The sequence below is a fragment of the Balaenoptera ricei genome, chromosome X (assembly GCF_028023285.1).
Source record: "Balaenoptera ricei isolate mBalRic1 chromosome X, mBalRic1.hap2, whole genome shotgun sequence".
NCBI lineage: Eukaryota > Metazoa > Chordata > Mammalia > Artiodactyla > Balaenopteridae > Balaenoptera > Balaenoptera ricei.
The window spans coordinates 78,639,480-78,711,568 of record NC_082660.1 but is presented as its reverse complement, the minus strand read 5'-3'; positions in this window follow the sequence as shown (position 1 = coordinate 78,711,568).

The following is a 72,089-nucleotide window of genomic DNA, read 5'->3' as shown; positions in this document are numbered from 1 at the left end:
CATACACAGAAAGGTGTATGGTTTTCTTTAATTAACAGTAATCTTTTGATGTTCCTACTACCTGCCTGTTGTTGCAAAACTCCTATACATCCTGGCTCCCCCCCTTGCCTCCTCAGAGCAGTTTTCTCAGGGTTACTTGAGATGCTGCCTCCCAGGCTTGAAGTCCTAAAAATTCCCACCAAATAAAACATAACTCTCAACTTTTAGGTTGTGAATATTTTTTAAGTCAACAATATGTTACCGAGTCCAAACTAGGGAGATGAGGTGTTGAGGCAAGGAATAGCAACTTTATTCTGAAAGCCAGCAGACTAAGAAGATGGAGGACTATAACTGAGCAAGACCCTATGGGGCCTTCCCGAGACAGGCCTTCCCCCATATCCTCTGCTTTAGCTCCTCTCTGAAGTACCTAGATAATAGTATTTGATGCAAATTTCCTGAGGTGTTTTGCAGATATGAACCCCCCCACCTCCACACACACACCAAATGGAAGAACTACTTGATGACTATGAGCACATAGCCCCAGGCCTCCTGGTGCCTAAGGACTGACAAGGTTAACCCCTGTGACACCACGCTGCTGCCTCACCAACAGCCAATCAGAGAATCATGAACAAGCTGATCACGTACCCTGCGACGCCCCCCCCCCTTCTCCTGGCCTTTAAAAATGCTTTGCCTCAAGCTTTTGGGGAGCTCAAGGCTTTTCAGGGCGTGAACCATCTCGTCTTCTTGCATGGCCTTGCAATAAACCTTTCTCTGCTCCAAATTCTGATGTTTCAGTTTGTTTGGCCTCACTGTGCGTTGGGCACATGAATGTGCATTAAGAATTTTGGCCAGTCAGCCAGGAGTTCGTGTCCATGGCTGGTCAACCCCAGCCTGGGGCATCACCTTCCCTGAGCCCCCAGCAACTGTTGGAGTCCATTTCGCTCCTGGGATCTTAGAGGGACTGTCCCCGACAGGCGCTGGTCACCCATGGCATGAGGCTGTTTGGAGCCGAGAAATGTCTGGAGCTGCAGTCCACATTTGGTGTCATTGGGTGAGTCACTTCAGCTTGTGCAGGCTTGTAATTCTCTCCACTCCATTTGGGCTGCTTCCCTTGCGGGAAGTGAGCCACCCGAGGGGTAAGTCGCTCCAGTGTGCACACCAGGAACATATTCCCTCCTCAGACTGGCTTTTCCTTTACGGGACAAGCCAATTTGTTTGGTTGGGGTACCTTGTTGGAGATGGGAATTGTTGTTGGACTCTACCCAATTTGGAAACCGGTTCATTTACGAGAGCCAGGCTTGGCATCCATTGGAGAGTGAAAGGGGAATTCTAGACTACACCTCTTCTGATTTTCTGTCTGTGTGACTGTAACTTAGTTGTTGTTTGTGTTTTTGTGTGTACCATTTTGGGGTGAGCCACTCATGGTCCATTCTTTTTCAGGAGGCAGGCCTCTCTGGAGCCTCTGTCTGGGAATGGAGGTGGAATTGCTGGGCTACGCCTCGTCTGATTCTTTGTTTGTGGGACCATGTGTTTGTTGTTTGTATGTGTGTTAGTACTTGCATTGGCCAGTTGAGACATTTTGGTCAGTAACGGGGCTCCTGAGTGACGACACCAGGGTATCCTTCCCTATTGCCTTGGTTTTGCCTGTGGCAGAACATTGGTTAGGACTTTCTTCCTTTTAGGGGCTAGGGAACTAACTGTGAACCTGAGAGACCGATTTGAATTGCCGTTTGCTTGATATTTGACAACACTGGCCGTGAATAATTAAGTATGGATGATCAGAGCTCTGTTCCGTCTTATCGTCCCTTTGGGTGCTTTTGCAAAACTAAGAGATCTTTAGCTATGTTCCCTAAATGAAAGAAAATGCTTCAATACTCCCTGAGATCTGGATGGCAAAGCCCCCTAATGGCTTGGCTACTATGTCAAAGTGGGTCTTTTGCAATTGCTTTTATCTTGGGGGTATGTGTGTGTATGTGAATGGGTGTCTTGGTACCTGGGTCCGAATCCCTTTTTCTCTTCCTGGTTTTGCTGGAAAAGGGGCATGCGAATGTGAGTGGAGGATATGTATGTATTTGTTTGTTTAAACTGAGGTGAATATTTGGGAACTGAGAAAAAGGAAAGTTCCCTGAAAATAGCCTGAGATGGCTGGGTTTTGTATAAGTAGTTAGAAGAGGAATTTGCATTTCTCTTCCTGTGCCTTGAGATATAAATGATCTACCTGGGCTCTCTGGAGCTGATCTAATCAATCTGTGTTGCTTGGAACTGAAGAAAAAAGGGGGTGCAAGAATAACATTCAAAACTGCTGGGAATGTTCCCTCAGCCAAACTTTAATTCATAAGTTTCATTAGGGTCTGAAGAAACTTACAGTAAAATCTATTAATTATAAAAAGGTGAAAGAGGTGCAACAGGGACAGCACAAAAATCCTTCAGTCATCCAAGGGAGACTAGTGGACACTTTAAGAAGTATACAAACGTGGATCCCTCCTCCCCCAAGGGACAGGCCCTTTTGGCTATGCATTTCATAGCCCAGTCTGCCCCAGACATCAGGCGCACAATTCAGAAAGCAACTGCTGGTCCTCAGGCTCCAATGAACGATTTGTTTCAATTGGCTTATTTGGTTTTCAGTAATAGGGATATGGTTGAAAAGGCTGAATGCACCCAGAGAAATATGCAAAAGGCCCATGATGGCAATGGCTTTGACACCTCAGAGACCAACAAAGGGGAAACAAAGTCATCCAAGGAGAAACTTACCTGTATCTTTGAGATGCAAATGTCCTATTTGGTCTTCTCAGGAACCCTCATCTCTGCCATCCTTTTAAAATGCAAATTTTGAAGGGAGGGTAAAGTAATTTAGAAATTGACTTGTCAAGGGTAAATAGAAATCGTAAGTGTTTTTTCTGCAAATATTTAGCCATCTAGACAAGTGAGCTTGATTTGTTCCATCTGCCAGAAACTTAATTTTAATCCAACCTCTTTTGTAAACTAAGGGGTTTTACATTGCTGTACCTGACTCAGGGCTGAAATTTTGAAATGAAAACTATGAGGTCTCTCTGTTTGTTTGTGTGTTTGTCTGCGTCTTTGTCCTTGGATAACATTGCTGAGGTAAATCTGTAAATGAGCTCTATTTAATTGGCTTAAAGAAAAGTTAGCACTTACAAATCAAACAATTCTAAATACAAGAAAAATTAAGCTAAATGAGTTTTAGGTTCACGTGAACTGGGAAATATTTAGTATTAAATTAATACCTGGTATTGATGTTTAAGTTTGTTGATATAATTAATATAGATGTGTCTTTAGAGTCATCAACAGTAAGCATAATACTTTCACTGCACCTAGGTTTAATAGAAGTTAAATGAAATCTTATTACATCTGTTGCAAATTTTCAGCACGAAAAATAACTTGATATGATGAAACTTTAAAGTAAATGTAAACGAGATAAGAGCCTTTAGGTTAACTCTATAGGAATAATTATGTTCTGAAAAATTATGTAAAATAGTCTCTCCAGATTTTGGTAACTATTACTTGCCTCCTGGTTTTCACTAGAAATTAAGGTTTTAAGAGTTGGGGATTCTAATTTAGATATGTAATTAAAGCTACTAAAAATAATAAAGCACTTCACGATCCAGTAGGAAAGTGGGATATATATTTTGAGTAAAAAAGGAGTTTTATGCTTGGTCAGACTGACATTAGATTACACTTAATTGGGAAAATGAATTTTGTTATTAAAAGTAGACTGGTGCAGGACCAGCCTTGGTTCCTCTTTGTTAGGAGAACAAGTTTACTTAGAATACTGCTTTTGACAACAGATTGTGTGAACTATCTTGCATTTAACTGATCTGAATTTGTTCTTAAATATTCTATCTGACCAAATTTTTTTAAAAAACTAAACTTTCTGATATTTTGACGACCTTCCTATCAAATCCTAAGTAAAGTTCCTTTGACTTCAGCTAGCATTGGGATACTTCAGAGGGTCCCTGAGGCACCTTAAGAAAAAAAAAAAAAAAGATATATATATATATATATTAAACTGACTAGAATTGGTTGGTATGCTAAATTACACAGAACACATTGTCAAATGAGTGATAAGCCTCCTCAGATTATACAGTATGAATAAGTGTTATTAATACAGACATTGTAGAAATCATATAAAGTTTCTGAAATTTGTATATGTCCTGGTATAATGTTATAATTTTAGTTATCTTAAAATATTGCATGTCACAACAGCTTGCAGAAGCATCTTTGACAGGAAGAATGGTAATCAGATCTTTAACCTTGCCTTTTTAAGACTTTTATCATTCATAGGCAGCTAAGCTGATGCTTTACAAAACTGCCACATCTTCAAGAAAAGCCATAAAAGGGTGTTTTGACAAAAACAGGTTTCTGATAACTTTTAAATCATACTGGTGAACTAGGTAAGATATTTTAAAAGTGTAATGGAAACTCTGATTTCATAAAACTGTTAGTAAAAAGGATTAATTATATAGGACTGAGTAAACTGATGAATATGGTTGTAATTTTTGATACTGCCTGAAATATTACTGGCTTTTAATCTGTGTTTATCCAGATGTAAGGAAATCTCTCCCCCTAAGTATAGTTATGACACAGTGAGAAAGTTAAAATTAATAGGTAGGTCCAATTACAAATTAGATAACAAGGCTAAAAGATTTAATATTCCCTGCCCAAGGCTGATCAATTCCATTCCACAATCACCCTTCATTGCCCCGTACAGCAGGAAGTAGCTAAGAGCGGTTGTTGCGCCTTTCCCCAAAAGATTGTGGAATGGACATTGACAGTCAGGAATTGTAATAGGGAAGAACAAATTTGACCCCTATTAGACCTGTTTCTTTTACTTTAATCTTTGTATTCTATTGCTTTTGCTACAAGTTCATCACTAAATGATTTGGTTATAGCTTAAAGTATACATAAATGGCCCATCTCAGGGAACCCTGTCCCCACGCTTGAATGTTAAACTAGAATACTTTGTTCAGCTCACTGGGAACATCTTGACCCAGCCCACCTGTGAATGGCTGCAGGAAAGAAGAAATTAACATATCTCCTCCTGAGTCTGGCTGAAACCAGGGGATATTTGCAACAACTTATAACCTATATTGCCTATTTTGTTGTTTCTTTCATTAACAAATGTGTGATTGAGCCTCTGATAAAATAATATATAGTTCCATATATGATCAATGATTTTAATAGTGAAACTCTAGGTATGAGAAGAAGCAACAAGAAGGAATATTTTCCTGGAACATAAGAGACTAGTAAGACAGGAGGTACTGAGACTTTTGGCACTAAGGCCTAGTCCAGTGATAGCACACTGAGTGGCCAACCAGTGAAATCTTCGCCAGACCTGAGAATGAGCACTCCTAGCACTGTGGGACAAAATGGTCATGAAGAGCCCCCAAAACGATGATCAAATTTATGACCAGGAAGGGACCAGCTGGAAATTGACACTTGCCATCTACCTCTCCACTGCAGCTGCTGACCTTCAACACCCCCTAAAAGGATGTCAGGGTGGAGATCAGGAATGAGGCACTCTGTGCTCTGGAAAAAGCTGGCAGATCAGGCCTTAGATATTTTCAGATTTTATGAGCCCAAATTCTTGCACCTTCTCATATTTAGAAAAGCATTAAAATCACTAATGGTGACATCTGCTTTGACCATTGAGGAGAGAAATGCATTTGGAAGTAAAAATGGAGTAGCTGTGTCAGACTCAGAAGCCACCAGCCATTCTCAAAGCAGTGTCTGCTGGAATAATTGTAACCAAGAGGGACACTATGGGTCCCTCTGTCAAGTTTATGATTAACCTCTCTATCTGAACCTTTATTCCTTTTCTTGATCAAAGTTTGTTCTCCTGCAGCAGGGGGTGATGACCTTCAAGATGGCAGAGGAGTAAGACATTGAGATCACCTCCCTTCTCTCAAATACATCAAAAATACATCTACATGTGGAACAACTCCTACAGAACACCTACTGAACGCTGGCAGAACACCTCAGACTTCCCAAAAGGCAAGAAACTCCCGACGTATCTGGGTAGGGCAAAAGAAAAAGGAAAAACAGAGACAAAAAGAATAGTGATAAGACCTGCACATCTGGGAAGGAGCTGTGAAGGAGGAAAGGTTTCCACACACTAGGAAGCCCCTTCACTGGTGGAGACGGGGGTGGGGGGGGGGCGGGGGGAAGCTTCAGAGCCATGGAGGAGAGTGCAGCAGAGGAGAGTGCAGCAACAGGAGTGCAGAGGGCAAAGTGGAGAGATTCCTGCACAGAGGATGAGTGCCAGCCAGCACTCACCAGCATGAGAGGCTTGTCTGCTCACCCGTTGGGGCGGACGGGGGCTAGGAGCTGTGGCTCGGGCTTCAGAGTTCAGATCCCAGAGAGAGGACTGGGGTTGGCTGCATGAAGACAGCCTAAGGGGGCTAGTGCACCACAGCTAGCAGGGAGGGAGTTCAGGAAAAAGTCTGGAACTGCCTAAGAGGCAAGAGACCATTGTTTTGGGGTGCATGAGGAGAGGGGATTCAGAGCAGCGCCTAAACAAGCTCCAGAGATGGGTGTGAGCCACAGCTATGAGCGCAGACACCAGAGACAGGCGTGAAACGCTAAGGCTGCTGCTGCAGCAACCAAGAAGCCTGTGTGCAAGCACAGGTCACTATCCACACCTCCACTCCCAGGAGCCTGTGGATCCCGCCACTGCCAGGGTCCCATGATCCAGGGACAACTTCCCCAGGAGAACACATGGCACGCCTCAGGCTGTTGCAGTGTCATGCTGGCCTCTGCCGGCACAGGCTCGCTCCACATTCTATACCCCTCCCTTCCCCCAGCCTGAGTGAGCCAGAGCCCCCTAATCACCTGCTACATTAACCCTATCCTGTCTGGGTGGGGAACAGATGTCCTCAAGTGACCTACATGCAGTGGTGGGGCTAAATCCAAAGCTGAACCCCAGGAGCTGTGCAAACAAAGAAGAGAAAAGGAAATTTCTCCCAGCAGCCTCAGGAACAGAGGTTTAAATCTCCACAATCAGCTTGATGTACCCTGCATCTCTAGAACACCAGAATAGACAATGAATCATCCCAAAATTGAGGTGGTGGACTTTGGGAGCAACTGTAAACTTGGGGTTTGCTTTCTGCATCTAATTTGTTTCTGGTTTTCTGCTTATTTTAGTTTAGCATTTGGAGGTTATTATTATTGGTCAACTTATTTATTGATTTGGTGGCTCTCTTCCTTTTTTTTTAATATATATATTTTCTTTTTCCTTTTTCTTTTTTGTGAGTGTGTATGTGTATGCTTGCTTCTTTGTGTGATTTTTGTCTGTATAGATTTGCTTTTACAATTTGTCCTAGGGTTCTGTCTGTCCTTTTTTTTTTTTTTTTTTAGTATACTTTTTAGCACTTGTTATCATTGGTGGATTTGTTTTTTGGTTTGGTAGCTCTTTTCTTTCTTTTCTTTTTTTTTTATTAGTTTTTTATTTATTTTTTTAATATTTATTTTTTATTTTAAAAATTTTACCTGGGAACATATGTATATGTATAACTGATTCACTTTGTTTTAAAGCAGAAACTGACACACCATTGTAAAGCAATTATACTTCAATAAAGATGTTAAAAAAAAAAAAAACCAAAAAAAAAAAATTTATGTTATTTTACTTTTCTTTTCTTTCTTTCTTTTTTTTTCCTCCCTTTTCTTCTAAGCCTTGTGGCTGACTGGGTCTTGGTGCTCCAGCCAGGTGTCAGGCCTTAGCCTCTGTGGTGGGAGAGCCAATTTCAGGACATTGGTCCACCAGAGAACTCCCAGCTCCTCAAAATATCAACTGGCCAAAGCTCTCCCAGAGATCTCCATCTCAACGCTAAGACCCAGCTCCACTCAATGACTGGCAAGTTACAGTGCTGGACAGCCCATGCCAAACAACTGGCAAGACAGGAACATAACCCCATCCATTAGCAGAGAGGCTGGCTAAAATCATAATAAGGCCACAGACACGCCAAAACACACCACCAGACGAGGTGCTGCCCACCAGAAAGACAAGATCCAGCCTCATCCACCAGAACACAGGAACCAGTCCCCTCCACCAGGAAGCCTACACAAGCCACTGAACCAACCTTACCTACTGGGGGTAGAAAACAAAAACAACAGGAACTACGAACCTGCAGCCTGCAAAAAGGAGACCCCAAACACAGAAAGTTAAGCAAAATGAGAAGACAGAGAAATACACAGCACATGAAGGAGCAAGGTAAAAACCCACCAGACCAAACAAATGAAGAGGAAATAGGCAGTCTACCTGAAAAGGAATTCAGAGTAATGATAGTAAAGATGATCCAAAATCTTGGAAATAAAATGGGGAAAATACAAGAAACGTTTAACAAGGACCTTGAAGAACTAAAGAGCAAACAAACAATGATGAACAACACAATAAATGAAATTAAAAATTCTCTAGAAGGAATCAACAGAAGAATCACTGAGGCGGAAGAATGGATAAGTGACCTGGAAGATAAAAGAGTGGAAATAACTATCGCAGAGCAGAAGAAAAAAGGATGAAAAGAATTGAGGACAGCCTCAGAGACCTCTGGGACAACATTAAACACAAGAACATTCAAACTATAGGGGTCCCAGAAGAAGAAGAGGAAAAAAAAAGGGACTGAGAAAATATTTGAAGAGATTACAGTTGAAAACTTCCCTAATATGGGAAAGGAAATAGTCAATCAAGTCCAGGAAGTGCAGAGAGTCCCATACAGGATAAATCAAAGGAGAAGCACGCCAAGACACATATGAATCAAACTATCAAAAATTAAATACAAAGAAAAAATATTAAAAGCAGCAAGGGAAAAGCAACAAATAGCATACAAGGGAATCCCCATAAGGTTAACAGCTGATCTTTCAGCAAAAACACTGCAAGCCAGAAGGGAGTGGCAGGACATATTTAAAGTGATGAAAGAGAAAAACCTACAACCAAGATTACCCTACCCAGCAAGGATCTCATTCATATTCGACAGAGAAATTAAAACCTTTACAGACAAGCAAAAGCTAAGAGAATTCAGCAGTACCAAACCAGCTTTACAACAAACGCTAAAGGAAATTCTCTAGGCAGAACAAAATATTTTACAATTTGTATGGAAACACAAAAGGCCCCGAATAGCCAAAGCAATCTTGAGAAAGAAGAATGGAGCTGGAGGAATCAGGCTCCCTGACTTCTGACTATACTGCAAAACTACACTAATCAAGACAGTATGGTACTGGCACAAAAACAGAAATATAGATCAATGGAACAGGATAGAAAGCCCAGAGATAAACCCACACACATATGGTCACCTTATCTTTGATAAAGGAGGCAAGCATATACAGTGGAGAAAAGACAGCCTCTTCAATAAGTGGTGCTGGGAAAAATGGACAGCTACATGTAAAAGAAGGAAATTAGAACACTTCCTAACCCCATACACAAAAGTAAACTCAAAATGTATTAAAGACCTAAATGTAAGGCCAGACACTATAAAACTGTTAGACAAAAACATAGGCAGAACACTCTATGACATAAATCACAGCAAGATCGTTTTTGACCCACTTCTTAGAGTAAAGGAAATTAAAAGAAAAATAAACAAATGGGACCTAATGAAACTTAAAAGCTTTTGCACAGCAGAGGAAACCATAAACAAGATGAAAAGACAACCCTCAGAATGGGAGAAAATATTTGCAAATGAAGTAACTGACAAAGGATTAATCTCTAAAATACACAAGCTGCTCATGCAGCTCAATATCAAAAAAACAAACAACCCAATCCAAAAATGGGCAGAAGACCTAAATGGACATTTCTCCAAAGAAGATATACAGATTGCCAACAAACACGTGAAAGCATGCTCAAAATCACTAATCATTAGAGAAATGCAAATCAGAATGACAATGAGGTATCGCCTCACACCAGTCAGAATGGCCATCATCAAAAAAACCTACAAGCAATAAATGCTGGAGAGGGTGTGGAGAAAAGGGAACACTCTTGCACTGTCAGTGGGAATGTAAATTGATGCAGCCACTATGGAGAACAGTATGGAGGTTCCTTAAAAAACTAAAAATAGAACTACCATACGACCCAGCAATCCCACTACTGGGCATATACCCTGAGAAAAGCATAATTCAAAGAGTCATGTACCACAATGTTCATTGCAGCTCTATTTACAATAGCCAGGACATGGAAGCAACCTAAGTGTCCGTAGACAGACGAATGGATAAAGAAGATGTGGCACATATATACAATGAAATGTTACTCAGCCAGAAAAAGAAACGAAACTGAGTCATTTGCAATGAGGTGGATGACCCAGAGTCTGTCATACAGAGTGAAGTAAGTCAGAAAGAGAAAAACTAATACCGTATGTTAACACATACATATGGAATCTAAAAAAACAAACAAACAAACAAAAACGGTTCTGAAGAACCTAGGGGCAGGACAGGTGTAAAGATGAAGACATAGAGAATGGACTTGAGGACACGGGGAGGAGGTAGGGTAAGCTGGGATGAAGTGAGAGAGTGACATGGACATATATACACTACCAAATGTAAAATAGATAGCTAGTGGGATGCAGCTGCATAGCACAGGGAAATCAGCTCATGCTTTGTGACGACCAGAGGGGTGGGATAGGGAGGGTGGAAGGGAGATGCAAGAGGGAGGGGATATGGGGATATATGTATACATATAGCTGTTTCACTTTATTATACAGCAGAAACGAACAGAACATTGTTAAGCAATTATACCCCAATAAAGATATTTAAAAAAAAAAATGTTCTCCTCATGATTGAGCAGTGACAAAGAAAAGGGGGGAATTGTAACTGAACAGGACCCTATGTGGCCTTCCCAGGACAGGCCTTCCTCCATATCCTCTGCTTTAGCTCCTCTCTGAAGTACCTAGATAATGTTTGATGCAAATTTCCTGCTTTGTTTTGCAGATGTGAACCCCCCCTCCCCCACACACACAGACGCACACACCAAAAGGAAGAACTACTTGATGACTATGAGCACATAGCCCCTGGCTTCCTGGAGCCTAAGGACTGACAAAGTTAACAGCAGTGACACCACCCTGCTGCCTCACCATCAGCCAATCAGAGAACTGTGCACAAGCTGATCTCGTACCCTGTGACGCTCCCCACACCCCTGGGCTTTAAACATGCTTTGCTGAAACCTTTTGTGGAGCTCGAGGCTTTTCAGGGTATGAGCCACCTCGTCTCCTTGAAATAAACCTTTCTCTGCCCCAAAGTCTGATGTTTCAGTTTGTTTGGCCTCACTGTGAGTCAAGCACACGAACTTGGGTTAACAGCCTAGGGTCCCCAAAATACCATCTTACAAAATATCACCTTATCAGGGTATGGATGCCAGTTCCTTTTATAGAACAGAGGGAGGAGGAGGTGAGGAAGTAAAGTAAAAAGGCCGTTTTATCTTGCAAAACATCTCCTCCCACGGCCTGCCTCGGGGAGGGAATGTGTTAATTTCTTCTTTTCTGTAGCCATTCACAGGTGGGCGGGGTCACAATGTCTCTCTGTGAGCTGGACAAAAGCACTTTAGTTTAACAGTCAGAGGGGCAGAGTTCCCTATAGCAGGCCATTATGTATGCTTACAGCTATAGACAGTGATTATAATAACAAAAGCAACGAAAAGCAAAGGTTAAAGGAAAAGAAACAGATCCAAGATGGAGTCAGAATTGGCTCTTTCCTGTTACAATTCCCCACTGTCAATGTCCATTTGGCAATCTTGTGGAAAAAGGGGTGACAACCATTCTAACTGCTTCATTAAATGGATCTTTCTGGGACTGTCTGCCATCAGTGCCAGTGTTCCAAATTTTGAGATTTGTCCTCTTTTTTTCCTCTTTGAAAAGTGTTTACTTTACACCTGTAGACTTTAAAAATATTCACAACCTAATTTTGAGAGTTACTGGGAATTTTGAGGACTTCAAGCCTGAGAGCCACTTCTCAAGTTAAGGAATTTAATGTTTTTCTGTGTATGGGATCTTCCCAAGAATCTGGGCTCACTGAAATCATTCCTTTGATATGCACCTCAGCTATCTGGTGGCCTGTATCCTGTATTCTCATATCCTGAGTTTCCTCAGGGCTCACCATAGGGAGTGACTGCAGTCTGATGGCTGCTAAATGGCAGGTATTCTTCTCCTTCCTGAGTTTCCTTAGCGCTCACCGGCTCACTTTGGGGGGCTGCAATTGCTGATGACTGATATGGCAGGAAATATTCCATTTCTCAGATCCTCTCCTCTTGTTAAGGAATTTCACCAATATTTGGGAGACATTCCATGATCAAATTTTGTCCCACAGCGCTTGGAGGCTCATCCCAGATCAGGCGAAAATTCTTAATATGCCACACCAGGTGCTAATTTTCTGATTAGGTCCTATTGATAATTAAAGATTCTTTGGATCCTCTTACTAATCTAATATGATCCAGGAGATATTTTCCCTTGTTGCCTCTTCCTATACCTAGAATCACACTATTACAGTTATATTATGTTATAAATGTGATCTATTTCCTCAAGATGTTAGCCATCATATATTTTGTTGGAGTCCTGGTTACACACTAGGTACTGTAAGACACAACAATCTTATAAAATAGACAGGATAAAATTAATGCAGCTAGTAACATTGACAAAGTCACCGTGCAGCAGGGAAACACAAAACACAAACAATTTGGAAACAAAGAACAAATTAAACAATGATTAGTATAACTAGTTGTAATCCAGTTGCAATAATGTGCAGCCAAAGGAACCATAACTGATTTAATGAGGTATCCACAGTTTCACTGTACTGGTCATGCATACTTAGACATGCATGGCCTTAATCTTTGAGACAAGCATATGCTACTGGCAGGATCAACCAGGTAGAGAGAAAAAGGTAAATGTTTCCTCTTTTTTTACAAAGAAGTACTTTATCAACTTGTCGTATGTCATAGCATAAGAGAAAAGGTTTTGTTTTGTTTTGTTTCAGAAAAACAAAGATTAAAGCCAGTATATTTCCCAAAGACATAAAGTTATAAATCGTATTTACCAGTTCATTCAGTCCTATGTAATTAATTCCTGTTGATCTGGTTGAAGTAATCAGGTTTTCCACTAGTTTTGTCATTTGTTACCCAGTCCCATGATATTATCTAAAGGCCATCAGAAACTCATATTTATCCTTTCTATGAGTCTTCTTGAAAATCTTCATTTTGTAAAAGCATCAGGACAAAACAAAATAGTCTGGTTAAAGATTTGAGTACAATGCAATTAGCAGGAAATGTGGATATTTCTGTTACATATAACATTTTAGAATAACTAGAATTATGATTGATAACATATTAGGACATATCAGATGTTAGGGATGCCATATAAATTTTGGAATATCTATATTAATGACATTTATCCTTACTCTATAACCAAAGGTTCATCTCCAATCACTTGACAATGTTTTTGAAGTAATTTAACATACCAAATAAACATAGTTTGACATTCCTCTCTGAGATGTCTCAGAGATGTTCTTTCAAAGTATCCCAGAATCAGCTGGAAGCTAAAAAACTTTAGTCAGATTTTGATATTTGGAAAGTTTGTTAAAAATATCAAAAAGGTTTTAAAACACAACAGGATCATAGGTCACTGTGAAACAATACTTATTCATTTAACCAAAGTCACAAACCGATTAAAAGAAAACAAATATGGATCAACTAAGGGCAGAGAAATTCATACAATCTGTTATCAAAAAGGTTTTAAAACACAACAGGATCATAGGTCACTGTGAAACAATACTTATTCATTTAACCAAAGTCACAAACCGATTAAAAGAAAACAAATATGGATCAACTAAGGGCAGAGAAATTCATACAATCTGTTATCAAAAAGGAGCACTTCTAACAGAGAGAGAGATCAAATTCCAGTCTTGTATTAGCTTACTTAACAAAATCCATTTACTTAGCTAACTTCAATCTAAATTTAGTTAATCCTGACCATTTATAAAACTTTATCTGTAAAATGTAATTCCATTCCTCATACCTTCTTAACTGAAAACACACACTCTACCATATTGAAATGTTTTTTTAAATTATTTTCAGTAGCTTTAATTATATATTTAAATTAGAATCCCCAACTCTTAAAAACCTTAATTTTGGGGCTTCCCTGGTGGTGCAGTGGTTGAGAATCTGCCTGCCAATGTAGGGGACACGGGTTTGAGCCCTGGTCTGGGAAGATCCCACATGCCGCTGAGGAACTGAGCCCGTGAGCCACAACTACTGAGCCTGCGCATCTGGAGCCTGTGCTCCGCAACAAGAGAGGCCGCGCACCACGATGAAGAGTGGCCCCCGCTCGCCACAACTAGAGAAAGCCCTCGCACAGAAACGAAGACCCAAAACAGCCAAAAATAAAAATAATTAAATAAATAAATTTAAAAAAAAACAAACCTTAATTTCTAGTGAAAACCAAGAGATAAGTAATAGTTACCAAAATCTGGAGAGACTATTTTAGATAATTTTTCAGAACATAATTATTCCTATAGAGCTAACCTAAAGGCTCTTATCTCATTTACATTTACTTTAAAGTTTCATCATATCAAGTTATTTTTCTTGCTGACAAATTTGCAACAGGTATAACAAGATTTCATTTAACTTCTATTAAACCTAGGTGCAGTGAAAGTATTATACTTAATGTTGATGACTCTAAAGACACATCTATATTAATTATATCAACAAACTTAAACATTAATACCAGGTATTATTTAATACTAAATATTTCCCAGTTCACGTGAACCTAAAACTCATTTAGCTTAATTTCTCTTGTATTTAGAATTGTTTGATTCGTAAATGCTTACTTTTCTTCATGCCAATTAAATAGAGCTCATTTACAGATTAACCTCAGCAATGTTATCCAAAGACAAAGACACATACAAACAGACAGACAGAGAGACCTCATAGTTCTCATTTCAAAATTTCAGCCCTGAATCAGGTACAGCAATGTAAAACCCATCAGTTTACAAAAGAGGTTGGATTAAAATAGGTTTCTGGCAGATGGAACAATCAAGCTCACTTGTCTAGTTGGCTCAATATTTACAGAAAAGACACTTAAGATTTCTATTTACCCTTGACAAGTCAATTTCTATATTACTTTACCCTCTTTTCAAAATTTACATTTTAAAAGGATGGCAGAAAAGCAGAAATAGAGACACAGGTGTAGAGAACAAATGGATGGATACCAAGAGGGAAAGGAGGGTGGGAGGAATTGGGAGATTGGGATTGATACATATACACTATTGATACTATGTATAAAATAGATAATTAATGAGAACATACTGTATAGCACAGGGAACTCTACTTAATGCATTGTGGTGACCTGAATGGGAAGGAAGTCCAAATGGGAGGGGTTACATGTATATGTATGGCTGATTCATTTTGCTGTACAGTAGAAACTAACACAACATTGTAGAGCAATTATACTCGAATAAAAAATAATTTAAATAAATAAGCTTATGTGCTATTTCCAACTGAATGAAAAAACACACAGAAGAGTAAAACTTATAGAATTCAGGTAAAGTAGTTTTGAGAAAGTAATTTATGGCTGTGAATGCTTGTATTAAAAAAGAGAAATCTAAAATTAATATCTTAACCTTCCACTATTAAACACTGGAAAAAGAAAAGCAAGCTGAACCTAAAACAAGCAGAAGAAAAGACATAATAAAAATCAGAATGAAAATTAATGACATAGAGAAAACAATAGAGACATTCAATACAAAAAAAAAAAAAAAAGGGATGACAGAGATGAGTGTTCCTGAGAAGACCAGATAGGACATTTGCATCTCAAAGATACAGGCAAGTTTCTCCTTGGATGACTTTTTTCCTTCTCTGGGGTTTCCATGAGCACCATTTGTAGGCTTAAAGCGTGCTCTGGTGGGACCCTGACGTCAAGATATTCTAGCAAAAAAGTTACTTGAGCATTTAATTTACAAAGGAGATGTCATCCCAAAAAAGGGGATTGGACACTGGCATATATAAGAAGCTATGTTTCAGGGTGAGGTCCCCTAGTTGGCATTCTAGAGGCTATAAGAATGGATGGTTTTGTATTTCTCCAGAAACTCCTGTGACAGTAATAGACTGAGATGTTTTCTGTGCCACCTTGGTGTTTACCACAGAATATGTGGCACCCATATCTATTAGAAGTCAATCAACTTGTTCCCCACTGTCAAAGTTACCTGGGGCTCCTGTGGGGAAATTAGAATCGGATGCCTCAAGTCTAAGGGAGTCCCCTGGCCTCTTACAGGATATTGGCCCAAGGGAAATTGCCCTGATGCAGAATTAGTTCCCAGTCCAAATTGGGTTCCCTGTTAGATCTTAGATGGTAATACTAAACCAGGTCTCTGTGTTCCAGGAGTTAACATAGAAACTTCTATTCGATCCCCGTGGGTAGGGGAAACAGGAGATGGTGAAAGTAATGAATATGGGGGAGGGGGCAGTTGGAACAACCACCGGTGCAGCCTGCTTGGCCAGTGGGGGAGCTGGATAGGCCGGAGGGGGGGTTCAGATTTTGACGTAACATGTGCCCACTCTCATTTTTCTCCCTCTTCCCCTTGTAGAACAGGTTCTCCCTTGGGTTTCCTTTCAGACCGCTACACCATAAGGTGACAGTCCTCTGACTCTTTTTCCTCTTGATGCAATAGCACAAATGCTTCTACATACGGAATCTCATCTCTTTTCCCTGCTCTTTCACAAAACACTTCTAATTGCAAGATCGTATAATAATTGAGTGAGCCATTCAGGAGCCATCGCTCTTCTGAACTTAACATATATTGGGTCCACACCCTATTAAATAGTATATCATGTCTTTCTTAGTCATAGGCTCACGGCTATGTTTTGCCCATTTCTCTAATATATGCCCCAAAGGACTCTCCTTTTAGATAGATGGAGTATTTCCCATTTTTATAAGTTTGATAACACCAAAACACAAAACACGCAAACAAATTCCAACGCAAAAAGCACAAATTCCAACATCGACGCACACAAAACCAAAACCAAAACCAACGAACCGGTTCCCAAATCAGATGAAGTCCAACAATAATTCTCCTCTCCAACACAGTACCCCAACCAAACAAACTGGCTTGTCCCGTAAAGGAAAAGCCCAAATTGAGGGGGGGATATGTTCTCACTGTGCACACTGGAGCGACTTACCCTCTAAAATCGAGTCCATCAATTTGAAGTTTGTCGGTTCCTTGCTTCAACTGCCAGGTGCTGGGGTAGCGGGTGCTGCTTCAGGGAATCTTGAAGGGAAGATCCTCAGGCAAATAATCCTGGCAGCTGCTAGGGCCTTGCCCCAATATTCCCTGACTGGTGCTGGCTAGCCACGAGAAGCAAGGCTCCTGACTGGCTAAGCCAAATTTTTTACCAAGTCCAAGATCGCTCTGCTCACTGCACGACAGGCCAAAAAATCGGGAGATGAGGTGTTGAGGCAAGAGATAGAGACTTTATTTGGAAAGCCAGCAGATGGAGAAGATGGCAGACTAGAGTCCCCAGAAAATCATCTTATGGGGTCTAGATGCCAGTTCCTTTTATAGAACAGAGACGGGGTGGAGGTAAGGAAGTAAAATAAAAAGGCCATTTATCTTGCAAAACATCTCCTCCCATGGCCTGCATCGGGGAGGGGATGTGTTAATTTCTTCTTTTCTGCAGGCATTCACAGGTGGGCAGGGTCAGAATGTCTCTCTGTGAGCTGAACAAAAGCACTTTAGTTTAACAGTCAGACAGAGAGGCAGAGTTCCCAGTAGCAGGCCATTATGTGTGCTTACAGCTGTAGACAGTGAATATAATAACAAAAGCAATGAAAAGCAAAGGTTAAAGTAAAAGGAACAGATCCAACATGGAGTCAGAATTGGATCTTTCCTGTTACAAATATTAATAAAGATTTTCCAGATATCTCATTAAAGTTCCAGGGTAAGATACACTTCAGACCCCTAATTCTTTCATGAATTCTTAGCTCAATAAAACTTTTGCAATTTAAACTGTGCTAGGGCAGTGGCTTTCAAACTTCTGTGACAATAACCCACAATAAGAAACACATTGTTCATCATGACCAATTACATATATGTGTATATATGTATTAATGTGCTAGTTGTGACCCACTAAAAAGATTTCCTGACCTACTAATGGATAATGGAGAAACAATTCACCATGTTATCTCATGTTTCCATGAGTGTAGGCATTGTCAGTCCATTTGATTGCTATAACAAAATACCATAAATTGGGTGGCTTATACACAACAGAAACTTATTTCTCATGGTTCTGGAGGCTGGGAAGTCCAAGATTAAGGTGCCAGTAGATTTGGTGTCTGGTGAGATACTGCTTCCTTATAGATGGTCTTCTCACTGTAACTTCACATGGTGGAAGGAACAAGGGAGCTTTCTTTGACCTCTTTTATAAGGGCATTAATCCCATTCACGAGGACTCCATCTTCATGATATAATCACCTCCCAAAGGCTCCACCTCCTAATACCATCACCTTGAGGGGAAGTACTTCAACATATGAATGGGAGGAGGCAACAACATTCAGACCATAGTTTGTTTTAAACTATCATTTCAAGTATGATTGTATAGAAAGAAGTCTTGTAAGATGTAGAATCTCCTTCCTGGGTGGAGAGCTGGTTTATTTCTTGACCAGTATAACAAAGATAATGTCTTCCTCTGGGGCTAACACTGGACAAGTTTTCTAGCAGCCCCCTTATAAAATCAAGGGGTTTCCTAAGTTCCTGGTTTCTCAGCTGTGACACAAACCCACTGTGTGTGTAGCATTGACCTGCACTTCTCTGCATCTTTCCTGTGGGATTTGGTGACAAGAGGAACTGATAAAAACATGAAGCTCATGCTGCCTATTGTGCTATGTGTAATAAAGTTCTTTGTCTCTGACCCAGAAAACTTGTGCCATTCTGGCAACATCTACAGAACTGTGGCAGGCTAAATTGTTAGCTTACAAATAGGGTAAAATCTCTGATCCTTCACGTGACCTGCATCAGAGCCCATATTTTGAAAGACTTTTCTCTAGGATTTCCCCAACTGTTTGGTGGGTTATAATTCTTTCATATACAAATACATATATAGATATTGCTATTAGTTTCTACCCACCAGCCTAATAATAATTGTAGTAATGGCAAAGGAAGGGTTGGAAAAAAAAAAAAGAACAACAACAAAAAGCTTTCATTTTTATTATCCTTTTATCTTGTCCACTTTAAATTATGTCTCTATATAGGTCCTTTTCAAAGTTTGAAAAAACTTCTGGATTTATATGCAAAGAAATTCTCAAACATGTCTATAAGTTCATGCATACAAGCAGTGTTTTTCACGATAGTTAAACAAAATTTAGTGAATGTACATCATGGAGTTGTTACTGGGCCCTTTCCAGATCCTTGGACAGCGATACCATAGAAATGAATATCACTTCCACAAGACTCTTAGGCAAGCAAAGTTTTTTTTTTAATTTTATAATTTTTATTTTTAAAAATTTTTAATTAAAAATTTTTTTAATTTAAAAAATGTTTTAACTTTTTAATTTTTGAATTTTTTTATTAAAAAAATTATTATTTTTTTTAAGAAGAGTTCTTTGTTTCTTTTCTTTCTTTTTTAAAATTTATTTTGGCTGCGCCAAGTCTCAGTTGCAGTATGTGGGATCTTTTAGTTGCAGCATTCAGACTTCTTTGCATCATGAGGACTTCTTAGCTACAGCATGCGAACTCTTAGTTGCGGCATGCATGTGGGATCTAGTTCCCCAACTGGGTATTGAACCAGGGCTCCCTGCAGTGGGGGCATGGAGTCTTACCCACTGGACCACCAGGGAAGTCCAGGCAAGCAAATCTTTTTATTAAAAGAGATAGCTTGTGCACAAGTGAGAAGGCAGAAAATAAAAGCCAGCTCCCGGAGTAGAAGGGGCAAGTTTCTTTTATAACAAAAGGGGGGCTTGTCTCATGATCATTGATAATTTCCAGAAATTGTCATACATCTTTGATCAGTAGCAATTGGCTCCATGGTGGCTATCAGGAATAGGGAGTGCTTCTGTGAGGGGAAAGAAATGCATGAGAATTTTCTGCAAGAAAGCACAGGGACAGATAGGGTTAAAATTTATAGTTGAGTTTCTTGCCTTGTGGCAACTAGGTATACTCAGTGTAACAAAGATAAAGTTAATCTTTTATTCCTGCCAACCTGGTTTTTGTCTCTAGGACTCAGATCCCCAGGACCTTTGTTCTTTAGCTTGCAAGGCCTGTTTTTCCCAAGGCTGTTCCCCAGTCCTTTCCCAAAATGACTGTACACTTGTCTTCCTGTCTCAGAGTCTTATGCTGCAAGTGGAAGCAACAGGCAAGTATACATAGAAACATAGATGGATTTTTACATATAGTGCTGACATCTTGGTTCCTCTCAGGATATAGGCAGTTAGAACAAACATTGCTCCCAACATGAGCTGTATTAACTTAAATTCATGAATTTTTTCAAACCTACCAAGAAGCTGAAGTTTCAGAGGAGCTACCCACACCAAAATTAAAGGAGAGACAAAACCAAGAGAGAAGTGGAGAGAGGTTATCATGTGCTCACCTGAAGGAGATGAAAGCAGACACTGGTAAGAAGAGTTCAGCTAGAATATTTGACAACTTTCCTAAGACAAAATATGGGCAGGTGAGACACTGTGTGTGATGGTTAATTTTATGTGTCAACTGTGATAGGCCACTGTACCCAGATATTTGGTCAAACATCAGTCTAGATGTCTCTGTGAAGCTCTTTTTAAGATGAGATTAATATTTAAATCAGTATACTTTGAGTAAAGCAGTTTACCCTACACAAAGTGATTGAGCCTCATCCAATCAGTTGAAGGACTAAAGAGAAAAAGACTGAGGTTCCCTGAGGAAGAGGGAATTCTGTCTCCAGACTGACTTCAGCATAGAGCTGCAAAATCAACACTTCCCTGGGTCTCCAGGCTGCTGGCCTTCCCTGCAGATTTCAGACATTAGAGCTCCCACAATTGCCTGTGTCAATTCTTCAAAATAAATATATATCACCATCAGATATTCTTAATCAAACACACATAAGAAGCAAGGATCTAAATGATGAAGAATGAGATTGCTGGTTTCTCCTAATTGCTCTGGACAAAGTGGAGAAAGAAGAGGATGAGCTCAGGATTCAATTTCCCAGCTCAAGTGACACATAAATGACTTGAAAGTTTTTAGGTTTTCCTTGAAAGAAAGCTTTATCTCCTGTAGCTTCAGAGCTGAGATTGCTAAAGATCAGACTCAGAGTCTCACCCTATGAATTGCTGAATTACAATACAAGTTGAATTTACAACCTCACAGGGTGTCTACTGTCAAAGCAAGGGCATAGAATGGGAAGGAAGGAGACACAGAAAATTGGAATAGGGACAAAATGGAAAATTCTAATAAAGCTGGGGATAATGGACCCCTAAATTCTAATGAGTCTTCTTTGCCAGTAGAAGCAGCTGTTCCTGCCACATCTGATGAGATTAAACCTACTTTGCCTGCCAAACTATAATGGCCAACACAGAGTTAGTTACCTTGCAAGAGAGAGCTGATTCTCCTCAGGACCCTCACCTACCATACTTCTTTGCTTTTAGACATATAACTAGACTCAAGTCACAGCAGGCCCCTAAATATGAGGAAGTATGAGGTACAAAATGTGACTCATGAGGCACACAACCAAAAGAACTACATGAGGGCTTCCCTGGTGGCGCAGTGGTTGAGAATCTGCCTGCCAATGCAGGGGACACGGGTTCGAGCCCTGGTCTGGGACGATCCCACATGCCGCGGAGCAACTAAGCCCGTGCGCCACAAATACTGAGCCTGCGCGTCTGCAGCCTGTGCTCCGCAACAAGAGAGGTTGCGACAGTGAGAGGCCCGCGCACCGTGATGAAGAGTGGCCCCTGCTCGCCACAGCTGGAGAAAGCCCTCGCACAGAAACGAAGACCCAACACAGCCAAAAATAAATATAAATAAATACATAAATTAAAAAAAAAAAAAGAACTACATGATTTTTTCCAACATTGATGAATAAAAATTTAGGGAATCTGTGTGGGAATGAATATTATGGATGTAGGATAACAGTGGAAGGAACATAAAGTTGGATAAGGTCACATTTACTAATATGAGCCCACTAAGCAGAGAGTCTGGATTTAATATTACAGCTCTGGAGTTAGAGAGGGCTCTAACAGTTTGGTTGGTTAGCTGCAATGTGGACAAAAAGGTAAACTACACTAAATGCAGTTGAAAAAAGACTTGCTTTGGTATATTACAGAAGAAGGGATTCAAAGGCTTTGAGAGAAAGGAATGTTAGTGTACATTTGTCATTTAGGATCAGCTGACACAACCTGGAAGGATGTAGAGGACACATCTTCTCACCATGACTATGAGAAATAAATTTGTGAGGGAACCCCTAAACAAATTCCCAGACTTGAGACAGTTTACAGCTCCAAAACTCCTTGGATGAAGAGGAAGCTGGCTTCCGTAGAGGAAGGATTCTGATACAGTGCCAAAAACTTAATGTTGGTAATCTTTCTCCCAACCTTCGCCAATTGTACTTATGCCTTTTTACCGGTGTGACTGTGTATTGGTCAGGGTTCCCTAGGGGAGAAAAAAAAAGAAATATATATATATATATATATATATATATATATATATATATAATAGAAAATATATAACATATATTTTATATGTATGCTATGTACTATAGAATATATATACTATAGAATATATATATACTATATATTATAGAATATATATATTCTATTTTATTTATATATATATATATAGAGAGAGAGAGAGAGAGAGAGACAGAGGGAGAGAGAGATTTTTAAGGACTTGGTTCACACAGTTGTGGATGCTGGCAGGTTAAAAATATGCAGGGGAGGCTAGTAGAGTGTAGGCCCAAGAAAGAGTTAATTTTGCAACTTCAGTCCAAAGACAATTTAAAGGCAGATTTCTCACTTCTTTGGGTAATGTCAGTCTCTTATTTCTTAAGGCCTTCAATGACTGGATGAGGTCTACCCACATTATGGAGGGCAATCTGACTTACTCAAAGTCAACTGATTTAAGTAGTAACCTCATTTGAAAAATGCTTTCAGGAATTCCCTGGCAGTCCAGTGGTTAGGACTCCATGCTTCCACTGCAGGGGGCCCAGGTTTGATCCCTGGTAAGGGAAGTAAGATCCCACAAGCCACACAGCACAGCCGAAAGAAAGAAAGAAAGAAAGAAAGAAAGAAAGAAAGAAAGAAAGAAAGAAAAGAAAAAACACTTTCACAGCAATATCTAGATTAGTGTTTAACCAAATATCTGGGTACCAAGACCTAGCCAAGTTGACACATAAAATTAACCATCACAAGTAATACTGTTGTCAACTTAGCATCCATACACATCTCTTAAAATGATGCTTAATTCCCAAATAGAAACAATAACAAGGTGGTACAGCTGCCTAATGTGATAAAAAAAATATCCTGAGTATAATCAAAAATACATTATACTACTCCTTCTCCAGAAAATGACAAATTTCTTTAGTGATATCCTCTCTTCCCTTTGATATCCTGATATCCTGTTAACTAGAACACTAGGATAAAGTCAACAGTACTTAAATGCTGTGTGATTAAAAGTCAATACAGTTTATGTTCTATGATGAGGGAATAAGACAAGGAAGAAAACAACGATATTTGTGATATATATACCTATTCATAAATATTAAGAAGTAATGCTCATGACAATTATAGTCCTTGATTCTGTAACTGGTCACATGGTTGTATCTAGTATTTAAAACTATCTTCTTCCAAAAAATAAAATAAAACTACCTTCCTCCACTATCTATTATGTATTCCCTTTGCGCTTAGTAAACACTACAGGTGGTTTTCTTATCCAAACAGGTGACCCAAATTTTCATTCCTGAAGGGTCTGGGCCATTAGTAGTCCTGCCTAAATTGGGTTATTGTAGATTTCCATTGACTTTAATCACAGGGCATGATAATATGTCCTAAAGGTTCCTCTGTATTCCAGACATACTCTTCTATACATCTACCTGTGGAGTAGTAGTCCAATTTTCCCCTGGTAATCAGCATCAGTCAATACAGTCACCAAAGTAACTCATTTCTTTGCTTGTTGTTTCAGACACATGAGGAGCCCAAGGTGGCTGTGAAACAATCTTAACTTCCAGTTCAATGAAATCATTGTTGTGTTTCCTGGTGGAATCATTTCTCCTTTTGGAACTAAGGCTTCTAGGCCAGCAGAGCATAAGTTCACAGGAACAGAAAGAAAAAAAATGCCAGTTCATAAATATGGGTAATAGTGAGTGGTAAGACATCCATTTCCACTCCTTGATTCCTGGCTTGAATCATAGCTATGGGAGAAATAACATCACATTTTGAACAATGATTCAGAGCATATACAGACCCCCTGAAGAAATTTGTCCCAACCCTACAAGGTCTTACCACCTAGCAGGCCTTATAACTGAGTCCTCAAAGGGTCATTCATCATCCAATCAAGACAGTTGCTTCAAGACGATGGAGAACATGGCAAGATCAGTGAATTCCATGAGCATGTCCTCATTGCCACCTATATTTGCTGTAAAGTAAGGTCTTTGATCAGAAGCAATGCTATGTGGAACACCATGACTGTGGATAAAACATTGTGTAAGGGCTTCCCTGGTGGCACAGTGGTTAAGAATCCGCCTGCTAATGCAGGGGACACGGGTTCAAGCCCTGGTCCAGGAAGATCCCACATGCCACGGAGGAACTAGGCCCATGCGCCACAACTACTGAGCCTGTGCTCTAGAGCCCACGTGCCACAACTACTGAAGCCCACGCACCTAGAGCCCATGCTCCTCAACAAGAGATGCCATCGCACTGAGAAGCCCGCACACCACAGTGAAGAGTAGCCCCCGCTCACTGCAACTAGAGAAAGCCCACATGCAGCAACGAAGACCTGATGCAGCCAAAAAAAAAAAATTTCTGTAAGTCCAAAGATGGTAGTTTGGCAAAAGCACTGCATGCCAGAAAGGCAAATCTGTATCTAGAGTAAGTATCTATTCCAGTAAAAATGAAACAACACCACTTTGGAAGCACCCCAATATAATTAAACTGCCACTAAGTAGCTAGCTGATTACCGTAGGTAATGGTGCCATGTTGGGGATTCAGTGCTGGTCTCCACCATCGGCAGATTTGGCACTCAGCAGTGACTATAGCCAGGTTGGCTTGGTGAGTGGAAGCCGTGTTGTAGAGCCCATACATAACGTACATAACTGCCGCTATGGCCACTTTGTTCATGAGCTCATTGGGCAATGCCATGGGTGGATGGGGGAAAAAGTTGACTGGATTCTACAGAAAAGGTCATCCCATCCACTTGATTATTTAAATATTCCTCTGATGAGGGCTCCCCTTGGTGAGCATTCACATGCAACACAAATATCTTCATGTTTTTCATCCATTCAGAGAGGTCAATCCACATACCTCTCACCCAGACCTCCTTGTCACCAATTACTCAATGATTATCTTTCCATGGCCCTGACCATCCAGGCAACCCATGGGCCACAGCCCTTGAATAGGTATATAGTTGCTCATCTGCCCATTTCTCCTTCCACGGAAAATGAACAGCTAGGTACATATAAAATTTCTGCCCACTGGAAGAATTTCTTTTACCACATTCCTTCAGGAATGTCCCAGAAAGAGGCTGTAGTATTGCAGCCATCCACTTACAGATATTGCCTGCATATAACACAGAATTATCTGTAAAACAGAACTGCATTTCCTCTTCCTCTGTTAACTGATTGTAAGGAAAGCCCCATGAGGCAGTAGATACAGGATGAGAAAGAGAAGGTAGTGTAGCAGGAGTAAGGACCATGAGCATGTGGAACAATTCCTCAAGTGACTTGAATTTTCCTTCAGGGCCTGCTCAAGCCCAATGTCATATAAACCACTCTATTTGATAGTGGAGGACTGCTGTGCATGCCCAACTTTATGGCTTGGTGCGTCAGACACACCCAGTTCATGATAGACAGCTGAGGTACATGGTAACTTGATGGCCTGTGCTTAAGCATTCAGTCTGTATTAAGGCCCAGTAGCAAGCCCAAAGCTATTTCTCAATGGCTTTTGAAAGTAATTATCCACAGAAAATGACAGGACTTTGCTTCAAAATCTTAAGAGCCTGCACTGTGATTTACCTATAGGGGACTGCAAAAGGTCCAAAAAGCATCACTTTCTGCCACTGCCATTTCAAGCACCATTGAATCTGCTTTTTCTGCATCTATTGAGATGATCATATGGTCTTTCTTCGTCAATTTGTTAATATGGTGCATCACATTGATTGATTTGCTTATATTGAAGAATCCTTGCATCCCTGGGATAAATCCCACTTGATCGTGGTGTATGATCCTTTTAATGTGTTGTGGATTGTGTTTGCTAGTATTTTGTTGAGGATTTTTGCATCTATACTCATCAGTGATATTGGTCTGTAATTTTCTTTTTTTTTATTATCTTTGTCTGGTTTTGGTATCAGGGTGATGGTGGCCTCATAGAACGGGTTTGGGAGTGTTCCTTTCTCTGCAATTTTTTGGAAGAGTTTGAGAAGGATGGGTGTTAGCTCTTCTCTAAATGTTTGATAGAATTCACCTGTGAAGCCATCTGGTCCTGGACTTTTGTTTGTTGGAAGATTTTTAATCACAGTTTCAATTTCAGTGATTGTGATTGGTCTGTTCATATTTTCTGTTTCTTCCTGGTTCAGTCTTGGAAGGTTATACCTTTCTAAGAATTTGTCCATTTCTTCCAGGTTGTCCATTTTATTGGCATAGAGTTGCTTGTAGTAGTCTCTTAGGATGCTTTGTATTTCTGCAGTGTCTGTTGTAACTTCTCATTTTCCGTTTCTAATTTTATTGATTTGAGTCCTCTCCCTCTTTTTCTTGATGAGTCTGGCTAATGGTTTATCAATTTTGCTTATCTTCTCAAAGAACCAGCTTTTAGTTTGATTGATCTTTGCTATTGTTTTCTTTGTTTCTATTTCATTTATTTCCGCTCTGATCTTTATGATTTCTTTCCTTCTGCTAACTTTGGGTTTTGTTTGTTCTTCTTTCTCTAGTTCCTTTAGGTGTAAGGTTAGATTGTTTACTTGAGATTTTTCTTGTTTCTTTAGATAGGCTTGTATAGCTATAAACTTCCCTCTTAGAACTGCTTTTGCTGCATTCCATAGGTTTTGGATCATCGTGTTTTCATTGTCATTTGTCTCTAGGTATTTTTTGATTTCCTGTTTGATTTCTTCAGTGATCTATTGGTTACTTAGTAACGTATTGTTTAGCCTCCATTTGTTTGTGTTTTTTATGTTTTTTTCCCTGTAATTCATTTATAAGCTCATAACATTGTGGTCAGAAAAGATGCTTGCTATGATTTCAATTTTCTTACATTTACTGAGGCTTGATTTGTGACCCAAGATGTGATCTATCCTGGAGAATGTTCCGTGCGCACTTGAGAAGAAAGTGTAATCTGCTGTTTTTTGATGGAATGTCCTATAAATATCAAGTCAATCTATCTGGTCTATTGTGTCATTTAAAGCTTCTGTTTCCTTATTTATTTTCATTTTGGATGATCTGTCCATTGCTGTAAGTGAGGTGTTAAAGTCCCCCACTATTATTGTGTTACTGTCGATTTCCTCTTTTATAGCTGTTAGCAGTTGCCTTATGTATTGAGGTGCTCCTATGTTGGGTGCATATATATTTATAATTGTTATATCTTCTTCTTGGATTGATCCCTGAATCATTATGTAGTGTCCTTCCTTGTCTCTTGTAACATTCTTCATTTTATAGTCTATTTTATCTGATATGAGTATAGCTACTCCAGCTTTCTTTTGATTTCCATTTGCATGGAATATCTTTTTCCATCCCCTCACTTTCAGTCTGTATGTGTCCCTAGGTCTGAAGTGGGTCTCTTGTAGACAGCATATATATGGGTCTTGTTTTTGTATCCATTCAGCAAGCCTGTGTCTTTTGGTTGGAGCATTTAATCCATTCACCTTTAAAGTAATTATTGATATGTATGTTCCTATGACCATTTTCTTAATTGTTCTGGGTTTGTTTTTGTAGGTCCTTTTCTTCTCTTGTGTTTCCAACTTAGGGAAGTTCCTTTAACATTTGTTGTAGAGCTGGTTTGGTGGTGCTGAATTCTCTTAGCTTTTGCTTGTCTGTAAAGCTTTTGATTTCTCCATCAAATCTAAATGAGATCCTTGCCGGGTAGAGTAATCTTGGTTGTAGGTTCTTCCCTTTCATCACTTTAAGTATATCATGCCACTCCCTTCTGGCTTCTAGAGTTTCTGCTGAGAAATCAGCTGTTAACCTTATGGGAGTTCCCTTGTATGTTATTTGTCGTTTTTACCTTGCTGCTTTCAATAATTTTCTTTGTCTTTAATTTTTGCCAATTTGATTACTATGTGTTTCAGCGTGTTTCTCCTTGCATTTATCCTGTATGGGACTCTCTGCGCTTCCTGGGCTTGGGTGGCTATTTCCTTTCCCATGTTAGGGAAGTTTTCAACTATAATCTCTTCAAATATTTTCTCTGGTCCTTCCTCTCTCTCTTCTCCTTCTGGGACCCCTATAATGCGAATGTTGTTGCATTTAATGTTGTCCCAGAGGTCTCTTAGGCTGTCTTCAGTTCTTTTCATTCTTTTTTCTTTATTCTTTTCTGCAGCAGTGAGTTCCACCATTCTGTCTTCCAGGTCACTTATCCGTTCTTCTGCCTCATTTATTCTGCTATTGATTCCTTCTAGTGTAGTTTTCATTTCAGTTATTGTATTGGTCTTCTCTGTTTGTTTGTTCTTTAATTCTTCTAGGTCTTTGTTAATCATTTCTTGCATCTTCATGATCTTTGCCTCCATTCTTATTCCGAGGTCCTGGATCATCTTCACTATCATTATTCTGAATTCTTTTTCTGGAAGGTTGCCTATCTCCACTTCATTTAGTTGTTTTTCTGGGGTTTTATTTCGTTCTTTCATCTGGTATATAGCCCTCTGCCTTTTCATCTTGTCTATCTTTCTGTGCATGTGGTTTCTCTTCCACAGGCTGCAGGATTGTAGTTTTTCTTACTTCTGCTGTCTGCCCTCGTGTGGTTGAGGCTATCTAAGAGGCTTGATGGGAGGCTCTGGTGGTGGGTAGAGCTGACTGTTGATATGGTGGTCAGAGCTCAGTAAAACTTTAATCCACTTGACTGTTGATGGGTGGGGCTGGGTTCTCTCCCTGTTGGTTGTTTTGCCTGAGGCAACCCAACACTGGAGCCTACCTGGGCTCTTTGGTGGGGCTAATGGCAGACTCTGGGAGGGCTCACACCAAGGAGTACTTCCCAGAACTTCTGCTGCCAGTGTCCTTGTCCCCACGGTGAAACAGAGCCACCCCCCCACCTCTGCAGGAGACCTTCCAACACTAGCAGGTAGGTCTGGTTCAGTCTCCCCCAGGGTCACTGCTCCTTTCTCTGGGTCCTGATTCGCACACTATTTTGTGTGCGCCCTCCAAGAGTAGGGTCTCTGTTTCCCCCAGTCCTGTCTAAGTCCTGTAATCAATTCCCACTAGGCTTCAAAGTCTGATTCTTTATGAAGTCCTCCTCCCGTTTCAGACCCCCAGGTTGGGAAGCCTGATGTGGGGCTCAGACCCTTCACTCCAGTGGGTGGACTTCTGTGGTATAAGTGTTTGCCAGTCTGTGAGTCACCCACCCACCATTTATGGGATTTGATTTTACTCTGATTGCACCCCTCCTACCGTCTCATTGTGGCTTCTCCTTTGTCTTTGGATGTGGGGTATCTTTTTTGGTGAGTTCCAGTGTCTTCCTGTCGATGAGTGTCCAGCAGCTAGTTGTGATTCTGGTGTTCTCGCAAGAGGGAGTGAGAGCACGTCCTTCTACTCCGCTATCTTGGTTCCTCTCAAACTTAATTTTCTTAAAACTGAATTGGACTGCAATAGTTAAAAAATCTCCAGAACTGAGTGGAATGCTTATTTCTATTAGTATTTTAAGGCTTCCCAATGTTATGAAGAGTCTAAAATTGCCTCTCTACAAAATAAGATTTTAAGATTAACTGAGGCTAACAAACAATTAAAGAAAGAGTTAATGTCTCCTGAAGACATACTTAGATTCTAGCTTCTTTGTCTCAGGCTCTACCTCTGACACCATCTTATCTCTCTCCCTCAGCTCCTCATGGTCAGACTCCACTTCTGGCACCATCTTCCTCCTTCCCTTCTATTCTTTTTTATTTATTTTTTTAACTTTGGGTTTTTATTTATTTATTTATTTATTTATTTTTGGCTGTGTTGGGTCTTCGTTTCTGTGCATGGGCTTTCTCTAGTTGTGGCAAGTGGGGGCCACTCTTCATCGTGGTGCGCGAGCCTCTCATTATCATGGCCTCTCTTGTTCCGGAGCACAGGCTCCAGATGCACAGCCTCAGTAATTGTGGCTCACGGGCCTAGTTGCTCCACGGCATGTGGGATCTTCCCAGACCAGGGCTCGAACCCGTGTCACCTGCACTGGCAGGCAGATTCTCAACCACTGCGCCACCAGGGAAGCCCCTTCCCTTCTATTCTGCCTACAGCTTCCTTATACTCTAAATTCCCCCATATGAATTTTCTCACCTAACTTCCCCTTTTCTCTGAAATTCTCCTCATTCCCTTTTCCTCTGAACTTGTCAGAGCATGTCCTTTTAAGATTAAGCCTTTTAAGAATTCAGAAGCTAAAATCTTAATTTCTTATATTCCCTGGTCTAAAGCTGAACTGTGAGCCATAGTCAAAGATTTTCTCAAAGTAACCAAAGATTCTCACAGGTTTGCTGAGGAATTTAATATAATGATTAAAACTTATAAGCCTGGTTTTCCAGCTTATGACAGCTAGTTCATATGCTTGACAATGAAGGCCAAGTCCAGCATTGAATACAACCCACTAACTGGGAAAATCCTGAAAGGTCTCTAGAATTACAACCAGGAGACCAACCCACTAACTTGTATGATCAGGCTCAAGCAATCACTAGGTGAATTCATTGAGCAATTCCTAGGGCTTTTCCAAAGCCTGATGATTGGAACAAAATTCAGGCTTGTACACAAAAATCTGATGAATGTGTTCATGATTATTACAATTGACTTCAGATTGTTTTTAAAGAAAATTCTGGTCTTCCTTCAGATGTTTATTTCACCTAACTAGCTTTTAACTCTATGTATATTAATAGGCTGAACTGGGACCTTTCCCTTCTTGTAAAAAGACCAGTATTGAATGGGAAACCATGTTCACTCCAGATTTAGTTAATCTGGAGAACCAGCTTTCTCACACTCTAGATGAGTCACCACCAAGTAAAACCAAGTGGGACCCTGTGGGGCTCCTGAGTATAAAATTCTTTCTGTGTCCCCTATTTCTTGATTACAAGAAATAGGCTTCATTCAGTCTCCATGACTTTCCCTGAGTTCAAACTGGCAGATTCAAACAGTTGCTAATTAGGGAAGGGAGGGGATTCAGAGACAAGGAACAGTCAAGAAACGATAGTGCAGCCTTGGGATAATGTCCTGGTTCCCCCTCATAGGATATGCATAACAATATCTTTGAGCTGTTTTGCAGATACTGAAACCCTCACCAAGTGGGAGAAGTTAACAGCATTCTGCCCACAAGCACGTGGACCCTAGACCAGTTGGAACCAGAAGGCTGATGATGCTGACTCCCACTTACCTCACCACCAACCAATCAGAAGAGTGTCCATGAGCTGATCATACCCTCTTTGAACTATTACTATAAAACTCTTCACTACTCTCTCCAGGTAGGGACACACAGTTTTGAAGGCATTAGCCCACTATGACCCCCTTTGCTTGGCAAAGCAATAAAGCTATTCTTTTCTACTTCACCCCAAACTCTGTCTCCAAGATTTAATTTTGTGTCAGGGTAGAGAGGCCAGATTTGGCTTCACATGGAAGACCACAAAAATTCTTAATCTTCAACTCCAGAAAATGAAGGCTTCTAAACAAAATAAAAACCCTCCTATTTTCTGCTCTTATTGCAAACAGGCAAGATATTGGAACAGAGACTGTTAGAAATTAAAGTGATTTAGGTGCATTCAGCCCTCTAACCAGCCTTCCTTTGTCCTCCCAATTCTCAGTGATGGAACTCCAAGGAACTACAGGGGCTCTTTCCAATCTTCCCTCTTAATCAGCTTGAAGAAACATTTCTCCAGATGGGGGATGAATCTCTTCCAGTTCTAATTGACATTACAGCCACACTCTCAGTGATCAACCCCACTGCTATAAAATAGCCCCTGCCTTGAGGTACTAAAATAGTTCAAATAGTGGGGATCTCTAATGAACCTCAAGAGGTTCCTGTCTCTGAACCTATTCACTTTTGTTTAGGCCCTTTGAGAGATACATACACTTTTCTCCTTAGTTCCTCCACCCCTACACATTTATTAGACTGAGAATTAGAGAAATATCATGCCAGAAATTCTTTCTCCCAAAATGGAGGGATAATTCTATAATTTGACAGTAGCCAAAGTAACCAACTAGGAGAAGGACATAACTCTTGGACATATTTTATTTGTTCCGTCTCTAATGGTACTAGAACTGACTCTGGAAACACTGATTATTAGTCCTTATTGAATCAGCTGCTATCTTCTTTATGGGCAAAATTTCCAACTGACATTGGAAAAATTCACAATGCACCTCCCATCAAGATTCAAATAGATCCCTCAAAACCTCTCCCCAGAATTAATCAATACTCTTTATGTAAAGAAGCCTTTCAAGGAATAAAGCCCATAATAGAAGATGACAAGACTCAAGATGTTACTATCCCTTGCACTAGCCTCTGTAATACTCCCATTTTACCAGTGAAAAAACCTAAGGACCGAGGGAGGAGGTTTGTCTAGGACCTCTGAGTAATAAACAATATTGTTATTCCTCAACATCCTGTTGTTTCTAACCCTCATATGTTACTAACATCCATTCCACCTGAAGTAAATTATTTACTATAATTGCTTTATAATATAATTATAATAATATATATAATATATATATATAATAGCTATATATTAATAGTAGCAAAAGTGGCAGGTAAAAGTATTGCATCCAATAATTCCTGAACATAGGGGCTATTTTTAATTTTATTTCCTCTGGAAGCAAGGAAACTACTTTACTTCCACAACATTCCAAAATCATGGGCTACTCCAAAAGCATATCTGCTATCAGTATAAATATTGATAGTTTTGTCCTTGGCCAGTTATATATTAATATTAATATATAATAGTTATAATAATATAACTATAATTGCATTCTTTAGTATTTCAGTTGATGAAATTAGTCAATACATTTTTACCTTCTCTTGGGAAGAAAAACAATTCACCAGGACAGTGATGCCTCAGGGTTTTACTGAGAGTCCTTATTTCTTCATCAAATCTTAAAGGCTGATCTGGATGACATAAAGTTTCCTAGAGATTCTACTTTGTTGCAATATGGGGGTGATTTGCTTCTTTTCTCTTCTACTCAAGTCTCCTCACAGAGAGACAGTGTCCATTTACTAAAGCTTTTAGCCTTAAAGTAATATAAAGGTCACCAAAGAAAAATTGCAGTTGCCCAAACACAGGTTCAATATTAAGGCACTTTATATTAGAACAAAAGCTGCACTAATTAGACTTCATGGTGTCCTAAGTTTCCCCAAACCCAAAACTAAGTGTCAACTGCAAGGTTTTCTTGGGCTACTTGGTTATTGTTGAAGTTGGATTCTAAATTTCTCTCTTATGGCCAAACTTCTGTATGTTTTGCTCGACTATAACAACACTGACCCATTTTTATGGGAAGAACCAGATGACATAGATTCCAAGGCCTTAACGGAGAGTTTGAGAAACCCACCTGCCCTTAGGAATCCCAATTATAAGATTTCCCTTTTCTCTTTTGAATATGAAAGGGAAAGGAATGCCCTTGGGTTACTCATCCCAAAACACTGGGACCACCATCCACCCAGAGGATAGTATAGCCAGTGACTGGACCCTGTGGCACAGGGATACTCACCTTGCCTTAGAGCCATTATGACCACTGCCCATTTGGTTAAGGCCACTGAAAAAATCGTTGTGAGATCCTCTTTAACCATTTTTGTACTTCATGTAGTAGAAGCCCTCCTGAATTCTCAACTCAACATTTCTCAGTCAGATGCTTTACCTCCTATGAAGTCCTTTTGTTAAATGCTCTTCTTATAACTATTTTACATTATAATATCAATAATCTTAGCCCTGCCACTCTTATTCCCTCCCAGCACTGATGAAGTCACTAACCACTGCTTAATGCTGATGGATCACCTCCTGACTCCTCGTGATGATCTGTAGCAAATTCTTTAGGTAATGATGACTTCTCATGGTTAACTGATGGTTCTTATTTAAAAAGTGACAATGGCAAATATTGTTCTGGGTATGCTATTTACACATCCTTTTGATTGAAGCAGCATCTTTACCTATGGCTACTTCAGTCCAACAACCTGAACTATATTCTCTTACATACGCTTGTACTTTAGCCAAGGACAAAACTATCAATATTTATACTGATAGCAGATATGCTTTTGGAGTAGCTCATGATTTTGGAATGTTGTGGAAGTAAAGTAGTTTCCTTGCTTCCAGAGGAAATAAAATTAAAAATGGCCCCTATGTTCAGGAATTATTGGAAACAATACTTTTACCTGCCACTTTTGCTATTATTAAAATTCTGGGGCATTCTAAACTTGACTCTCTGGAAGCTAAGGGAAAACAACTTGCTGACATTTCCAAAAAGAATGTTGCTGCCTTTAAAGGAACCAACAGCAGTCAAACCTCTGTCATGGTCCAAAGGAATATTTGCCCAAATAATAACTTGGAAAAACTAACTAGAGAAACCCAACAATTGGCCTCAGAAAAGAAAAAAACACAAGATCTGAAATTCAACGATTGTTTGTTTGATAAAGAGAGAAAGCTCTGGTTTGGACCAAATAAAAACCCAGTCCTACCAGAAACTCTAAAATTCTCACTCCTCTCTGTACCTGAATTAAACCATTAGTCTACTGACAAAATGATAGCCTCATGAATCAATATTGGTGGGAAAACATTAACAAATTTGCAAAAGTGCCTACCTCACTTGTCCCACTTGTCTAAATACAACCCAGGGAAACTTGTTTGTACTGCTCCCAGACATTTTAAACTGCCTAATGGACCATTCAAGATCTGGCAAATTGACTTCATACAACTTCCTCTGTCTTATGGATACAAATATGTTTTGGTCATGGTCTGTATGCTTTCACATTGACTGAAACTTTCCCTTGCAGACAGGCTACTGCCTCTTCTGTGGATAAAGTCCTTTTGGAAAAGACTATCTCTACCTGGGGAACTCTTCTTAAATTTTGTAGTGATTGAGGAACCCATTTAACTGGCCAGGTACTTCAACAAGTCTGCACTATTTGGCTAGTTTTATAACACTTTCACTATGCTTACTATCCTCAATCCTCTGGTTTAGGTGGACGCACTAACAGCAATATTAAGACTCAAATGGAGAAAGTTGTAGACACCCTCCAAATACCTTGGCCAAAAACATTACCGTTGGTCCTTCTAAATCTCAGATCCACTCCTTTTGGTACTCACAAACTCTCACCCATTAAGATAGTCACAGTACACCCAATGCACTTGGCTTCTGTTTCCTTTTATCCACATCTGATAAAAGGAGATATACTCCAATATTGCAAAGGCCTAATTGCTTCTACTAAAAATAAGCATGCTTTGATAAAGCAATCTTTTCACTGTGTGCTTCAGGAGATGAAGATTTTAAGCATCACACCTTGCAACCTAGAAATTTCACCTATTGGAAAATACACCTCCAGAAGAACTCTCTTCAACCTCATTGGAAAGACCCCTATAACCAAACCCTTGATAACCAAACTCCAAGAAATGGGCTCTTGGATTCATATGACACACCTAAAAAAAGTGCCAAACCTGATTGGACCTGCCCTTCAACTGGTGACCTGAAATTAAACATTTCTTGGAATTGAAGCATATGACACCTATTGGAAGTCTGTTACCAAACCATTGATGATGACACAATATTTCAGATGATCTCCAATGTCTATCATCTTGATAACATATGGACTTTAGATAAAAAGTGCCCAAGAGTTCTCCTTCCTAGCCCTTCTTATTACTTGAATGTGACCTTAATAAGTTTCCAATCTGTGCACTTTCCTTTCCATGAGACATTACACCCTGGAAAGGTCTTTCCTGACACTGAGGGACAAAAAGCTGCTGCAATTAAAAAAACCTGACTCTTGATCAGCATGCATTCAGAGAAAGACCTTGATCAAAAGGGGGAAATGTGAAAAAATTGATAAAAACATTTAATTAAATAGTCATGAGACCAGATGGGGGAACTCTCATGCCCTGAGATAATAGCAGAACTCCACAGGAAGAAGACTTCTCTTCTTTCCTGGCAAGGACTCAGCCAATAAAAAGTCATGGACTCTCTGTTTATTATAGACCTCCCAAATTCCATTTTATCTCTATAAAAGAGTCCTCATTACCTTGCTGTGCAGGGACCTGCATGTGGCTGGCCATGGTTGCAGACCCTGAATTGCAATTCTCTACTGATCCCAAATAAACCCATCTTTACTAGAGAAATATCTGGCAGATGATTTATTTCAGGTCAACAAAGTGAACCTGAAGCATTGAGCAAAATTGATAATATTTTGGGTAATAAAAGAAATATCTACAAATTTGAAAGAATAAAAATCATAAAAGTAGATTCTCAGATCATAGTGCAATTTAACTAGAATTCAATAACAGAAAGATATTTGTAAAATGTCCATTTTTTGGAAGTTTGAAAAGCCCATTTTACATAAGTATAGGTCAAAGAGAAATACAAATGGAAAGGTCAAAAAAAATTGTACTGAATGAAAACAAAATACAGCATATCAAAATTTGTGGAATGTATAGAGGGAAATTGATTGTGTTAAATGTCTATATTATAAAAAAGAAAGTCTCAAATCAGTAATAATCTAAACTACAAAAAAATAGCAAATTCAACCCTAAGCACAGAGAAAGAAAGAAATAATTAAGATAACAGCAACAAACAATAAAACTGAAAACATAAAAACAGTATACAAAATCAATGAAACCCAAAGCTGGTTCTTTGAATTTTATAATTTCAAGATTTATTATAAAACCATAATAATTAACACAGTGTGGTTTTAGTGAAAGTAAGGACACATATATTAATAGAACAGAATAGAGAGGCCAGAAATAGACCCACAAACATAGTTAATTTTTGACAAAACAACAAGGCAATTCAATGGACAAAGGATAGTCTTTTCAACAAATAGTGTTGAAACAATTGAAGGATTATATGCAAAAAAAAAGAACATTGACCTAGATCTAACAGGTTATACAAAATTAACTTTAAATGGATCATAGACTGAAATACAAAATATAAAGCTATAAACTTTCTAGATAAAATCACAGGAGAAAAACTGTGAAACTTGTGTTAAGAAAAAGAGCTTTTAGATACAATACAGAAAGCAAAATCCATAAAGTATTGGGTTGGCCAAAGTGCTTATTCAGGTCTTTCCTGAACTCTTTGGCTAACGCAGTAAAAAGTTTATAAATTGGGCTTCACTGAAAATTTTAAAATACCATTGTCCTTTGGTCTACACTATTAATAAAATAAAATACAAACCACAAACTAGGAGAAAACATTTGCAAACCACATTTCTGACAAAGGGCTTACATAAAGAATAACTAAATAATACATAAAAAACAAAATAAGAAAACTAACAACCTCCACTTTTTTTTAATTGGCAAAAGATCTAAAGAGAATTCAACAACAAAGATATATAGGTAGTAAATAAGCACATGAAAAGATGTTAATCATTCCTAATCAATCATTTGAAAATTCAATGAAACCCACAATAATATCACTATCCACTTTCAAAAATATCTTAAAGCAAAACAAAACAAAAAAGGAAATAAAACCAAAATAAAACAAACAGAAAACCTATCCCTGTCAATGCTAAGTGCTGTTGAAGATGCAGAAAAACTGTAATTCTCGTACATTTCTGCTGAAAATCCAAAATGGTAGAGCCACTTTGGAAAATAGTTTTTAAGTTCCTTAAAGTTAAACATACACTTTACCATATAACCCAGAGGTCCCACTCCTGTGTATCTTCTCAACTGAATTGAATACTTATGCTTACACAAAAACCAGTATGCAAACATTTACAGCAGCTTTATTCATAATTGTCAAAAAATGGAAACAATTTAGGTGTCCATTAACCACTGAGTGATTAAAAAACAATGGTACATCCATACAAGGGAATACTACATAGCAATAGAAAGGAATGAGCTATTGATTAATGCATCAACATAGATGAACCTTAAATGTACTTTGCAAAGTTGAAGAAGCCAAACTCAAAATCTTTATATTGTATAATTCCATTTGTATGACACTCTGAAGAAGCCATAACTATGGAGAGGAAAATAGATCAGTGGATGCCAATGTTTGGGCATATGGGGAGGGGTAACTATAAGGGGATAGTACTGGGGAAGTTTGGGGTGATGAAACTCTTCTATATGGAAGTTTGTTGATGGACATATGACTCTATGCATTTCAAAATGCACAGAACTATACACAACAAAAAGTGAATTTTATTATATATTAATTTAAAAAGTCAACCAAAATGAGGTGGGGAAAGTAGACTGTAAAAAATAAATCCAATTGTATTACAAGTGAATCACATAATTATATTGAAAAACATAGAGAAGAATGAAGCTGACCTAGATAACTTTGGGAAACAGTGCTTTGACTAGATACTCTAATACCAAAAAAAAAAAAAAAGTACAAAAAACCCTGCACACAAACATTATACCCCAGGGGACAAAGTTACTTCTCACTGGCTTATGGATTAGAGATTCTGAAACTAATTTATTTGTATATTAAAGTTGAACAAATATGTAAATATACTGTAGATAACAAAGGTCTCATTTCTCACTCTCAGAGAAAGAACTAACAAAGAAAGGGGGAAGGCTAGAACAAACCTTGAAGTGTTATTGAAATGGTATTGGAAGAATCAGTATGAACTCATGGATTTTAATTAGACAGATAGTTGTGTTACCCAAGACCTCGGTTTGCCTGTTGGTGGATGTCAAAACAAAAGACACAACCAAGCCAAAGAACAGAAGAAGGAAAAATTTTATTACTTGCAACAAGTAAGGAGAACACCAAAGCAGTCTACTGTCTACAAAACAGTAAAATTGAGGAAGTTTTAAGTTCATGCATATCCATTAGGGGACTTGCTCAAACAGCAATTTAGCATAGAATTGGGGCAAGAGCCATCTTAGGTTGGAGTTAAGGTTTTAGTTGATTGAAGTCACAAAGGCCAGCAAAGTGCAGCATTATCAATTCTCTGGCTCCAGTTAGTCTGGTGGCTGATTGTTTAAGGGGGTTTGGACCCTGTAAAACAGCTCAAGAATGTGTGTCAGGCTATTCTTTAACTTTGAAACAGAACTGGGAGTCTTAGTGACTGATTTATTGTCTCTGATATGGTTATTCCCCTGGCCTGGTAATAGCTGCTTGTTCCTACATTCATTTGTTCCTTACAATCATTAACTACTGAGACATGTTTTTCTTCATGGGCAAGCATTGTGGCCAGGCTTAGATCACAAATTGGCCTAGGCCTAAAATAGCGTCTCTTATGTCAAGAAAGCTATGCCTGGTTCTTTTTCTTCAGGGATCTCCTACTCTATCTGCCTACAGTTGGATACATAGCTAAATAGTAAGAAAGAGAGAAAAGAAAGAAAGCAAGGAAGGAAGGAAGGAAGAGAAGAAAGAAAGAAAGAAAGAAAGAAAGAAAGAAAGAAAAAAAGAAAAGGTTTTTGTAGTCTTTGGGGTTCCTGAACCCAATTTCAATACGTGTGTGTGTGTGTGTGTGTGTGTGTGTGTGTGTGTGTGTAGCAAGGGTTTCCCACACAACACCAAGCAATTCTGAGACACCAGCTGGATGTCCTAAAATTCAACTCAATTCTGACAATCTACCTGGAGATACCATCAGATCCCACAGGTTAAGGGCTCAGCTTTAAAAGACACCCAACACCCTCCCCACCCCCGCCAACCCGCCGCTACTTCAGAGCCTAGCCAAAAGTCCAGGTTTCTTAAACTGTGATTCTAATCAACTGACTACAGATCAGAGGTTCCCATGGGTGTCAACAATCCAAGAAATCGTTGTTCTCTTAACAGAAAGAACTAAACTCCAGTCCTGCATCAGCCCACGGTTAGTAACAAAATTCATTTACCTAACTAAATTCAATCCAATTGCAGCTTGACCTTGTACAACACTCTTGTCTCAGGGCTCCCTGTTTACAATTCTTCCACAACTTTTTCTATCTATATTAGTTTATGTCTTATTTTTCTTTTCCATTTAGAAATAACCAGTTTTAGGACAAAGAAAAATCATTTCATTTCCCCTTAACAAAATGCAATTCCATTCCCTGTACCTTCCTTTGCTGAAAACACACATCCTACTTTTCTTGCATATGGAAATGTTTCCCTTATTATCCCAGTAGCTTTAATTACATATTACAATTTTAACCCTTAAAAACCTTAATCTCTAGCAAAAACCGACAAGCAACTAATTGTGAACTGTTTGTCATATTAGCATTTCCTGACTGGAAAATTTAGGACTATTCCATAATGTCTAGAAATATACATCTTCTCATAGCATACTTTCCTCAGTATGGTACAAGACATGTGTCTAGTACACCCAATATCTTTAGTTTTCTTCTTGTAAGAAGACAAAAATAGGTAAACTTACACCCGTTTAGCAGTCAATGTTCCAGTATTTTATCTTATTTGAAATGATTTGGATATTCAATGAATTCCATAATTTAACTTAGAAAACTCTAAATTTTTACCAGACAGCCTGGAGAACTTCTTTTAGATAGACATATGCAGAACATAATTATTCCTAAAGAGTTCACCTGAAAACTTTTATCTCATTTACCTTTGTTTTTTAACTTATGAAAATATCATCATGCCAAGTTAATTTTGTTTCCTTGCTGGCAAACTCTGCAACAGAAAGATTTAATATAAGCTTATTGACCTTCAGTAAACCTAGGTACAATAAAAGTAAGACATGTCTGTATTGATTAAACCAAGAAGCTTAAGCTAGCTTTAATACCAGATATTAATTTAATACTGAATATTCCTAGACCATGTGAACCTGAAATTCATTCTGGGAAGGTTCCTTTATATTTAGAAATACGTAACTTGTAATTGCTTACTTTTAAGTCAATTACATAGAGCTCTTTCATGAATTTAATTTTGATAATATTATCCAGAGGTAGAGATATCATATGTATAATGTATGCACAGACATATAAACAGACAAAACTAGAGATCTCACGGCTTCACTTTAAAAACTTAGTTATGGGGCTTCCCTGGTGGCGCAGTGGTTGAGAATCCGCCTGCCAGTGCAGGGGACACGGGTTCGAGCCCTGGTCTGGGAAGATCCCACGTGCCGCGGAGCAACTGGGCCCGTGAGCCACAATTACTGAGCCTGCGCGTCTGGAGCCTGTGCTCCGCAACAAGAGAGGCCGCGATAGTGAGAGGCCCGCGCACCGCGATGAAGAGTGGCCCCCACTCACCGCAACTGGAGAAAGCCCTCACACAGAAACGAAGACCCAACACAGCCAAAAATAAAAATAATAAATAAATAAAAACTTAGTTATGAATCACATATTGCAATATAAACTTACTAGTTTATGAATAAGAGTTGGAATAAGTTAAATTTGTTTGCTCAGATGACAAAGGCTTTATTTTTTGTGGGAAAGGTTTTTAAGATTTGAATTTGTCCTCAATAAATCCTTAAAGAAGCTGTGAATTAGATTTTGGGTGAGGGAACCTTTCCAGTGGTCTGTGTATAAAAAGGCCCTTTTTTTCCTAGTTTTTCCCCTTTGATTTCAGGTACTACCAGATTGACCTCAGTTAGGCTCAGTCTGAGGTAACTGTGAGTTGTATTTACATTTCTGATTTGTAGAGATACGCAAGACAGAGACACTTGCTTTTAATTCCTCAAAGAACCGGTCTGCTGCCTAAATGATTTTCAAAGATTGATTTGCCCAACTACATATTTTTTTAAATTTGCTTTTTTATATCAATGAGAATATTTCCAACTCAACTCAAAATCAAGAGTTCTGTGTTCTAGAACTTTAGGGCTCAATTTATCATACCATCAAAAATTTGCACAAGGTATTCAACAAAGGCCCTGTGTGTGAGTGCACAAATTAAACCCAGAGCAAGAGACAAAAAACAAAACAAACAAACAAACAAAAAAAACCTCTGTTATTGTTTTATTATTCCCTCAACATTAGCTCCCAGTTTTATTTTATATTGTGTGGGCTCAGGAAACCCTGTTGGTTTCCTTTAGTATGTTAAATTAATATCAATATTTCCTGAAAGGCAGATTTTTATGCCCTGTCTTATAATACCAAGCAGGGGAAACATTCCCTAGTGAGACATAATGTCTATCCCACAATATAATCAGGCAAAAGAGATGTAACCATCTTATCTAAAGCCCATTTAAATATATCATTTTTTATAAAATTTCATCTCAATTCTATCAACTTTTATACCATTAACTAGTTTCCATTAGCACCCCATCAACAAGCCTTTTTCTTACAAGGAGTCCTAGAAGCTTTCCTTTCTTTTTATCTCCTGACAATCCATTTTATCTACTTTTGTACAAAAGGCTCTGGGATCCCCAAGTGAGAGGTTGAGCCAAGAGAAACAAAACCTTTAGTCAATCTTTTAATTTGATTAATTGACCTAACTGTTGCCCCAAGTAATTGTTGGTTATGTATCTCAGTGTAATTTTCTTCTAGCTTTTTAAATATATATATGTAACTTTGGGGCTCTTTAATGTTGGCGACCAATAAGGGGGTCCCTTTGGCCCAGTCAACCTTAGGTAGTGTTGTATCAAAACCTTTGTTTTAATCCCATTAACGTCCATTTTATTTATCCCATTCCTTAAAAACCATCTAAAGATTTTTGTCCTTTTGGGATGAGTCCCTTTAAATTTTTCACCTTTGTTGGGAAGAAATCTTTAGACTTTACTTTCAGTTCTTTTTTCCTTACTTCCCTGTTAATCAACCTAATTAACATTAATTATCCTAATGTTTTCGTTAGCCTTTGTAAGATCCATTGAGGGGAAGCAGAGACTCCCTGTTGCACAGGTGGACATAATCAAGGTTAAGATGTCAAAGGCCCCTTTATGGGCTGGGACCCCTTAGGTCAAATTTCCCTGAGAATTGGCAGAGCAAGACAGAAAAGAAAAACAAACAACAAAACAACAAACAAACAAAAAACTGCTCAGAATCCCAGTCTATTCGACTGGCTGCCAAATGTACCCCATATGTGTACCTTCTTAATGGCAGAGACAAAACTCTCAAAAAATGCCTAAGAAGATCATGTAGAATATTTATATCTCAAAGACACAGGAAGAAAAATGCAAGTTCTTCCTTAAAGTGCTTTTGCTCCTTTAAGGTCAGAATTCTGAAAAGTTCTTTTAACAAGCCAGTTTTTTCTAGCTTCACACACAAAAAATATTAATTTTGGAATGTCAAACGAACCCAAATTTTGCCATTTTTAGGGTAAGATATCTTTTAATTCTCAATTAAGCAAGTACTTGTAAGTAAAATAAAATCTTCACAGTGCTTCTCAACTGAGGAAAATCTTCCCAGTGCCTTTCAACTGAGGATAACCCAGTTACCTCTTCTTGAAACTAAGTTTCAAGGACAACCTATACCTCCAGAGATGCGTTTAACACAACTGAATAAAACTTAAGATCATTGGCCAATAACAGGACATCTGAAAACCAGAAGAGACTCACCCAAATTTATCTGGAGTCTCTGAGGAGGCAGTCAAGAGCAAGAGGCCTCTGCTGGTACCAAGGCTCTGGTTCCTCATTGAGTTCAGGTGAAGGAGAGAAGTCTGTTTTGGGTCCCTTCGTTGATCGCCAAAATTGTCAACTGAAAAAAATTCACAACCTAAATGTTGAGAATTATGTTTATTTGGCAGCCTTACTGAGGACCATAGCCTGGGATGGCAGCCTCTCAGATATCTCTGAGGGACTGTTCCAAAGAAGTAAGGGAGGAGTCAGGATATATATATATATATATATATATATATATATATATATATATATATATAAGTTTTTGCTGAAAAAAGAAACATGTAGTGGAACATCAAAATATTACTGCTAATCACAAAAAACAGACATCTCAAGTAAATGACTTTAGTGGTTTTCTATGTATGGGAAGATCCAAGAGTCTGGGCTGATTGAATTCATTCCTTTGATATGCACCTTAGCTATCTAGGGCCAGTATCTTGTTTCTCTTTATCCTGGATTCCCCTCAGGTTGTACCATCTGGGGCATCTGCAGTGGCTGATGGCTTTATGGCTGCAATATCCTTTGTTTACTGAAATGGCAGGCAACATTCTTTGTCCACAGTATTATGTGAGGGACAGAGTAAGATGAAAGAACACTGGATTTGGAGTTAGAAAGCCAAGATTGTTCTCACAGCTTTGCCACTTACTAGCTGTGTAGCTTCAGGCAAATCACACTCTTCTGTGGCTCGGTTACCTCATCTTAGGAGATTGTTTTGTATCAGGTGAGAAAATAATGTACTTTAAGGTGCCTTTGTAAACTGTAAGAAATTCCACATAAAAATAACAGCTGAGATTTACATAGTGCTTATCAAGGTCCAGGTACTGTTTTAAGCACTTGGTATGTATTATTAACTCATTTAATCCCCACAAAAATGTCCTGTGATATCTATTGCCATTATCTCACTTTTACAGATGTGAAATTCAAAGCACTGAGAAGTCAAATCGTTTTCCTAAAGTCATACAGCTAGTTAGTGGCAGTCAGGATTATGAACACAAGTAATCTGGGTTCAGAGTCAGTTATCACTACCCTACACTTCCTCTCATAATATACTGCATTAAAATTTTATTTAACATTCATTATTTAACAAGAATTGCTGCAAATGATTTACAAATATATTTAATCTTCACAACAACATTATGAGATGATAATATTAATCATCACCATTTTACAGGTGAGAAAATTGAGACACACAGAAATTAAACAATTTACTTAAGGTCACACAACACTTAAGTGATAGTGTCAAAATTCAAATTTAAGCACTCTAGGTCTAGAGTCTGTGAGCATAATCAGTATGCTATGTTGTGAAAACAGCTAGAAAAGAATGTTTTAGGCACTATACAAATATGAAGCAGAGTTATTATTATTACAATAAATTCTACCAGCAATGGTCTGAATATTAGGAATATTAAAATACTTTTATAATTCTTATGAGGCAACATGGTACAATGGAAAATGGAGAGTCTTTATAATTAGAACTGGGTTTGATTTCCATCTCTACCACTGTAGTAGCTTTCAGACCATATTCTTAAATTTTCCTATCCTCTCTTTTCTTATTTTTGAAAGAACATCTAACAGAATTGTGAGGATACAATAATATGCGATTAAATATAAAATCCTGCTGTAATTGGAACTCAATAATTATTATTCTTCCCATGCCTCAAGTACCTCTCTGCTACTAATAACCAGATTCTTCTCTTGATCATTCAAATTTTTCCCTAAGCTAACATTTCTGTGGAAGTGTTACTCCACGTAAATTGGAGGGATAATTACAAACTAGCAGATGTATAGACAACCTAATTTTACATGCTCAGACAGGTAAATTCACAGTGGAGTCATTCTTTTCAACTTCCTGAAAAGAAGAAAATAGTCATCCCAGCAGCTCCCCCTGAAATCCTAATATATATTATTCTTCCTTAACTATTCTAACTTAATTTACTACCAAACATGTATTCATTGGGTACACATTTTGTGTTCAATCCCATGCTAAGTGATGTGTGCTAAGTATGGAAGAAAAGAGACAAGCGTGACCCTTGTTCTCAAGGAACTTCCAAGCTAACTGAGACAATAATACACAATGAAACAATAAGAGAATAAATGGTGTTGCTTATGAATTTAATTGGAGTTCAGGGAAGTGAGCTCAACATACATTTGGAAAACATTTCTGGAGGAGGTAGAACTTGACTGGGGTTGGAAAGAATGGGTAGAATTTAGATAGACACAGAGGAGGGGCAAAGTGTTTTTAAGATTTTGGGGAAAAAGCATGAGCAAGGCAAGCATCTATAATGTATATAGTGTATACAGTACAGGATAATGGGATAACATGGTAAACTGCCTCTGAAATATTTCCCAACATTTCCCACCTCCTGGTATTCATGTCCATGCACTTTCACTTTGAGTGTGGACTGTACCTATTGACTTGCTTCTCAGAAATAAACTATGGAAAAAGTGATGGAATATCACTTCTGATACTAGGTTACATAAACACTGCAACATATTTTGCTTGCACTCTCTGGCTCTTCTCACTTCTTTGCTCTGTTGAAGGAAGCTGCCATGTTGTAAGCTGCCTAATGGAGAGAACCATATGACAAACAAATGAGGGAGGCCTCTGGCTAAAACCAGTAAGAAACTGAGGCCTGTAGTCCAACAACCCAGAAGGAATCAAATCCTGGCCTCGACCACGTGAGTAGGCTTGGAAACTGATCCTCTCTCAGCTTTGCCTTCAGATAAGACTACAGCCCCAGCCAACACCTTGATTGAAACCTTCTAAAAGACTTTGGGGCAGTGACATTCAGCTAAATTGCATCCAGGAGGTTCTGACCCACAGAAACTGTGAGATAATAAATGTTTGCTGTCTTAAACCACCAAGTTTTAGGGTAATTGTTATACAAAGTAGATAACTAATATGAATAGGATGGAGAAACACATTAACTGAAGCAAAGGTTGTGTGCTTTTCAATAATCAGCGTTGGGGCTCAGGGTAGGCTCCTCCCAAATATGCCACAATTGCATATTGACTATTCTGAAATAAAGTTACTTAAGAAATGGCCAATGCAAAAGAAACATTCTGATCCTCCTTTCTCTCTCCCTGAAAGCAGGAAATAAGTCTCTCATGTGAAAGTTATACTCCCTGCATCTGAAGATAGAAGGATACCCTTATCCCCAGAGATAGGGAATTTAGGCCGAGAAGCCTGTGTAAACAAACAAACCTCATTACCTCTTTAATTTACCACCCCAAGGCCAAATTCTGTTTAGATCCTTCACTAATTGAGCACCCAAAACCTAAATTTCTTTTCCCTGTAAATTCCTCACAAATTTATTGTTTTGTTGTCTGAAAAGTATAAAAGCTGCATTCTTTGGCTACTTATTAGGTCTCATTTCTATGAGATCTCCATGTGCATGGATTAAAATTTCTTTTTCTCCTATTAATCTTTCTTGTGTCAATTTTAGTATTAATCCAGCCACAAGAACTCAAGAGAAGTAGAGGAGGAAATTTCCACCTCCCTGACACCAGGTAGAAAAATAAGCTTCTCTTGGACAGTTTCAGATATATCTACACCCAACATTAAATTATGGCTGGTTTCAGACAAGCATTATTATTGCAGTTAGTTGCCTGTGAAGGCAACAGGTGAGAAAATCAGAGTCAATGGTTGTTGACTTATGTATCAGTCAGAGGTGGGCCAAATCAGGCAGCATACAAAGGAGAAAGGAAGATTATCAAGACTCATTTTTGTGAAAACAAATCAGAATAAATTTGCAGAAGGAAATTATAAATAAACTACTTTGGATGGAAGAGTGCATCTTTGACTAAAGGATGAAATTCAACTATGAACTCAGCATATACAATTGAATCCTTGAACCAGACGGGTGGGGCAGGGAGGAGAGAGTTAAGGGACACCAACTTTCTGCAAAGTGAAAATCTTTGTATTAACATTATTTTTATTTTATTTTTTAACGTTTTTATTGGAGTATAATTGCTTTACAATGGTGTGTTAGTTTCTTCTTTATAACAAAGTGAATCAGTTATACGTATACATGTATCCCCATATCTCTTCCCTCTTGCGTCTCCCTCCCTCCCACCCTCCCTAACCCACCCTTTTAGCTGGTCACAAAGCACCAACCTGATCTCCCTGTGCTATGCGACTGCTTCCCACTAGCTATCTATTACATTTGGTAGTGTATATATGTCCATATATACACTACAACTCTCTCACTTTATCCCAGCTTACCCGTCCCCCTCCCCACGTCCTCAAGTCCATTTGCTACTAGGTCTGTGTCTTTATTCCCGTCTTGCCCCTAGGTTCTTCATGACCTTTTTTTTTTTTTTTTTAGATTCCATATATATGTGTTAGCATATGGTATTTGTTTTTCTCTTTCTGACATACTTCACTCTGTATGACAGAATCTAGGTCCATCCACCTCACTACACATAACTTAATTTCGTTTCTTTTTATGGCTGAGTAATAATCCTTTGTATATATGTGCCACATCTTCTTTATCCATTCATCTCTTGATGGACATTTAGGTTGCTTCCATGTCCTGGCTATTGTAAATAGAGATGCAAAGAACATTGTGGTACATGACTCTTTTTGAATTATGGTTTTCTCAGGGTATAGGCCCAGTAGTGGGATTGCTGGGTCGTACAGTAGTTCTATTTTTAGTTTCTTAAGGAACCTCCATACTGTTCTCCATAGTGCCTGTATCTCATAGTGCCTGTATCCCAGCAACAGTGTATGAGGGTTCCCTTTTCTCTACACCCTCGCCATCATTTATTGTTTGTAGATTTTTTGATGATGACCATTCTGACTGGTGTGAGATGATATCGCTTTGTACTTTTGATTTGCATTTCTCTAATGATTAATTTTGCATCCTGCTACTTTACCAAATTCATTGATTAGTTCTAGTAGTTTTCTGGCAGCATCTTTAGGATACTCTATGTATAGTATCATGTCATCTGAAAACAGTGACAGCTTTACTTCTTCTTTTCCGATTTGGATTCTTCTTATTTCTTTTTCTTCTCTGATTGCTGTGGCTAAAACTTCCAAAACTATGTTGAATAACAGTGGTGAGAGTGGGCAACCTTGTCTTGTTCCTGATCTTAGTGGAAATGGTTTCACTCTTTCACAATTGAGGACGATGTTGGCTGTTGGTTTGTCATATATGGCCTTTATTATGTTGAGGTAAGTTCCCTCTATGCCTACATTCTGGAGGGTTTTTATCACAAATGGGTGTTGAATTTTGTCAAAAGTTTCTCTGCATCTATTGAGATGATCATATGGTTTTTCTCCTTCAATTTGTTAATATGGTGTATCACATTGATTGATTTGCGTATATTGAAGAATCCTTGCATTCCTGTGATAAACCTCACTTGATCATGGTGTATGATCCTTTTAATGTGTTGTTGGATTCTGTTTGCTAGCATTTTGTTGAGGATTTTTGCATCTATGTTCATCAGTGATATTGGTCTGTAGTTTTCCTTTTTTGTGACATCTTTGTCTGGTTTTGGTATCGGTGTAGGTGGCCTCGTAGAATGAATTTGAGAGTGTTCCTCCCTCTGCTACATTTTAGAAGAGTTTGAGAAGGTTAGGTGTTAGCTCTTCTCTAAATGTCTGAAAGAATTCGCCTGTGAAGCTTTCTGGTCCTAGGCTTTTGTTTGTTGGAAGATTTTTAATCACAGTTTCAATTTCAGGGCTTGTGATTGCTCTGTTCATATTTTCTATTTCTTCCTGGTTCAGTCTCGGCAGGTTGTGCATTTCTAAGAATTTGTTCATTTCTTCCAGGCTGTCAATTTTGTTGGCATAGAGTTGCTTGTAGTAATCTCTCATGATCCTTTGTATTTCTGCAGTGTCAGTTGTTACTTCCCCTTTTTCATTTCTAACTCTATTGATTTGAGTCTTCTCCCTTTTTTTCTCGATGAGTCTGGCTGATGGTTTATCAATTTTGTTTATCTTCTCAAAGAACCAGCTTTTAATTTTATTGAGCTTTGCTATCGTTTCCTTCACTTCTTTTAAATTTATTTCTGATCTCGTCTTTATGATTTCTTTCCTTCTGCTAACTTTGGGTTTTTTTGTTCTTCTTTCTCTAATTGCTTTAGGTGTAAGGTTAGGTTGTTTATTTGAGATGTTTCTTTTTTAGGATCCTTTTATAGGATTGTATTGCTATAAACTTCTCTCTTAGAACTGCTTTTGCTGCATCCCATAGGTTTTGGGTCATCGTGTTTTCATTGTCATTTGTTTCTAGGTATTTCTTGATTTGCTCTTTGATTTCTTCAGTGATCTCTTGGGTATTAAGTAGTGTATTGTTTATCCTCCACGTGTTTGTATTTTTTGCAGGATTTTTTCTGTAATTGATATCTAGTCTCACAGCGTTGTGGTGAGAAAAGATACTTGATATGATTTCAAATTTCTTAAATTTACCAAGGCTTGACTTTTGACCCAAGATATGTCTTATCCCAGAGAATTTTCCATGAGCACTTGAGAAAAAGTGTATTCTATTGTTTTTGGATGGAATGTCCTATAAATATGCATTAAGTCCATCTTGTTTAATGTATCATTTAAAGCTGTGTTTCCTTATTTATTTTCATTTTGGATGATCTGGCCATTGGTGAAAGTGGAGTGTTAAAGTCCCCTACTATGATTGTGTTACTGTTGATTTCCCTTTTTATGGCTGTTAATATTTGCCTTATGTATTGAGGTGCTCCTATGTTGGGTGCATAAATATTTACAATTGTTATATCTTCTTCTTGCATTGAACCCTTGATCATTATGTAGTGTCCTTCTTTGTCTCTTGTAATAGTGTTTGTTTTAAAGTCTATTTTGTCTGATATGAGAATTGCTACTCTAGCTTTCTTTTGATTTCCATTTGCCTGGAATATCTGTTTCCATCCCCTCACCTTCAGTCTGTATGTGTCCCTAGGTCTGAAGTGGGTCTCTTGTAGGCAGCATATATACGGGTCTTGTTTTTGTATCCATTCAGCCAGTCTATGTCTTTTGGTTAGGGCATTTAATCCATTTACATTTAAGGTAATTATCAATTTGTATGTTCCTATTACCATTTTCTTAATTGTTTTGGGTTTGTTATTGTAGGTTGTTTGTATTGTTTGTTATTGTCTTTTCCTACTCTTGCGTTTCCTGCCTAGAGAAGTTGTTTTAGCATTTGTTGTAAAGCTGCTTTGGTGGTGCTGAATTGTCTTAGTTTTTGCCTCTCTGTAAAGGTTTTCATTTCTCCGTCAAATCTGAATGAGATCCTTGCTGGATAGAGTAATCTTGGTTGTAGGTTTTTCCCTTTCATCACTTTAAATGTGTCCTGCCACTCCCTTCTGGCTTTCAGAGTTCCTGCTGAAAGATCATCTGTTAACTTTAAGGGGATTCCTCTGTATGTTATTTGTTGTTTTTCCCTTGCTGCTTTTAATATTTTTTCTTTGTATTTAATTTTTGATATAGTTTGCCATGTTTCTCCTTGGATTTATCCTGTATGGGACTCTCTGTGCTTCTTGGACTTGGTTAACTGTTTCCTTACCTATATTAGGGAAGTTTGTAACTAATTTCTTCAAATATTTTCTCATTTCCTTTCTTTTTCTCTTCTTCTTCTGGGACCCCTATAATTCGAATGTTGGTGCGTTTAATATTGTCCCAGAGGTGTCTGATACTGTCCCTAATTCTTTTCATTCTTTTTTCTTTATTCTGCTTTGCAGTAATTATTTCCACTATTTTATCTTCCAGGTCACTTATCCATTCTTCTGTCTCAGTTATTCTGTTATTGATCCCTTCTAGAGAATTTTTAATTTCATTTATTGTGTTGTTCATGATTGTTTGTTTGCTCTTTAGTTCTTCTAGGTCCTTGTTAAATGTTTCTTGTATTTTCTCCATTCTATTTCCAAGATTTTGGATCATCTTTACTATCATTATTCTGAATTCTTTTTCAGGTAGACTGCCTATTTCCTCTTCATTTTTTAGGGCTGGTGGGTGTTTACTTTGCTCCTTCATCTGCTGTGTGTTTCTCTGTCTTCTCATTTTGCTTAACTTACTGTGTTTGGGGTCTCCTTTTCGCAGGCTGCAAGTTCGTAGTTTCCATTGTTTTTGGTGCCTGCCCCCACTGGCTAAGGTTGGTTCAGGGGGTTGTGTAGGCTTCCTGGTAGAGGGGACTAGTTCCTCTGTTCTGGTGGATTAAGTTGGATCTTATCTTTCTGGTGGGCAGGACCAAGTCTGGTGGTGTGTTTTTGGGTGTCTGTGACCTTATTATGATTTTAGGCAGCCTGTCTGCTAGTGGGTGGGGTTGTGTTCCTGTCTTGGTAGCTGTTTGGTATAGGGCGTTGAACACTGTAGCTTGCTTGCCGTTGAGTGGAGCTGGGTCTTGGCGTTGAAATGGAGATCTCTGGGAGATTTTCACCATTTGATATTATGTGGAGCTGGGTGGTCTCTGGTGGATCAGTGTCCTGAACTTGGCTCTCCCACCTCAGAGGCACAGCCCTGACGCCTGGGTGGAGCACCAAGAGCGTGTCATCCACACGGCTCAGGATAAAAGGGAGAAAGAGAGAAGGAAAGAAAGAAAGAAAAAGATAAAATAGAATAAAATAAAATGAAATAAAATAAAACTTATTAAAATAAAAAACAGAAAATAATTATTTAAAAATTTTTGAAAGTAATTAAAAAAGAAAGAAAGAAGCGAACAACCAAACCAAAAAGAAACCCACCAATTATAACAAGCACTGAAAACTATACTAAAAATAAATAATAAAAAAAATAAAACAAATGAAACTTACAGACAGAACCCTAGGACAAATGGTAAAAGCAAAGCTATACAGACAAAATCACACACAGAAGCATACAAATACACACTCACAAAAAGAGAAAAAGGGAAAAAAAATATATATCATTGCTCCCAACGTCCACCTCCTCAATTTTGGATGATTCGCTGTCTATTCAGGTATTCCACAGATGCAGGGTACATCACGTTGACTGTGGAGATTTAATCCACTGCTCCTGAGGCTGCTGGGAGAGATTTTCCTTTCTCTTCTTTGTTCGAAAAGCTCCTGGGATTCATCTTTGGATTTGACCCCGCCTCTGCATGTAGGTCGCCTGAGGGAGTCTGTCTTCTCTCGGGGTTAAAGGAGCAGCTGATTCTGGGGCTCTGGCTCACTCAGGCCGTGGGGAGGGAGGGGTACAGAGTGCGGGGCTGCCGGGCAAGCCTGGGGTGGCAGAGGGTGGCGTGCTGTTGCAACAGTCTGAGGCATGCCGTGTGTTCTCCTGGGGAAATTGTCCCTGGATCATGGGACCCTGGCAGTGGCAGGCTGCACAGGCTCCCAGGAGGGGAGGTGTGGATAGTGACCTGTGCTTGCACACAAGCTTCTTGGTGGTTGCAGTAGCAGCCTTCACATCTCATGCCCTTCTCTGGGGTCTGCGCTGATAGCCGTGGCTCGTATCCATCTCTGGAGCTCCTTTAAGCAGTGCTCTTGATCCCCTCTCCTCACCCACCAGGAAACAAAGGGGCAAGAATAAGTCTCTTGCCTCTTCAGCAGTTCCAGATTTTTTCCTGGACTCCCTCCTGGCTAGCTGTGGTGCACTAGCCCCCTTCAGGCTGTGTTCACGCAGCCAACCCTAGTCCTCTCCCTGAGATCCTACCGAAGCCGGAGCCTCAGCTCCCAGCCCCCACCCATTCCGGCAGGTGAGCAGACAAGCCTCTCTGGCTGGTGAGTGCTGGTCAGCACCGACCCTCTCTGCGGGAATCTCTCCACTTTGCCCTCTGCACCCCTGTTGCTGCACTCTCCTCCGTGGCTCTGAAGCTTCCCCCCTCTGCCACCCACACTCTCTGCCCGTGAAGGGGCTTCCTAGTGTGTGGAAACTTTTCCTCCTTCACAGCTCCCTCCCACTGGTGCAGGTCCCATCCCTATTCTTTTGTCTCTGTTTTTTCTTTTTTCTTTTGCCTTACCCAGGTACGTGGGGAGTTTCTTGCCTTTTGGGAGGTCTGAGGTATTCTGCCAGCGTTCAATAGGTGTTCTGTAGGAGTTGTTCCACATGTAGATGTATTTCTGATGTATCTGTGGGGAGGAAGTTGATCTCCGTGTCTTACTCTTCCGCCGTCTTGAATCTCCTCTCTGTATTAACTTTAGAATCAGCCCTCCATATAGGCGTTTCCTTGGTACCCATGGTCTGCATTCACAGATTTAACCAACCTCAGATCATGTAGTGCTGGATTATTTACTATTGAAAAAAAGTCACATATAAGTGGACCTGCACAGTTTAAAACTCTGTTATTTGAGGATCAGCTGTACTATTCAATAAACTTCACCCTATAGAGATAGCTATATGTTAGTCCTCTCTATATTGTCTCATTGTGATGGCTCTGATAATAATCTACTAAAGAACAGGGCATGCTTGTATTCAATGTATTTACCTACACTATCCTACTAGGATAGCAAAATATAGAGGTCAATGTTAGTTTTACCTCTGACTTGTTAAAAATAAAACTGGATGACCAAAGATTGAGTGGAAGTAATTATAAGGTTGAACAAGCTTAAATTCATGTTTCTTTTACTCTATACTCTCTTCCAGTATTTCTTGCTTTGTAGCAAAATGTAGCAGCCTATTAATGAGAACAGTGAGCTATTTCATGGAGGAAAGAAGATAGATGCATGCATGCATCTTTGGCATCCTCATTGTTAAATTAACCATGGTGATTCAATGTCAGAGGTATTTTCAAAAATCTTATTCACATATTACAAATAGAAATCTACATCTCTAGCTTCCCCTTTTTTATAGAGATACAATTAGCTATTTTAAAGTGTACAATTCAGTTGTTTTTAGTATATCCACAGAATTGTGCAACCAATAACCACACTCTAATTCCAGAATACTATTATTACCTGAAAAGAAACCCATTACCCATTAGCTATCAATCCCTAGTTTTCCCTTTCTCATCCCCTTTTAAGTTTGCATTTTTAGTCTTTTCAAAATTGTGACTTTTTAAATTTTGTGCTAAGCATTTAGGAAAAGGTTTCTCATCAAGAACAAAATGCTTAAAGAAAGAAATTTACTGGCATCTTCCAATATTTCAAGCAAGTGCTATTGCCTAGCGTTAAGAGACTCTGAGAGCTCTGAGCAATGTAGGGACATCTGTCTAATACAGATTAGCAAAAAGATGAATGAGAGCATCTGTTACTTTCAAAATGGACAACATTTACAACGGTGAGAAAGTATGAAGCATTTGAGATTTGAAACAAGGCACATTGCCTCCCTTACTATTAATGATAATATATAACTGCCTCACAAGTATTAAGAAGCAAAGCACGACATTGACAAATCTGTAATATTTTCTCTGTCTCATTTTTTTTATATAAATTTATTTTATTTATTTTATTTTTGGCTATGTTGAGTCTTCTTTGCTGGGCGCAGGGTTTCTCTAGTTGTGGCGGGCGGGGGCCTACTCTTCGTTGTGGTACACGGGCTTCTCATTGCGGTGGCTTCTCTTGTTGTGGAGCACGGGCTCTAGGCTCACGGGCTCAGTAGTTGTGGCTTGCAGGCTCTAGTGCACAGGCTCGGTAGTTGTGGCACACGAGCTTAGCTGTTCCGCAGCATGTGGGATTTTCCTGGACCAGGGCTGGAACCCATGTCCCCTGCATTGATAGGTGGATTCTTTTTTTTTTTTTTTTTTAATTTTATAGCTACTTTATTTATTTATTTATTTATTTATTTTTGGCTGTGTTGGGTCTTCAGTTCGTGCAAGGGCTTTCTCTAGTTGCGGCAAGCGGGGGCCACTCTTCATCGCGGTGCGGGGACCGCTCTTCATCGCGGTGCGCGGGCCTCTCACTATCGCGGCCCCTCCCATTGCGGGGCACAGGCTCCAGACGCGCAGGCTCAGTAGTTGTGGCTCACGGGCCCAGTTGCTCCACGGCATGTGGGATCTTCCCAGACCAGGGCTCGAACCCGTGTCCCCTGCATTAGCAGGCAGATTCTCAACCACTGCGCCACCAGGGAAGCCCGATAGGTGGATTCTTAACCACTGCGCCACCAGGGAAGTCCCTGTCTCATTATTTTTATTTATGCCTTTATTTTTACTGATTTTATATCTATTTCCCAATGTTCAAGGCCAAACACAAAGACATCTGTAGGTTTCTCTGCTGTGCCTTAAATAAACCTCATTATTAATTATCCAAGAAGTATAATTCCTTCAAATAGATATTGGGTAATAGTTATAATCTCTTCTCAGTAACATGAGTGCTTTCTATCGCCCTTAGTCAAAATTAACGTATACATTTTGTGATACACACTATATGACTAATGACCAAACCATATCAATAGAAGCAAAGTTATTGATTAATGTCCAAAACATATTTGATAAATTGGCAACCTCATGTTTATGATATGGATGTCAAAAATTTGTACTTATACTAAAATTACTAACGCTCAGAAAAAATATTTTCCTTTATCATATCAGTTCTTAGCTAGTTTGCTCAGGTCATTTAATCATTCCTCAACTCCTGGTTTGAACCACAGCATATATTCTACAAATGAAAGGTCATTTCTCATAGGCTACACCTGAGGCAGGAGATAAACGAGCTCCAGGTTAGGCATTTACAACCAGCTTCCTGTTTACATTTCATGGGGCAGGAAAAGTGGGCTTCAGGCCAGACACTTACAGCTAGCCTCCTGTTTGCATTTCCTGAGACAGGAGATAGGTGGGCTTCAGGTTAGACATTTAAAATCAGCCTCCTGTTTGCTCTCTGAAATGGAAGCAATGACAGAGACAGGGTAAATAGCCAAGCTTTGTCTCTTATGGATGCCTTAAGATAACAGTCATGGCAAGAACAAAGAGGGACAAAACCTTTTTTGAGTAAAGGATCAAGAGATCTCCGCTCCCCACTCCCCCTCCTTGGGGCAAGGGATACACTACGCATGTGCAGAAAGGCTCTGTGGCGGTCAAAAGTCAGGGGAAAACTCCAGGTCACGGTGACTTTTGCTTCTCCCAGACGTCTTCATGTCAGGATCCCTCTTGACCAAGAGGTGTGTGCGTACCTAAGGGAAGGGTCCTGAGACAAATTAGCCAGTGGGGACAAAACAAGATGATTGGCCAGAAGGGAGACAAAGACCCAGAAAACTTCCCCCTTATAAAGAATTTAAACTTCTCAAACGCACGACTCTCTGAGTTCGCCCGTGAGTCTTTCCGCATGTACTCCGCTTTTCCAATAAACTTTTTACTTTTCTCTTTACCTTTTGCCTCCTGGCCTTAATTATTTCCCTATAAGGCAGGCAAAAACTGGGAGACCTGTGCCCTAGCCCCTGGCCTCTGTGGTCTAGTGGTTAGGACTCTTAGTCCAGTAAATAAGATCTTGCTTCCCGCTACCGCTCGCTGCTGCTTGCTACAAGCTGCCACTTACTGCTGCGTGCTTCTGAAATCACACCTACTAAAATATCAGAATATTGTCTGATTACCCATTCATCAGAGTGATAGCTTATCATTTTCACAGGTTCTGCCTACACTTAAGGAGGAAGGGAGTATACAAAGGTGAGGGTCTTTCAGGGTGTCGACTTAAAAAAAATGCACAACGTGAGAGATGCAAGTTAAGTTTTATTTTGGGCAAAATGAGGACTACAGCCTGGGAGATAGCATCTCAGATAGCTCTGAGAAACTTCTCCAAAGAGGTTCGGAGGTAGGTCAGTATATATGTGATTTTGGTGAAGGGGGAGTACATGCAATCAAGCACATATTTTTGCAGAAGTTTTCTGCTAGTCTTGTGAAGGTTACTGCTAGTCACAAGGAGCAGTCGTCACCATGAAGGATTTTAGTGCTTTTCTAGATATGAGGAGATACAAGAATTGGGCTCATAAAATCGGCTCCTGAAAATATCTAACTATCTGAAGACCTGTTCTGCCAGTTTTTCCCAGAGCACCCAGTGCCTCACTTCTGCTCTCCACCCTGAACTCCTTTCAGGAGTGTTGAAAGTCAGCAGCTGTAGCAGCACATGATTTAATCCTTATAGAGGTAGATGGCAAGTGCCAATTTGTAGTTGACAGGGGTCATTCTTAGAATTCTTCTGATAAATGGAAAATTGCCTACCTTATCAGTAAACAAAAGATGTCACAGTCATCAGCGATTGCAGCCCTCCGACATGAGCCGGTGAGCCCTGAGGTAACTCAGTAGGGAAGGAATACCTGTCATTTACCAGCCATCAGACTGCAGCCACTCTGAGCCCTGAGGAAACTCAGGATGTGAAAATACAGGATACTGGCCCTAGATAGCTGAGGTGCATATCAAAGGAATGATTTCAGTGAGTCCAGACTCTTGCATCTTCCCATACATAGAAAGGCACTAAATTCCTTAACTTGGGATATCTGGTTTTCTTCAATTAACAATAATCTTTTGATGTTCAGACTACCTGCCCTTTGTTGCAAAACTTCTATACAACTTGGCTCCCCAGCTGGCCTCCTCAGAGCAGTTCTCTCAGGATTACTAGAGATGCTGCCTCCCGGGCTTGAAATCCTAAAAATTTCTGCTGAATAAAAGTTAACTCTCAACTTTTAGGTTGTGAATATTTTTTAAGTCAACACTTCCTATCACACCATCTTTCCTCAAACCCGAAGTATTTTATATAGCATTATTTTCATCTACACATTAAATACATATCTAAGACAATGTATTATGAATAGATGATATAAGTATATATAATAACATACTTACCAGGATTATTCCACACTTTCTCCCTGATTTGTTATTGTAAAAAAAAAAAAAAAAAAAAGCAAAGTAATTTAGTGGGGCAGGTGGGAATTACATAAACACCTGATTAATACAATTATCCAGTATTTCTTGCTTTTTTTAATGCTCACAGCAGAAGTCTGCTTTAAGAGAAACTATATGAATGTTTCAGAGAAGTTTATGATATTTAATGGAGTATAAAGACAAGTGACAAGCAGGAAACATAACAGCTGTTTGGTCCATATTCTTAAAGAATAGTGTTCTTTCCCAGCTCTGTAGGGGGTCATGGTGACTTGCTGTTCACTTTGTATGATACATACTTACCTGGTCTATGTATCCTTGGTGAACTTTATATAAACTATCAATATGTCATTTTGATGTATGATCCTTTGTCTCAAAAATGTGTATGACTGTACCTTTGACTTCTAACAGGTGGAAGACTTCTCAGCTTTCTGAGAGTCTGCTTCCCAGGTTATGATCCTCATTTTGACTGGAATAAAATTTCTTTTTCTTCTTAACTAGATAGTTAATAGAATTTTCATTGCCACCAGCCTCTCACTTAATTAGACAGTCCAGACTGCTCTGTGTCTCTCAACTGAGCAAATCCCAGTGTCTTTCTACTGGGCTCCCCCAGTATCTTTCAATTGTGGGTCACTCTCTAGTATTTTTCAATTGTGGGGCCAGGTACTTATTAGACACCACCAAATAAAACTCAGGATCATCAAACCAATAATTGGGAGATTGAGAACCAGGAGAGATTCACCCAAATTCATCTGGACTCTCTGAGGAGGCGGAAGGGCACAAAAGTCCTCTTTTGGTAGCAAGGATCTTGTTCCTTGAAGAGTTCAAGTGAGGGAGAGAAGTCTGTTCTGGGTCCCTTCATTGGTTGCCAAAACTATTGATTGAAAAAAAATGCACAACCAAGAAGTTGAGAATTATGTTTTATTCATGGCCTTACTGAAGACTATAGCCTGGGGAGAGAGCCTCTCAGATAGCTCTGAGGGACTGTTCTGAAGAAGGGGAGCCAGGATATATAGGAGTTTTTGCAAAAAACAAAAAAACAAAAAACAAACAAAGAAACAAATCCCAATAGTGATCATGAAAAATTACTGCTAATTAAAGAAACAGACATCTCAAGTTAATGAATTTAGCGTTTTACTATGTATGGAAGATGCAGGAGTCTGGGCTGTTGAAATTATTCCTTTGATATGCACCTTAACTGCCTAAGGCCCTATCCTGTTTTTCTCCATCTTGAATCCCCTCGGGGTGCACCATTGGGGTTGGCTGCAGTGGCTAACGGCTTTATGGCTACAGCGTCCTTTGTTGTCTGAAATAGCAGGCAACATTCTTTGTCCATAACTATTTCTGATGCCTCATAGAAGTGGATTTATGCAGTATTTGTCTTTCTGTGCCTGGCTTATTTCACTGACAGGGTGCACTGAGAAGAGTACTCATTTCTGTGGTATTCTTCACAAAAAATAACCTCAATCTAATCATGAGAAAACATCAGACAAATCAAAATTAAGGAATTTTCTATAAAATATCTGACCAATGTTCTTCAAAAACGTCAAGGTCATGAAAGAAAAAGAAGGGAAGACGGAGAAATTGTCATAGAGAAGAGGAGAATAAGGAGATGTGATAACTAAATGCAACATGGGCTCCTGAAGCATTAGTGAAAAAAAGTGATGATATCTTAATAAAGTCTGTAGTTTAGTTAATATTGTTATTCTAATGCTAATTTCTTAGTTTTGTGAATAATTCTATGAGATCCCGAAAAGAAAAAAAAATTCTTACAGGAAACATCAAGAAATGTATTACTCTATCATTCCAATTTATTAATGTAATTTCTGGATGCGGGAACCATAGAATTCTTAGATTCCTACAGTTGCTTAATAAATTTTGAGTAAAATAATTTCCTTTGATCTACAGTGCCATTCTTTGAAATGCCCAGAATTTCTTTGGACTTCTTGCCTGCAACAACATATTTCATATTATTATTCCCATTTTAAAGTTGAGGGAACTAAATTTGAATATACATAGAGAGTCAGAGCTTGGCTACAAAACATCAACATTTCTTGAATCTTAGTCATGTTTCCTCTTGGATCCTTTTCTGTTCTCTCATCCTTTAATGCTCAACACTACTGTCACATCCTTGGAAAATCTTTCCACACTAGAGTGGGAAAATTTATCACACTGGAGTAAACCCCTTTGTCATTCCCTGTTTCAACATCCTGGTTGATTTCAGCACTTGTCACAATGTGTTTATTTTCTTGCTTACTTTTTGTCCATCTCCCCCACCAGATAGGGAGCCATATGCAAGCAGTTACCATGTATGCATTGTTCACTCTACTGTTTCAAGCACATAGTGCTGTCTGGCACAGAACAATCTCTCAAAAGTTATTTGATGAAAAAATTGATTTTTATATTTTTAATATCCTACCCTTTAAATATCAATTTTATGGTTTAAGCAATGTTAGTCAGCTGGAGGCTAAAAGAGCTTTAGTTAGATTTTTGATATTTGGGAAGTTTACTTATTTATTTTAAAAAAATTGTAACATCTTTATTAGAGTATAATTGCTTTACAATGGTGTGTCAGTTTCTGCGTTATAACAAAGTGAATCAGTTATACATATACATATGTCCCCATATCTCTTCCCTCTTGCATGTCCCTCCCTCCCACCCTCCCTATCCCACCCCTCTAGGTGGTCACAAAGCACCGAGCTGATCTCCCTGTGCTATGCGGCTGCTTCCGACTAGCTATCTATTTTACGTTTGGTGGTGTATATATGTCCATGCCACTCTCTCACTTTGTCACAGCTTACCCTTCGCCCTCCCCATATCCTCAAGTCCATTCTCTAGTAGGTCTGCATCTTTATTCCCACCTTGCCACTAGATTCTTCTGACCATTTTCTTTTCTTTTCTTTGTCTTCTTTATATTCCATATATATGTGTTAGCATACGGTATTTGTTTTTCTCTTTCTGACTTACTTCACTCTGTATGACAGAATCTAGGTCCATCCACCTCACTACACATAACTTAATTTCGTTTCTTTTTATGGCTGAGTAATAATCCTTTGTATATATGTGCCACATCTTCTTTATCCATTCATCTGTCGATGGACACTTAGGTTGCTTGCATGTCCTGGCTATTGTAAATAGAGCTGCAATGAACATTGTGGTACATGACACTTTTTGAATTATGGTTTTCTCAGGGTATATGCCCAGTAGTGGGATTGCTGGGTCATATGGTAGTTCTATTTTTAGTTTTTTAAGGAACCTCCATACTGTTCTCCATAGTGGCTGTATCAATTTACATTCCCACCAACAGTGCAAGAGTGTTCCCTTTTCTCCACACCCTCTCCAGCATTTATTGTTTGTAGATTTTTTGATGATGGCCATTCTGACTGGTGTGAGATGATATCTCATTGTAGTTTTGATTTGCATTTCTCTAATGATTAATGATGTTGAGCATTCTTTCATGTGTTTGTTGGCAATCTGTATATCTTCTTTGGAGAAATGTCTGTTTAGGTCTTCTGCCCATTTTTGGATTGGGTAATTTGTTTTTTTGATATTGAGCTGCATGAGTTGCTTGTATGTTTTGGAGATTAATCCTTTGTCAGTTGCTTCATTTGCAAATATTTTCTACCATTCTGAGGGTTGTCTTTTGGTCTTGTTTAGGGTTTCCTTTGCTGTGCAAAAACTTTTAAGTTTCATTAGGTCCCATTTGTTTATTTTTGTTTTTATCTCCATTTCTCTAGGAGCTGGGTCAAAAAGGATCTTGCTGTGATTTATATCATACAGTGTTCTGCCTATGTTTCCTCTAAGAGGTTGATGGTGTCTGGCCTTATATTTAGGTCTTTAATCCATTTTGAGTTTATTTTGGTGTATGGTGTTAGGGAGTGTTCTAATTTCATACTTTTATATGCACCTGTCCAGTTTTCCGAGCACCACTTATGAAGAGGCTGTCTTTTCTCCACTGTATATTCTTGCCTCCTTTATGAAAGACAAGGTGACCATATGTGCGTGGGTTTATCTTTAGGTTTTCTATCGTGTTCCATTGATCTGTATTTCTGTTTTTGTGCCAGTACAATACTGTCTTGATTACTGTAGTTTTGTAGTATAGTCTGAAGTCTGGGAGCCTGATTCCTCCAGCTCCGTTTTCTTTCTCAAGGTTGCTTTGGCTAGTTGGGGTCTTTTGTGTTTCCATACAAATTGTGAAATTTTTTGTTCTAGTTCTGTCGAAAAATGCCAGTGGTAGTTTCATAGGGATTGCATTGAATCTGTAGATTGCTTTGTGTAGTAGAGTCATTTTCACAATGTTGATTCTTGCAATCCAAGAACATGGTATATCTCTCCATCTATTTGTATCATCTTTAATTTCTTTCATCATTGTCTTATACTTTTCTGCACACAGGTCTTTTGTCTCCTTAGGTAGGTTTATTCCTAGATATTTTATTCTTTTTGTTGCAATGGGAAAAGGGAATGTTTTCTTAATTTCACTTTCAGATTTTTCATCATTAGTGTATAGGAATGCAAAAGATTTCTGTGCATTAATTTTGTATCCTGCTACTTTACCAAATTCATTGATTAGCTCTAGTACTTTTCTGGTAGCATCTTTAGGATTCTCTATGTATAGTATCATGTCATCTGCAAACAGTGACAGCTTTACTTCTTTTCCGATTTGGATTCCTTTTATTTCTTTTTCTGCTCTGATTGTTGTGGCTAACACTTCCAAAACTATGTTGAATAATAGTGGTGAGTGTGCGCAACCTTGTCTTGTTCCTGATCTTAGTGGAAATGGTTTCAGTTTTTCACCATTGAGGATGATGTTGGCTGTGGGTTTTTCATATATGGTCTTTATCATATTGAGGAAAGTTCCCTCTATGCCTACTTTCTGGAGGGTTTTTATCATAAATGCGTATTGAATTTTGTTGAAAGTTTTCTCTGCATCTATTGAGATGATCATTTGGTTTTTCCCCATCAGTTTGTTAATATAGTGTATCACGTTGATTGAGTTGCGTATATTGAAGAATACTTGCATTCCTGGGATAAACCTCACTTGATCATAGTTTATGACCCTTTTGATGTGCTTTTGGATTCCGTTTGCTAGTATTTTGTTGAGGATTTTTGCATCTATGTTCGTCAGTGATATTGGCCTGTAGTTTTCTTTCTTTGTGACATCTTTGTCTGGTTTTGGTATCAAAGTGATGGTGGCCTCGTAGAATGAGTTTGGGAACGATCCTCCCTCTGCTATATTTTGGAAGAGTTTGAGAAGGATAGGTGTTACGTCTTCTCTAAATGTTTGATAAAATTCGCCTGTGAAGCCATCTGGTCCTGGGCTTTTGTTTGTTGGAAGACTTTTAATTACAGTTTCAATTTCAGTGCTTGTGATTGGTCTGTTCATATTTTCTATTTCTTGTTGGTTCAGTCTTGGAAGGTTGTGCATTTGTAAGAATTTGTCCATTTCTTCCAGGTTGTCCATTTTATTGGCATAGAGTTGCTTGTTGTAATCTCTCATCATCGTTTGTATTTCTGCAGTGTCAGTTGTTACTTCTTTTTCATTTCTAATTGTATTGATTTGAGTCCTCTCCCTTTTTTCATTGATAAATCTGGCTAATGGTTTATCAATTTTGTTTATCTTCTCAGAGAACCAGCTTTTAGTTTTATTGATCTTTGCTATCATTTACTTCATTTCTTTTTCATTTACTTCTGATCTGATCTTTATGATTTCTTACCTTCTACTAACTTTGGGGTTTTTTTGTTCTTCTTCCTCTAATTGCTTTAGGTGTAAGGTTAGTTTGTTTATTTGAGATTTTTCTTGTTTCTTAAGGTAGGCTTGTATTGCTGTAAACTTCCCTCTTAGAACTGCTTTTTCCGCATCCCATAGGTTTTGGGTCATTGTGTTTTCATTGTCATTTGTTTCCAGGTGTTTTTTATTTCCTCTTTGATTTCTTCAGTGATCTCTTTGTTATTAAGTAGTGTGTTATTTAGCCTCCATGTGTTTGTATTTCTTACAGATTTTTTCCTGTAATTGATATCTTGTCTCATAGCATTGTAGTCAGAAAAGATGCTTGATATGATTTCAATTTTCTTACATTTACTGAGGCTTGATTTGTGACCCAAGATATGAGCTATCCTGGAGAATGTTCCATGAGCACTTGAGAAGAATGTGTATTCTGTTGTTTTTGGATGGAATGTTCTATAAATATCAATTAAGTCCATCTTGTTTAATGTATCATTTAAACCTTGTGTTTCCTTATTTATTTTCATTTTGGATGATCTGTCCATTGGTGATAGTGAGGTGTTAAAGTCCCCTACTATCATTGTGTTACTGTCAATTTCCCCTTTTATGGTGTTACTATTTGCTGTATGTATTGAGGTGCTCCTATGTTGGGTGCATAAATATTTACAATTGTTATATCTTCTTCTTGGATTGATCCCTTGATTGTTAGGTAGTGTCCTTCTTTGTCTCTTGTAATAGTCTTTGTTTTAAAGTCTATTTTGTCTGATATGAGAATTGCTACTCCAGCTTTCTTTTGATTTCCATTTGCATGGAATATCTTTTTCCATCCCCTCACTTTCAGTCTGTATGTGTCCCTAGGTCTGACGTGGGTCTCTTGTAGGCAGCATATATATGGGTCTTGTTTTTGTATCCATTCAGCCAGTCTATGTCTTTTGGCTGGAGAAATTAGTCCACTTACATTTAAGGTAATTATCGATATGTATGTTCCTATTACCATTTTCTTAATTGTTTTGGGTTTATTATTGTAGGTCTTTTCCTTCTCTTGTGTTTCCTGTCTAGAGAAGTTCCTTTAGCATTTGTTGTAAAGCTGGTTTGGTGGTGCTGAATTCTCTTAGCTTTTGCTTTTCTGTAAAGCTTTTCATTTCTCCATCAAATCTGAATGAGATCCTTGCTGGGTAGAGTAATGTTGGCTGTAGGTTTTTCTCCTTCATTACTTTAAATATGTCCTGCCACTCCCTTCTGGCTTGCAGAGTTTCTGCTGAAAGATCAGCTCTTAACCTTATGGGGATTCCCTTATGTTTTATTTGTTGTTTTTCCCTTGCTGCTTTTAATATTTGTTCTTTGTATTTAATTTTTGACAGTTTGATTAATATGTGTCTTGGCATGTTTCTCCTTGGATTTATCCTGTGTGGGACTCTCTGTGCTACCTGGACTTGATTAACTATTTCCTTTCCCATATTAGGGAAGTTTTCAACTATAATCTCTTCAAATATTTTCTCAGTCCCTTTCTTTTTCTCTTCTTCTTCTGGGACCCCTATAATTCGAATGTTGGTGCGTTTAATGTTGTCCCAGAGGTCTCTGAGACTGTCCTCAATCCTTTTCATTCTTTTTTCTTTATTCTGCTTTGCAGTTTTTTTTTTCCCACTCTTTTATCTTCCAGGTCACTTATCCGTTCTTCTGCCTCAGTTATTCTGCTATTGATCCCTTCTAGAGAATTTTAATTTCATTTATTGTGTTGTTTATCTCTGTTTTTCTGCTCTTTATTCTTCAAGGTCCTTGTTAAACGTTTCTTGTATTTTCTCCATTCTATTTCCAAGATTTTGGATCATCTTTACTATCATTATTCTGAATTCTTTTTCAGGTAGACTGCCTATTTCCTCTTCATTTGTTAGGTCTGGTGGGTTTTTTCCTTGCTCCTTCATCTGCTGTGTGTTTCTCTGTCTTCTCATTTTGCTTAACTTACTGTGTTTGGGGTCTGCTTTTCGCAGGTCACAAGTTTGTAGATTCCATTGTTTTTGGTGTCTGTCCCCAGTGGCTAAGGTTGGTTCAGGGGGTTGTGTAGGCTTCCTGGTGGAGAGGACTAGTGCCTGTGTTCTGGTGGATGAGGTTGGATCCTGTCTTTTTGCTGGGCAGGTCCACGTCTGGTGGTGTGTTTTGGGGTTTCTGTGGCCTTATTATGATTTTAGGCAGCCTCTGTGCTAATGGATGGTGTTATGTTCCTTTCTTGCTATTTGTTTGTCATAGGGTGTCCTGCACTGTAGCTTGCTGGTCTTTGAGTGGAGTTGGGTCTTGGCATTGAGATGAAGATCTCTGGGAGATTTCCGTTGTTTGATATTACGTGGAACTGGGAGGTTTCTTGTGGCCCAGTGTCCTGAACTTGGCTCTCCCACCTCAGTGGCACAGCCCTGACTCCTGGCTGGAGCACCAAGAGCCTGTCCTCCACACAGCTCAGAATAAAAGTGAGAAAAAAAAAGAAAGAAAGAAAGAAGAAGATAAAATAAAATAAAATAAAGTAAATAAAATAAAGTTATTATAATACAAAATAAGAAATAAGTATTAAGAAAAAAAATTTAAGTAATTAAAAAGAAAAAAAAAATAAAGGACAGACAGAACTCTAGGACAAATGGTAAAAGCAAAGCTATACAGACAAAATCTCACACAGAAGCATACACATACACACTTACAAAAAGAGAAAAAGGGAAATATATATATATATATCGTTCTTCCCAAGTCCACCTCCTCAATTTGGGATGATTCTTTGTCTATTCAGGTATTCCACAAATGCAGGGTACATCAAGTTGATTGTGGAGATTTAATCTTCTGCTCCTGAGGCTGCTGGGAGAAATTTCCCTTTCTCTTCTTTGTTTGCAGAGCTCCCGGTGTTCAGCTTTGGATTTGGGCCCGGCTCTGCGTGTAGGTCGCCTGAGGGTGTCTCTTCTTCTCTCAGACCGGACAGGGTTAAAGGAGCAGCTGATTCGGTGGCTCTGGCTCACTCAGGCGGGGGGGAGGGAGGGTTCCGGATGGGGGCTGAGCCTGCGGTGGCAGAGTCCAGCGTGACATTGCAATAGCCTGAGGTGCACTGTGCGTTCTCCTGGGCAAGTTGTCCCTGGATCACTGGCCACTGGCAGTGGCATGCTGCACAGGCTCCCGGGAGGGGAGGTGTGGGTAGTGACCTGTGCTTGCACACAGGCTTCTTGGTGGCTGCAGCAGCAGCCTTAGAGTCCCAATCCCGTCTCTGGTGTCTGCGCTGATAGCTGTGTCTCACACCCATCTCTGGAGCTCCTTTAAGCAGTGCTCTTAATCCCCTCTCCTCGCTCACCAGGAAACAAAGAGGCAAGAAGAAGTCTCTTGCCTCTTCGGCAGCTCCAGACTTTTTCCCGGACTCCCTCCCGCTAGCTGTGGCGCACTAGCCCCCTTCAGGCTGTGTTCATGCAGCCAACTCCTGTCCTCTCCCTGAGATCCGACCAAAGCCCGAGCCTCAGCTCCCAGCCACCACCTGTTCCAGTGGGTGAGCAGAGAAGCCTCACGGGCTGGTGACTGCTAGTCGGCACTGATCCTCTGTGTGGGAATCTCTCTGCTTTGCCCCCCACACCCTGTTGCTGCACTCTCCTCTGTGGCTCTGAAGCATCCCCCCTCCGCCACCAGCAGTCTCTGCCTGCGAAGGGTCTTCCTAGTGTGTGGAAACCTTTCCTCCTTCACAGCTCCCTCCCACTGGTGCAGGTCTCATCCCTATTCTTTTGTCTCTGTTTTTTCTTTTTTCTTTTACCCTACTCAGGTACGTGAGGTAGTTTCTTGCCTTTTTGGAGGTCTGAGGTCTTCTGCCAGTGTTCAGTAGGTGTTCTGTAGGAGTTGTTCCACATGTAGATGTATTTCTGATGTATTTGTGGGGAGGAAGGTGATCTCCGCATCTTACTCTTCCACCATCTTGAAGCTCCTCTGGGAAGTTTTTTAAAAATATCAAAATGGTTTTAAAACAAAACAGCATCATAAGTCACTGTGAGACAATACTTATTCATTTTAACAAAGTTACAAAACGATTAAAAGAAAACAACAAATATGCATCACTTAAGGGTACAGAAATTCACACAATCTGCTTCATATATGTGCATGGTGCCTATTTCTCATGTGGAATTGTCTGGGAAAAAAAGTGCAGGGTAAATGAAACCATTCAGCAATAACATCAAGAAATAAAGTCTTACGTGTTTTCTGACATCACAGTTATAACCTTCAGAATAGAATTAGAACACAGGGCCACTAGATATATTATAAGATGTTCACTACACAAATTAGACCCAATACAAATATGGCAAGAACTGGAGAAAAGAGAGAATGTCAGAGAAGGTCATCAACCAAGCAAGTATAAAATTAATGCTGTGGGTGGACATGTTGGAGCTTGCAGGAAGATCCAAATTGTAGACTGGAACATAATGATAATTAGAAACAAATAAAACTATCTAACATCCCAGTAGTTACATGTTTTAAAATACACTTCAGGGGGACTTCCCTAGACAGAAACCGTTTTAAACAACACTGTCATCAGACAAGGCCACTGTGTGTGATGGAGTAAGGCACAAGCAAGGGCACTCTGTGATCATCACACAGGATCAAAAGAGAATTACGCAATCACAAAAATGAGGAAATATCCTCCTAGTCTAGCTAACAAAACTGACTTGTTTCCTTACAGGTTAATTTTAGCTCCAGTCCCTTCTTTTTGCCATCCAAATAAACCAACCAGTTCTAAGACATACTTTCTTTCTTTTCCCTCAGTAAAATGTAATTCCATTCCTCATACCTTCTTTACTGAAAACACACATTCTACTTTCCTACTGTACACTGAAATGTTTCTGTATTATTACTATTAGTTTTAATTACATGTTTAAATTAGAATCCTCAACTCTTAAAAACCTTAATTTCTAGTGAAAGTTAAGAAGTAAGCAATTACAAACTGTCTTTTACATTAGCATTCTGTAGACTGGCAAACAAAAATATCAGTGATAATTCTTAAAAACTTTTGTTTTCTTATAGATAACATCTCAAGGCAGCACGAAATATTTTCACTAATAGTCCTAAATGCCTTTAGTTTCTCTATTTAGTGATCAATGTCTCAGTATCTTATTGTGTTTTGGAAATTATCTAGCTATTTAAAAAAACTTTCATCACTTAAAATTAACACAACTCTAGAACTTTAAGTCACCAAATATCTGGAAAGATCGTTTTAAGTAGACATTTCTAAAATATAATTATTTTTAAAGGGTTTACCCAAAAGTTCTTATCTCATTTACATTTAAAGTCTCATCATATCGAGTTATTTTCCTTGTTACAGATATAATAAGGTCTTATTTGACTTCTATTAAACCTAGGTACAATAAAGTATTATACTTCATGTTGATGACTCTAGTGATATGTCTATATTAATTAGATCAACAAACAAACTTTAATACCAGGTATCAACTTAATATTGAATATTTCTCAGTTCACATGAACCTGAAAGTCATTTTGGTCAGGTTCTTTATTTGTAAGCACTTTCTTTTAAAATAAATAGAGCTCTTTATTAATTCAATTTTGATAATATTTTCCAGAGGTAGAGATATCTCATATGCATAATGTGTACACAGACATATAATATAAACCAGCAAAACTGGAGATCTCATGGCTTCACTTAAAATCTTAGTTATGAATCAGGTATCACAATATAAACTTATTAGTTTACAAAGAACAGTTGGAATACATTAAAGTTGCTTGCTTAGATGACTAAGGCTTTATTACTTGTAAAGTTTGGCTGAGGGAGCATTCCCAGCAGTTTGAATTTTAAAATTGCCACTTTTTTTCCCTTGGTTTCAGGTCTTGCCTGATTGAGCTAATTAGGCTCAGTCTCATGTACTTGTGGCCTGTATTTACATTTGTGGTGTGTAGAGATTTGTAAGAGAAAGACAGTTGCTTTTAGTTCCCTAAAGAACAGGTCTGTCACCTAAATGATACTAAAAGATTTTATCAGTGACAAGATTGCTTACTAAACTGAAATTTATTTTATGAATTCTATGTTCTAATACTTTAGAGTTTAATTTATCTTGCCTTCAAAGGTTTGTATAAGGCATTCAGCAAAGACCTTCATTTTGAGTTCACAAGCAAAATCACTATTTTTATTTTTATTAACCCTTGAATGTTAGTTCCCAGTTTTTACTTATTTGTATGGCTCAGGTAACTCTATTGGTTTCCTTTAGTATGTTTAATATTTTCCGAGGGGCAATCTATATGCCTTGTCTTATAATATCACGCAGGGGAATCATTCCCCAGTGAAACATGCCTATCCCACAATATAATTAAACAAAAGGGGTGTAACTGTCTCATATAAAGCCCATTTAAATATACCAGTTTCATACATTTTTATCTCACTTCTGTCAACTTTTATACCTTTAACTTTAGCTTTCATTAGTATCTAATCAACAAGCTTTTATCTTACAGGAGGAGTTCTAAATGTTTTTCTTCTTTTTGTTCCCTGTCCATTTTATCTAGTTTTTATATAAAAGGCTCTGGGATACCCAGAGTGGGGTTGAGCCAAGGAACTCAGACCTGTTGCTAACTGTTGTCCCAAACAATTGCTGATCAGGTATCATCTCAAGTGTAATTTTTTTTTTTCCTAGGCCGTTAAATATATTTAAAACTGGGGTAAATAGAACAGACTTGTTTGGCGTTTAATGTTGGGGACCAATACGGGGTCCCTTTTGGCCCATTTAACCTTAGGTAGTGTAATATCAAAACCTGTGTTTAAATCACATAAATGTCCATTTTATTTATCCCATTTTAAATAACCATCTAAAGATTTCTTTATTCATTTGAGATACTTCTTTTAAAATTTCTACCTTGTTAGAAATAGTATCCAGACTTTCCTTACAGGATTTTTCCTGTTAACATTAATTATTCTAATGCTTTTATTAGCAACTGTAAGACCCATTGAGGGAAGGCAAAGACCACAAAAGAAACTTCCCAGACCAGTTATTCCTAATTGTTTTAAACTAAAGAAGTTCTTAGGTAGTCATTAGATATATTTCTTTTTTTCTCCCTTTAATTTGATTTTTGTTTTTATAGGTACCAATAAAACAGCTGTTTATAATGAGAATGTTCTAGATTCACCAATTTGTTAGTTTCTCCAATTTTAAAAGGATCCATCATTTGGCCATTATTAAAGTATATATATTTATAGTGATTCAAACCATTAAGATACAAGAGACTTCCCCATAAAAGAGTGGGGGAGGATGTAACCTAAGTTTATTCTCAAAGATAGTATGGCAGAGGTCCACTTTTCAAAACAACTACATATACACACAGACATACAGGGAACGTCCTAAGAAGATAAGGCAGAACATTTACATCTCAAAGACACAGGAAGAGAAATGCAAGTTTCCCCCTAGAGGCCTTTGTTTAAAGTCAGAATTCTGAGAAGATATTTTTATCAAGCCAGGTTTTATTTAACCTTAATTTAACTGTGTACGCAATAAAAGAGCCTCCTCATTTTTAGGGTGAGATTTCCTTTAATTTCCAATTAAGTAAATACTAATTGATATAGAGGCTCGTAGGTCTGGGTTAACTAAAATTCCTTAGCAAATCCCAATGGATCCTGACTCAGACTGGGAAATTAGCTAAGGATCTAAGTTCTGCTCAGGTCCAGGTTGTGTATGCAAGCACTGAGAATGGTCCACCATTCCCTGTAACAGGTTTCTCCTTAAAGGGAGCTATAATCACTTCTGATTTTTTGTT